This window comes from Thermobia domestica, chromosome 1 (assembly GCF_964235325.1).
Source record: "Thermobia domestica chromosome 1, izTheDome1.hap1.1, whole genome shotgun sequence".
In the NCBI taxonomy this organism is placed as follows: domain Eukaryota; kingdom Metazoa; phylum Arthropoda; class Insecta; order Zygentoma; family Lepismatidae; genus Thermobia; species Thermobia domestica.
Window position 1 is genome coordinate 66,913,759 of NC_137454.1, and position 72,089 is coordinate 66,985,847.

Below are 72,089 nucleotides of genomic sequence, written 5' to 3' on the forward strand. Positions count from 1 at the left end.
TGTGAGTTATGTATTGTCTTTTGACACTGCATATCTATGCGAGACAACATCTTATTTTTCTTCTCGTTGACATGAGAAACAAATATAGGAACAGACTTAATGTGGTGATCAATATCTGAAATTAGCCAGTTTTGATCCAGACATACGGAAGTTGACGTCTCAAAAACAGCATCAGCTATGACATTAGGTGAGTGTTGAATTCATAGTACTAATCCTAACTGGCATTTTCGTATGTTGTAGAATATCTCTACAATAGTATCGTATAGCCATAAACGAAACACTTAATGCTGTAAAATTTTAATTTATCACTTCATTTTTATTGTATGTAAAACAGATTTTAAAAAATAATTTTATTTCATGGGAAGCCGCAGAGAATTAACAATTGCTACAAGAGGTCCGCGACATAAGAAAGATTGGAAAACACAGGTTTAATGTATATATTTAAAAAGAAAAAACGTAATTTCACAGAAATGTTAAACGTGCTTATTACTGTAACACATTTTTCAGCTCTCATAGATTAAAACCATGGACAAAAGACCATATGTTCACATTTTCTTGTGAAATTATGAAACATTATAATCAACTTACGTACGAAATCTGATTAATGGGTAACAGATAAACGATTTCTTTATCCGACGCTTGTTATTATCGGACTTAGATCATATTACGAATATAGTGATCATGGAAAGCAACTCTAGTATTTACGACGCCTTCTTACCAATTATTTATTTATCTCGCCCATTTGGTTTGATGCCTTTATCAGTTTCAAACAACAATGGGCGCAGAGATTTCAACAAATCCAACATTGCTCTCGCCTACAGCATTTGTTTTATTTCAAGTTTAGCAGTGTTTTGTCTTTTCGTAATTCCTGATACGATAATGAAGATTGAGGAGGCAGTGCAAAACTCTACAGAAAGAGTAATGCAACAAGGTGTATTGATACTGTTCTCAACACTAGGTATTCTGTGCAACTACATTCATATGGTCAGAATTAGATCCACTGATTCTTTATTTAAGAGAATCACAGAATTAGACGTGCATCTAAAGTTACATTACTATCACTACAAATCTATATTCATAAAAGTGATTTCCCTGGTAGCAATATTCATTTTAGGATACACGTCAGGATTATGTATATTTTTATCCTCTGATAAATCAGTGTACACGTTAGAATACTTGCCGATGGGTTTCTTCTTTACCTATCAACTTATCATATCGGAACAGTTTTACGTATTTTGTTTCACAATACAACAAAAACTGGCTTTATTAAATCAACAACTTATAGAATATTTTTCTAATGCTGACTTTCAAAATAGCACAAAACATTGTACAAACAAGCTGTCAGACAACAAAGACTACATTCTTTCAGTGGAAGAGGAAAACCAAGCGTCAAATATGAATCGTTTAAGAAACTGTTATTCTTGTTTGTATGAAATTGTGTTGAACGCAATCTGTGTGTTTCAAATACAGTTAGTTATCATTACTATTTTAGCATTCAGTGGTCTAGTGAAAACACTTTTCTATAGTATTTACGGGTTTTACGGAATTGAAGATTTCGGTGATTACCTAATTGTATTATTCGTCATGCACTGGCTTTTCCATCATTCATTTCCATTGATGCTTATATTATTTGGTGCGGAAGGAGTTCGTCAAGAGGTAAGTAAGATATTCTTTAACTTTAATACTAAAATAATGTCCAGAAAGTTATAGATTTACAAACACGAAGTGCAGTCAAACAATGCGTTGAATAATGTTATTAGAAACAAATCCATAAGCTTACATGGAATTTGGTTTTATCTCCTTCAAAGTACTAATCTATAGCTGGAAATATTTTTGGAAGGGCGTTCAGCTTCTCTGTCGTGGTCTTCTCAATGTCAGGAATGGTGTCAAAACGTTCTCCTTTAAGCACGGCTTTAATTTTGGGGAAGCCAGAAGTCGCAAGATATTATATCTGGAGAGCACAGCAAATGTAGACAGACATGATTTTTTTTTTTTTTTTTTTTTTTGGACAAAAACTCACGGATCAAAAGCAATGTGTGGCACGGCTCATTTTCGTGCTGAAGGAGGAAAGCAATTTGCCCATTAAATCGACAGTTAAAACTTTTTTCATACAGACCCGTATGAGATGAGATGTTTTCTTCTTCCGAAAGCTCTCATTTGCCTGTTTGATCAAATTTATTGTGCCTTTTTTGCACTTTTTTGCTGTAGAGACTCGACGATGGAACGGATGCCACTTGAATAGCCCGAAAGCACAATAGTCAAATAGACTGGCATATGGACTCTTGACAGGGATGTCATATAGCTAACTTCCACAATTCCTGTTTCCTGTTCCATACGGCGATAGGATTCAAGTGATGTATTCGTCGTGTGGCTTAACCCCTTATCTTGGTGCAATTCAACCTGGTTCACACAATTCTTGTTCATACAATATTGGGATTTCATGCTGGTGCATTTCAATCAACATATTGGTCTAGTAGTAGCACAATTGATTTTGATGCTTTGCTCTACTTTTCGGAGACACCCCTGTACGAGAAATCGGTACAATCATGAACCCTTTTGGGAAACCGTGCGCTGGCGGAAGAATGTGATTCGACCCTTGGCGTTAACAGGTCTGTATATAATGACAAAAAATATGCCACAGCCTGTAAAGCAAATAAACACTTCATCAAGATAATAACAAACTTTCATCGAGCCATAGAAAGCAACTGTGTTCTTCAATATCATGTAGTGCAATATTTATACGTATGATCTCCTCTCCTTGTGAATACTGTGCGAATTAGTTGTCTTTGCTTGTGTAGAAATCCTTGGAAGGGTGGCGAAAGCTTGCATATAAGAATCAATACTCTTCAAGTTTAAACTCTGTGGTTACTTAGCCTATTATATTACTACCGTATGAAATGTCTCGTCTCGTCTCGGATCCCAGATGAGAGTTGAGACGAGTAATACCTTTTAAAATTTAGAACTAGACTTGAAACATTAGAATTTTCTTCTCGTTTTTATAATTCTCGTCTCGTCTCAAGACGAGACAAGAAAATTCTCGAGTCCCGTGAGCAAGGCTAGTTCACGAAACTCTTAGAAGTTAAAAGCTGTTTTAGTGTTAACATGATTCACAGTATAAAAATTCTAAATTGATAAAGCACAATCAATAGGATTTACCAATGTTGAAAGGTACAAAGCCATTACACAATGTACCTCAATAATAATAATGGTTTGAATGTTATTACGAGGGGCATTCAACAAGTAAAGAGACAAATTGCTATAGCTCAATAAAGATTTATTTCAATCTTTCAAAACTAAGGCTATTTTTCGATATAATCACCCTTTACAGTTATGCATTTGTCCCATCTTTCTTGCAGCTTCCTAATTCCCTTGGCGAAGAAATATTTCGATTTCCCCCGAAGCCACCTTTGCACCACTGCCTTAACTTCCTCATTGTTAGCAAATCTTTTTCCACGTAGGGCGTCTTTGTGTGGTCCAAACAGGTAAAAGTCAGATGGGGCGAGGTCTGGGCTGTAGGCAGGATGAAGTAAGACCTCCCAACCCAATTCTTGAAGCTTATCTCGGGTCAGCTGGGCTGTATGAGGGCGGGCGTTATCGTGCTGAAGATCGACTCCTTTTGACAAGAGTCCACGGCGTTTGCTCCTGATAGCTGGTTTAACTTTGTGTTCTAGCATCTCAGAATAGTATAGGCTATTGATAGTTCGCTGATCTTCAAGGAAATCGCAATAGATTGAACCCTGTGAGTCCCAAAAGATGGTCAGCAGCACTTTACCAGCGGAAGGTTGAACCTTGAATTTTTTTACGAACTGGAGAGCTAGTATGTTTCCACTCCATACTCTGCCTTTTGGTCTCAGGGTCGTAATGATGGATCCAGACCTCGTCGCAAGTCACTATTCTTTCAAAAAAAGCGTCTCCTTCAATCAAACTTCGTTGACATAAAATTACGAAACAGCAGATCAGAGCATATCCCAAGGTTGCCAGCTAACACCCCTGAAACAAAAAAAAATTGATTAGTGTTAAAAATATAGATTTTGTCTCTTTACTTATTGAATGATCCTCGTACATTATATTTTTCGCGATCCTCTCGTGACACGTAAGGATTCTCATAACTTTTAGATAAAGTTAAGAAATAACAGCGCATAAAGATTGTTTATAAATTTACAAAACGAAACGATAAAACGTTTTCGAAAGGAGACGAGGAAAGTTTTTACGAGAATCGAGATGAGACGGAAAGTAATTCTTCGATAATTGATACGAAACGAAATTTACGCGCGACGAGAGAAAACATTTTTTCTCATCTCATCTTTTCGCGAAGGCAACACTGAAACAAGTGTGTGGATATATAACAAAAATCATCAAAATATATAAATACTAGGTTTATAAGTTTGTCCCCAATCTTTTCGATATTGTGATCTCGGAAACCACAAGTGCTAGAAACGTGCCGTTTTCATTGGTCGATTCCAAGTTTGATGTAGATTATCCAGTTTCAATTGAATGTTTAAGAAACGTGGCCGTTATTTCTTTATTACATTTTTTTAGGATTACACTGTAAGTGTTGACATTTTAAATAAATAAAAATAATCATATCATACGAGTTATACATTCCAGCACAACATAGTTGTATATATGGGTTATATATCTCTCAATCGCTTTTTTTCGGGGCCAAAAGAAAAAGAAAAATGAACAATCAAATGATAATGAAAAACGAACAATAACCATTTGTCCAGGCTAAGATGAATCTTTATTGTTTGAAGTGTTTTGCCCAAGAGGTCGGACTTGGCTAAAGGAGCTCACCGATTTTTGCATGCGTGGTGAATGGCGGCCATCTTGATAACGGCCATCTTGGATCCAGTTCTTTTAAATAGGAACGAGGCATGTGACACATCAATTAACACTATTTTTGCAGTGGAATGTAGTCCTGTAAGCAGGAATGCGTTATTGTGTCCCGTTTCAAAGTTAGGATGCCCCAAAGTTGACGGTTTTCTGTTTCCTTGCAGGGAGAGCGACATGGCACTTACTCTGCGATAAAGACGTGACGACCCAAATTTGACAGGTTTTCTTTTCGTTGCAGATAGAGCGAGATGGCACTGACGAAGCAGAAAAGAATTGAGATCATCCTAATGTCGAGAAAGAAGCAATCGTGTGATTGCTTAGGAATTCAACGCGTGCCACCCCGAAAGACCTGCAATAAGCCACAACACCGTTAGCTGCCTCATTAGGAAATTCAATGTAACTGGTAATGTTGCCGACAGACCACGGTCAGGTCCCCCACGAACCGCAACAGATGAGGAGACATCCACAATGGTGTTTGCTGCGAGTGTGAAAAGTCGGAAGCGCAGCAATAGACAACTATCGGCGATAACATGCGTACCACGTGCTTTCGTGATGAGGATTCTTCATACGAACAAGTTGCATCCCTTCAAGCTGCAGCTTGTCCACAACCTTTCAGAGGATGATCCAGACCGGCGCACGGAATTCGCCAATTGGGCTTTGTCACAATGTGACCGAGATCTTCATTTCCAAGCCAGCGTTCTCTTCACAGACGAGTCAAAATTTTATTTGGATGCGGAAGTGAATCGCCAGAACATGCGATATTGGTGGGATGCAAACCCACATGTGATAAATCCCTGCAGAAGGGTTACCAGTGCTCATATCATGGTGTGGTGTGGCATATGGAACACGTCGATCATAGCACCCTTATTCATTCCTTTTACCCTAAATGATATCCGATATCTGGACATGTTGCAGGAGTAAATGTTCCCGTTGCTTCTCCGTCCTGATGCCACTTTGCCAGGATATTTTCAGCAAGATCTAGCCCCATAACACTTTGCATTGACTGTGCGGGAATGCTTGGATCTGCATTTTCCTGGATATTGAATCGGTCGCCGAGACCCTGTGGAATGGCCAGCTTGGTCGCCGCCGGACCTCACTTCCTTGGATTTTTAATGGGGATACTTAAAACACCTGGTGTATCAGTAGAAGATTGGGGATGTTGCACCCCTACAGGGACGTATTCAGGACGCCTGTAAAAGCATCACCCCTACTGTGTTGTTACGGGTTCAGGAGGACTGGACTGGATTAAGAGACTCCGGTCGTGTGTTGCAATGGACGGGCAACATGTAGAGCACATCCTGTAGGTGGGACATTTTCTGGTGTCATAACTTTGGAACGGGATGATAACGCATTTCGGCTTGCCGGACTGCTTTCCCCTGCAAAAAACAGTGTTGATTGATGTGTCACATGCTTACCTCCGCATTTAAAATAAATAACCTGGATTCAAGATGACAGCCAACAAGATGACCGCCATTCACCAAGGCATACATCAATCGGTAGCTCCTTTACCTAAGTCCGCTCCTCGCTAGTCAGATTGGCTTTAATCATGTTTGTTTCCAAAATAATCCACTGTACTAAGACTTATCGACCAACTGCATGCAAGAAGAAAGAAAATGTTTATCATACATGAATTAGAAATTCCAGCCGGAAGTAGGCTCAAATCTTGAAAACGGTATGAGATACTGAAAAATAATCGAAAATATCTTCCCTTTATAGTACCCCTTGCCGATTTTTATCAAGACGTCATTCACTTGTGTGTGCAAAAGGACAGGTATAGGTGTTGTAAGGAATGACAAGGTGATTCATGTTCATATGTGAATGATGCGCTGTGTAGAGAGCGCAAGTTCAGTTAGTACGTATGTTAAAATGCTAGTCTTATATGTTTGTCCGCAATCTTTTCGACAATGAGATCTCGAAAACCGCAAGTGCTAGCAATATGCCGTTTCCACTGATCGATTTTAAATTTTGTGTAGATTGTCCAGTTTTCATTCAAATTTTCAAAAAAAAAAGTATCGTTATTGTTCTATTCAACATTTTAGGAGCCGTTTTGAGCCCATAAGATTAACATTGTTGCAGGCCGAAAATACAGTGTTAGGCAACCCGTAGAGAAGTTACGTATAGCGAGTTGACGGACATTGCAGGCGCTTTGCTTAAATCTGAATGACAAAACCTATTGCATGCTGGCAACTTCAAAGGCCTCAAGAAACGCAATGAGACATACCCGGATGGATATGGATTTATTAGAAAAAAAATTTTTCCACTTGATATCCTGTTACTTCTACAAATTTTGCTATAAACTTACTCCAACATCTATACATAGCAATTCACTTTCTTTGTAAGTCTCATATACTTGTGTGAGTAAGGAGACATGCACAGTGCAAAGGAGATTCATAGTCATAACAAAACGATGCGCTAAGTAGACAGCGCAGGTTCAGCTAATCTATGTATTAAAATACTGGGTTTATATGTTTATCCGCGTAGTTACGTGAGGCGGTTTTACGGACATTGTAGGCGCTTTCCTTAAATCTGAATGGCAAAACCTATTGCATGCTGGAAACTTCAAAAGCTTCAAAAGACGCAATGAGGCGTTCTCGCACGGATATGGATTTATTAGGAAAAATATTCAACTTGATATCCTGTTAATTCTATAAATTTTCTACGAACTCACTCCATACATACATAACAGTTCACTTCCCTTGTGAGTCTCTTATCCTTTACTTGTGTGAATAAGAAGACATATATAGTAAGAAGGAGATTCATGGTCAACAGAACGATGAACTGAGTAGACAGCGCAAGTTCAGCTAGTTCTATTGTTAAAAATCAAATTTATTGATTAGCTATCTTTTTACTTTCTTTGACGACCTTGCTTTTTTAAAAGTGTTACATTTTTCATGTACGGTATTGTGTAAGGCTAAATACCTTACAACCCCTTAGATGATATTAAGCGTAAACTGGTTTTAAAAAACACAGTGAAAAAATTAATTACTTCCAGTAAACGAGTTGAATTTAAAACCGAAATAATTTTTGTATACATCAAAAGAAGTTGTGATAATTCATTTAGTTACAAATTAATTAGGTTTTTAAGTGTTCTGTCTTTCTTATACCTAGATATACATCTTACCAAAGAATATCAACAGAAAATCCTAGCAAGGTATAGAGTATGGAAGTCAGTTGTGTAAATCCAGCGTTGACGGATAACTGAGAAGTGTAGAACTATTACAACCTGCCAACTATTAACCCCAAAACTATTACAACCTGCCACCTGAAGTGAACAACAGTAGGGTCAGGGTCTGTATAATGGATTTGTCTTGTTCCGGCTGAGCCCGACATCACAGTCTGACGAAAATGTTAAACACATATGAGGCATGCTCCAAGAAAAACAAATCAAAAAGTACATCTAGAGAAAGTGGAGTGCTACGCTGTACCCTTTCCTTTACACTGTCTTTTTTACTACTTTCCTTTTTTTACTCTACTACTTTCTTCTTCTTTTTTTCTCTATTACTCTTCTCTAGTTTACTTCTTCACTACTACTTGTTTTTTACTCTACTTGAACTTCTGTTACGGTTGTTTAACAGTATATCCAGTAATTTTTTCTCGGGGACTGTAACCTGCGAATGGACTTTATAGAAATCATGTTAAGATGGAAAGAAATAACAATCTCTTAAAGAATATTTTATAGTCTGATAAAGGACCTTTCTTGTCCGTGAATTTATTAATAAGCATACCTCTTACTATTGAAGTAATGTTGATCCCGGTGCTATTGTTGAAAGCATGCGCTGAAGCCCAAAGGCAACAGTATGGTGTTAATAACGTCGATCATAGAAGTATGTGTTACGTAACACAATGAACAGTCAGTGCCACTACGCTTCTGAATTTTGGGAAACTTATCATCGCTCAATGTAATAACGCTGCACAACTCATATTTAAGAATACGTTGGTCATCCACACGTTGCTTTTGATGTTCGGTGATGGCTCAACACTCAGTTCCAAGAACGTCCGATGTGCTTTCCTAGATCAAGAGAGTATCCTCTTTAAAGCTCTGGATCACAAGATTCATCCATAAGTTCTTGAGGAATTTAAAGAACAAATTCGTTGGTTTTGAATGTAGTTGCACTTAATTTCTATTAAAAAAAAGTAGTGGACCATGTACAGCGGGGGACACTTCTAAATGGTACACCTTAGCCGTAAATCTCCATATGGCTCTACCATTTAGAAGTGTCCCCCGCTGTACAAAAACGTATAGATAAGCATCTTAATAACGTTGGTCCTAATGTTGAATTCTAAACAGGATAATTTGCGTTCGTAATAAGTGTCCTTTCGTTTCTGTCACTAAATATAGGTATAATTATATTCAGTCACAGGATGAAAATGAAACTAGGAATCGACTTTTCAGACATTTTATGTATAATCTATATCATTCAAAACGTAATTTCCTTTCAATATGATTGGTGATCACCTTCGGAATTCTACTTCTAAGAAGTAGGACCAATTATTATTACTTATGAAACAAATTATATGTATTAAATAAAACCAAAATAAACTTTTGAATATAGATTAGAATATTTAGATTTTAAAAATAAACTTTCTTCACACACATAACAGCTAATATGAGTACATAACCATTCCATTATTTTTAAATATAATCTACTTCACACAGCACTCAACTTATAAAAAGCCATATGCTCGTTTTCAAACATTAACATAGAAATAATTTTGTGATTTCTCTGAAATTTCTCACAACAACTTTTAGTGATAACAATGTTCATATTGTGGAACGTATTTTAATAACCAATATTCGGTTTCCGCTGCCTGATAACATTATACTGTACTCGTTTTTAAAAAGCATCATACATCACAACTGTATACTATGGAAAGAAATTACAATATTTACGATTCTTTGTTGCCAATTCTGTACGTGTCAAGGGCGTGTGGTTTGATGCCCCTTTCAGTTTGTAATTACAACAACCAAAGATATTTTAAGAAATCTAATATTTCTCTGGCGTACAGTGTGTGTCTTGTTTCAGCTGTGGCAGTGTATTCATGTTTTCTTATTCCTTGCATGGTAATGGATATTGAAAGAGCAGTAGATAATGCTATCGAAAAAGTCTTGCAACAAGGCATGATGGTAACTTTTGCAGTTCTCGATATTTTGTGCTACTATATACACATATTTCAGATCAGATCCTCCGATTACATAGTAAACAAAATGGCAGAAGTAAGCATAAACCTAAAATTGGGTTATTTTCATTACAAATCTCTCTTCTTGAAAGTAATTGCGTTGTTAGGCATGCTGATTTCTTTACATATAATAGGAATTTGCTCTTTCATATCTTCAGATAGAAAAGTTTTCACGTTGAAATTCTTACCAATGAGTCTGTTTATGTATAGTCACCTAATTATAAGCACGCAGTTTTCGATCTTTTGCTACTTATTACAACAAAATTATTATGCAGTGAACCAACAGCTTCTTGAAATTTTATGTGATGAGGGTCTTCAAAATAAAAACAAGCTGAAAACCAAATATTGTACGAATAAGTGGACATATAACAAACACTCTGCTGTTTCTGTGGATCAAAGATCAATTTTTTTAACTATAAGCTCTCTACGAAATTGTTATTCCTCTTTGTACGATATTTCGTCATATATCATATCTGTATTTCAGATACAGTTAGTAATTATAATTATGTTAATATTTTGTAGTATCGTGTTAGGCCTTTTCTTTACTATATATGGCTTTCATGGAATTGAAGATTTTGAAGATTATCCATATGTGTTTGTAGTTATTCACTCATTGTTCGTTGATCTTTTACCACTGTGGATGATATTGCGTGGTGCTGAAAACTTCCATCAGGAGGTAAGTCTTTTCTGAGTTAAGTTTTCTTCAATAATTGTATTGAATCCAAATGGTAGTTAATATCAAATCACATTATAGTTTTCTATGTAATGTATAATAGTCCGAACAACGTGTACCCGTTAGTTTTTGCCGATCTCAGTATGTGCTAGCTGTGTAATTATATGTGGATATTTCTGCAAGTTTCTGGCTTGATACGGAAATTATGCATTACTGGTAATAAGTCGTTTATGGAATATAAAGTTCAATTTGTGAAAGAAACCATATGTTAGTTTTAACTTCTAGCTTCATTAGGTCATTGGAAGCAGCCATTTCAATTAGTCTTGTGTGTTGGTCTCGCAACCTGCATGGAGATATTCCAATGCACAGGGCTATTGCTTCCAAGGCTGCAGTGCTAAATGTGAGCCTTAGAGTGAGAGTTGATTCTCCACAAAGCCACTATCTTTCACTGCAGCTTTGGCAACAACAGCCATGTGGACTGGTGCATTGTTATGCAGTATGCAGATCAACACACAAGGGCTAATTGAAATGATTGACTTCAACAAACTGGAGCAGCTGGACACTTGAAATAAACATTACTTCCTCCATAAATGTCACTATATGTCATAAACGTTTTTAACGGTGATATTTAAATGAATGGATCCAGGATTTGTTCCGAGACTGTAGCAGTGCCATCGTAACAGCGGTATGGATCCAGGATCCAATCAGCATGCTGGGTTCCTCGAACTAAGGTTTACACGTAATACATGTAATTCCACTCGTAATTCCCCCGGGGATGTGTGACTATCCGACCTATGCGTCCGTCTTTATATTAGACATTCTCACAGACGGAGAGATGTGGAAATAAAGTAAGCGCAGTGTTGTAAATCTTGGAGCGCAGCTGGGTAACTGTTTCCAATTTAACGTTTCAGACGTCCGAGGGGGGAATACTTTATGATGCAACTTCTTACTTCATGTGATACTATACAAATCTAGTATAGAATAAATACGCCACATATGGCCCACCTCCAAATAAATAATTGAATGAAATTAAAATATGATCTGAGCCCATTTTTTTAATGTCAATTACAGTATTAGGGTTTCTCCCAGAAGTATCAAATATTTTCCCCCAACTTATGTTGTGAAGCACGGAATAGACTCACCATATCATTTCCAAAAGAAGTGAAAATAATTCAAAATGTTGCTGCTGCCCCAGCATCTGTAACATTTTTTTAAGACGAAGTGTAAATATAATCTAGGCATTTTTCACTGAAAGGCTAATTGAGATAAATGTAATATAACGCTAACTAAGTGGATATAATAAAATTTATTAATATTTTAAATTCTAGTGGACCCAGATTTTATTTTTTTTCTAGAAGACTAAATATTAATGCTTTCCCCCAGGAACAGTTTTAAGTTACGACGTTTAGTAAGTATAATAACTTAAATGTTTAAAGACTATAGTAATAAAGTCCTGTGGGATTAAGTAAGTAAATATACTTTTAGTTTTACATGAACCAGTCTGTGGAATTGCTATTCATTCACTCTGAAGAATGGTGCTCTTTCTCTTGTGAAATCCTAGCTTAGTTATCGATTATTGAATAATTCTTTCTCGATTCTTGCGAGACAATAAAGAATTATTCAATCCAGACGAAACAAAATTTATGGTCGTGGAGATATATATCATCTCTTCAATATCTCTTCATTTTCAATATCATCTTTTCTCATAGTCAATACTCAAACAATTGTGTGAATATATAACAAAAATCATCCTTTGGTTAAAAATCAAATTTATTCATTGGTTATTTTACTTTTTATCGAACTTGCTCCTTTAATAGTGCTATAGTTTTAATGTATGGTATTGTGTAAGGCTAAATATCTTAGAATCCCTTAGATGGTGTTAAATGTAAACATTTATAAAAAGGGATAATGAAAAATAATTACCTTCAGTAAAAAGTAGAATTTAAAACAGGATTATTTTTTTTAATATACATCAAAAGAAGGTGTGATAATTCCTTAGTCAGGAATTAATTAAGATGTATGTATTCTGACTTTGTTATACCTAGATACAGGGTGCGAATTACCGGAGGGGATGAGGGGGATTTCCCCCTCAATCACATTTTGTTCCCCCCAAAGAAGTCAGCTGAAGTATCCCCACCAAACGATGCTCGCTCCCCCCCCCCCAAACTATGCTCAATATAACTACAAATTTCACTGATTTTTGTCATTTCTTGTAAGTTTAATCTTCTAGCTGTACTTCGAAATGATCGATGGAAACTATTCAGTTTTTGTCATTTCTATTTACCACCTAATTATCCACTATTTTCAACGTTGTTTAGTTGAACTATATTATTATGACTACGGTTGTTACTTGCAACTGTACCTTCGTACTCTTCAGTTCGTCATCGTTCGTGAATTTGAATGTACTAATTGCGTACAACAAAGCCACATATGGTTTTATAAATGTTCTTGGCGGTTGACCAAGAAGAAGTAAACAAATAGCTTATTCCACCCTACTTGGAGAAGTTCGGACATGTCATATTCATTCTCTACATTTGTATCGATTATCACCTTATTTTAATTTTTGTTATAACATGTTATTTCATTTTTCAGTGTACTCTTTGTTAGCACATGGTCTTCATTCCCTAGTAGTTTGTGTGTATGCAACTGAAAGTTGCATTTAATTTGTGATAATTAGGATTGTAATCACAGCTTTTTACAGTTTACGGAAATGAACTTTTGAAACTGTACTCAGAATCTGAGATATAGGTATTCTCTCGTAAGTATATGTTAACGTACACGCTGGGGATACGCTCCTAGTGAGCAGACATGTTAATGAAGGTGATTTTTAGGTGAATAAGCGCATAATTGAAGATTTGTTTCAGCATTTGTTAATACGTCTCCGTGTCATTGTCCGTGTCTGAATAAGCATTTCTACTGGAGCGTTTTTTGTTTTAAGTTAACCCTCCATTTTCCATCTTTCTTTTCGCTGTACAGTTTGCTGTCCACGCTATTAATGTTGTCAGAAAAACTTCAATGTAATGTTTTACTTTATTTGAATAACGCAGCCCATAGTGAATCAACTCATCTGCAACCTAAGAGTAAAGTAATTGTAAGTGTTGACTTCCTGAGCCCCCTCACGGAATCGATATTTGAAAAACAAATCGTGAAGAGCGCAGATTTTAGCGGTGAGTAGAAGCACAAGCTCAAAATTTCAATTGAAAGATTTTAAATATTTGGCCTTCGATTTGACCTTGATGTCAAAAATTGGAACCAGCAACAATCCATTTCTTGTTTGATAGGCTAATATCTAGATTTTCTTTTTTTTTTTAAGTATGTCAGGTATAACTGATAATTTTAGTAGTTTTCATAAGTCTGAAGCATTTTTTTTAACCTGTATGTAATAACGCAAAGTGGAAGATTTCAATATGAGTGGAAACATTAACAAATGCTTGTGATCATGGCTATCGCTCGGGCCGAATTAACAACTAAATAAACCTTAGAGAGCTACGGGGACAAGAGTGAGTACATTTAAACACGTTCAGAAAGGTTTGGTGGGGTGTGTGTATGTCAGACAATATATACGTGCATAGTTATTGTCGGCAGATTTATTAAATTAATAAATGTCTTATTTATTACAGATGTCATATATATATATGGGGATAAGGAATTATTGTCTCATTTTGAAATTTGCACCTTCAGACTTTATGTCCTGTTGGCCTAATTTTATCCCTCCTCCCAATATAGATTATCTAATTCGCACACTGCCTAGATATGTATCTTATCAGAGAATATCAACCCAAAAACCTACCAAGATACAGAGTAGGGAAATTAGTTGTTCAAGTCTAGCGTTGATGGATAGCTGAGAAGTGTAGAAATACAACACGTAAATTCAAAACGATTACAACCTGCCACCTGAAGGGAACAACAGTAGGGTCTCGATTGGATATGTCATATTCCGAATAAGCTCGGCATCACTGTCTGAGGAAAATGTTGGATACTTATTGAGGTATGTTCGAAGAAAAAGTCAAAAGTACATCCAAAGAAAGCAGACTACCACGCTATATCCTTTACACTGTTTTTTTAATCTACTTGAACTTCTGTTCCTGGAAACCTCACTATTTCTAGTAAACCTTTCTTGATTACTGTAACTAGCGTATGGGTCTTATAGAAATCATGTTAGGATAGGAAGAAAATAAACCCAATCTCTAAAAGAACGTTTTATGGTCTGATAAGGGACCTTTCTTGTCCTTGTCGGTGCATTTATGAATAAGCATGAGTGTTACTATCGGCGTAAATCTGTCTTCAACATTCGGCGGACAGGTAAGGTCGTTCCTATAATCTTTTTCAAGCTCAAAATATTTATGAAATTGTAAAACAATCCTGTGGACACAAATCATCACATTTCGGCCTAAAAAACACATTTTAAATTGGATTATTGGGGGGACAGTCCCCCAGTTCCAAGATTGAGAGGACATGTCCCCTCATCCCCCGGGATTTGCGCCATTGACTATTACTATTGAAGTAACGATGATTCTGGTGCTACTGTTCAAAGCATGCGCTCAAGTCGAAAGGTAACTATGTGGTTTTAATAACGTCTAGCATAGCCTAAATCTTAAATTCAATGCACAGTCAGCACCACTAGGATATAGCCTATGTTTCTGGACTTTGTGATGCTTATCATCACTCAATGCAATAACGCTGCAGATCTCATCTTTATGAAGACGGTGGTCCCTCGCACTTTGCTTTCGATGTTCGGTGATGATTCAACATTCACAATGTCAGTTCTCAGGAAGTCCGATGTACTTTCGTAGACCGAAAGAGTATCCTGTTTGAAGCCGTGAATCACAAGACTCATCCAAATGCTCTTAGGGACGCAGAACGAGCATGCCTTCGAAGAACGAATTCATTGATTTGAATGTAGTTTATCTTTATTTCTTAAAAAAAAAAGTAGTGGATCATGTACCAAAACGTATAGGTGATTGTCTTAATAACGTTGGTGCTTATGTTGAACTCCAAAGAGGATAATTGGCATTTATAATAAATGTAATTTCGTTTTCATAACTAAATATATATGTAATGATATCAACACAGCACAGCAAAAGATGAACACAGCACAGAAAAGTAGGATTCGACTTTTCAGACACTTATATATAATCTGTGTCATTTACACCATAGTTTCTTTTCAATGTTGTTGGTGATCGCTTAGGAAAATGTAGTTCTAAGAAGTAATTATAATTACTTACGAAACAAGTGATATACCAAACAAATAACACAAAAAAAGAATTTGAATATAGATTGGTATATTTAACTTAAAGAAAGAAGTTATCTTCACACATATAATAGCTAATATGATACATAATAATTGCATTATTTATCAAACGTAATCTACTTCATACAGCACTCCACTTAGAAAAAGCCATATGTTCGTTTTCAAACATTAACATTCAAATAACTTTACGATTTATCTGAAATTTCTCACAACAACTTTTAGTGATAACAATATTCATATTGTGGAACGTATTTTAATAACCAATATTCTGTTTCTACTGCCTGATAACATTACAGTGTACTTTGTTTAAAAAGGAAGTACCATCATACATCACAGTTTTCTACGATGAAAGGAAAATACAGTATTTATGATTCTTTCTCACCAATTCTGTACGTGTCCCGAGCGTGTGGTTTGATGCCCCTTTCAGTTTGTAATTACAACAACCAAAGATATTTTAAGAAATCTAATATTTCTCTGGCGTACAGTGTGTGTCTTGTTTCAGCTGTGGCAGTGTATTCATGTTTCCTAATTCCTTGCATGGTAATGGATATTGAAAGAGCAGTAGATAATGCTATCGAAAAAGTCTTGCAACAAGGAATGATGGTAGCTTTTGCAATTCTCGATATTTTGTGCTATTTTATACACATATTTCAGATCAGATCCTCCGATTACATAGTAAACAAAATGGCAGAAGTAAGCACAAACCTGAAATTGAGTTACTTACATTACAAATCTGTTTTCTTGAAAGTATTTGCGTTGTTAGGCATGCTGATTTCTTTCCATGTAATAGTAGTTTGCTCTTTCATATCTTCAGATAGAAAAGTTTTCACGTTGAAATTCCTACCAATGAGTCTGTTTATGTATAGTCACCTAATTATAAGTACGCAGTTTTCGATCTTTTGCTACTTATTACAACAAAATTATTATGCAGTGAATCAACAGCTTCTTGAAATTTTATGTAATGATACATTCCAAAACGAAAGCAAGTTAGGAACCAAATATTGTACGAATAAATGGACATATAACAAAAACTCTGCAGTTCTGGTGGCTCAAAGTACCATCTCATCAACTATGAACTGTCTTCGAAGTTGTTATTCCTGTTTGTATGATATTTCGTCATATATCATATCTGTATTTCAGATACAGTTAGTAATTATAATTATGTTAATATTTTGTAGTATCGTGTTAGGACTTTTCTTTACTATATATGGCTTTCATGGAATTGAAGATTTTGGAGATTATCCATATATTTTTGTAGTTTTGCAATACTTGTTCATTCATCTTCTACCACTGTTGATGATACTACGTGGTGCTGAAAACTTTCATCAAGAGGTGAGTTGTTTCTGAGTTTGTTTTTTTTTGGGGGGGGGGTCAGTAATAGTCTTGAATTCGAATGGTACTTAATACCAAATCACATTATAATTTTTCTATGTAATGTATAATAGTCCAAATGCCGTGTACGCGTAAGCTTTCGTCGATCTCAATATGTGATAGCTGTGTAATTATATGTGGATATTTCTGCAAGTTTTTGGCCTGATACAGATATTGCGTATTACTGGTAATAAGCCGTTTATGGCATATAGTGTCATTTGTGAAAGAAACGATGTGTTAGTTTCAACTTGTAGCTTCATTAGTTCGTTGGAAGCGGCCTCAGTAAGTGTGCAGTTGCTCTCGCATCCTGCATGGAGATACTCCAGTGCACATGACTATTGTTTCCAAGGCTGCAGTGCTAAATGTGAGCTTTAGGGTGAGAGTTGAATCTCCGCAAAGCCAAAGTTTCTCACTACAGATTTGGCAACAACAGCCGGGTGTGCTGGAGCATTGTCATGCAGTTTGCGAGATCAACGAAGTGACGCAGCTAGATAGTTGAAACAATCTTCCTTCACTTCTTCCTTCTCCCGTACTTCTTCCCTAGATATCACTGTATGTCATGGGCAGTTTATTGACAATGGCGTGATATTTCAGTTTCAAACCTTTTTTTTTTTTGGTCAAGTTCTCTCCAATCTAGCAGTTCAGTGGGACTGAGATATATTATCAAAGACTTAGAACTACTTGTATGGCTTTAAGATATAATGCTTAAATACATTTCCTTACAAATTATAAATTGTACACAGAGCATAAATTGCACGCCTACCTAGTGTCGATTTGGAACTAGAATCAGTGTTTTTAGTTGGAGAAAAATTCCCCTAATCTAGAGAAATTTTGTAAGTAAATTTAGCAAAAAGGGAAAACGGCATTTTTTCGATAAAACGTGAAAATCCAGGGAAATTTTCACGTAAACTGGTTGAGCAATATAAATGTTTAAATTTTTCTTTCTTTTCCAGAAATGAATCAATACAATAGCTGAATATATTTGTGTGTATCATTTTTTGGTAAAGAAGTGGAGGAAAATTTAAAAGATTAGATTTGTTTTTCAGTTTAGCGTCCTTTTCAACAGCGATGCTATATGAGAATAGCACTTATAGCTTAGCATGAATCCGAACCACATGAGCTCCGGCCGGGAATCGAACTCGAGTCTCCCATGCCAAAGGCGCGTTCGCTAACCGTTTAACTACGACGAAGGTCAAACATTTAGAAGAAATAGAAGCAAAAAAATGTGGTTGGTACTTCCTTTAATATAGCTAAATTAATCTTATCTCTTAATTTCTGTCACAGGAAGTAGACAGTTAACAATCTAAGGACAATTTGACTAGAAAAGGGGAAACTTTGAGTCAGTCGAGGGAAATTTTCTTAAGGAAATCTACGAGCACTGACTAGAATACTCATCTTATTTAAAAGAAAACTAGTAACGTCAAATTGGATTATAAATTCCATGTAAAGGTTAATTCCAACTTTTACTTAATTACCTTATAATATGTTGCGCTCAAGGTACATATAGTATTGATCAAAAGGATCCTGAATAAACATTATATGGATAAACCAAAGAAAAGATGCAAGCACAATGCTGCATAAGCTTTCAGAGAAGCAAATATGTCATAGTGATCATCATTAAGTTAGTTAGATATCCACCGCTAGGTATTTTTTTTTCGACTCCCAAATTTCGCGTTCTCTAAGACATCAAATTTAAAATTTTAAAAGATGAAAAGTGTAAACGCACTAAAATATACAAGTAAAATGCACATAATAATTTCACGATAAATATTCTAAGTTTTTGTTATTCTATTTCATTTACAGTCAAAGATACAGTCTGGTGATGAATCAAATTAGAATATTAATTAGATTATATTTTATCCACAAATCGTCCTAAGACTAACTATCTTTAATCATCAATGTAAGATATTTTATTTTTTGATACCTGTATTTTATAATCTCTGTTTTACGTTAAAATTTAAAGCAAAAATCAAAATAGATCCCCTTTCCCAAAGAAAAGTTTGGATGTGCCTGTGGACAAACGTTTGAAATTTATCTTCAATATTTCGAAAAAAGTAGAATTTGCCTCTTAAACATTCATGGCATAAAGGGTTCAATTCTAGTTAGAACGAGGTAGTATGAAATTTTATTTATATAATTCAAAAATATTAGAAGAAAGACTACAAAGTTGTACCATTGCTCGGCGATCCAGTAACAATGGGTATATGTCCATTCTAGTTGTAATCAAAGATACCGTGTAGTTAACATTGGTACACGTATAGGATGTCGGCTACAGAGGCTCATACCTAACAGAATAATTTGACCTATGTGTTCAGAGACAGTCATTTATCCCCTATTAAAGTCTGCTGCCAATTGTGGTACAGTTTGCTGCCCAGCCCGTTTTACCAACCTCGACAGTCAACGACGTCATTTTCAATGAGGTGTGGTTACCTCACATCTGGTTTACCTGGCGTGTTACTGCTCGCGTCAAGTGAGATTTGTGGTTTGCAAACACTGTATGCATTTGTTTTCTCGGGGTTCTCCCGTTTCCTCTCATTTTCTTCATTCCACCATTTTCTTCATTTCTTATTATCACCGTCTCCTTTAGCCTAGTCGGCATAACCTTGGGACGTAAAACTTAAAAGACTTTATTTCATTTCAATGTTTCTGTCCTGTTTCTATCTTTCGAAGACACTAAACACAGTAGCTTGTGCTTGTACGACAAGTTGAGCTGTTTCCGAGATGCTGCTCCCCAGCTGTCTGGTCCCTATCAATATGTCGCTTGCCCTACGATATGTCGCTTGCCTTCTTCATTCTAAATAGAGACACTACACTGATTGATCGAGTGAGATCGCTATTGTTATTTCAAGGAATATCTAAAACATATTAATAGATCGTAAGTATTGAACTTAAACAGTGGTAGATAGGGCTCTGGCGGAGCAATATACTGGCCTTCGCTTGTCGCTCATCTAATACAAAGGCTTCCAACCCCCGAAAAGCAGATAAGATAAACTTTCTGCTTTTACAGTATTATTCGTAACAATTTTTCCTTTCTTCTTTATTGTTTCTTGTGTTTTTTCTTTCTTTCTTTACAACGGTGATCATTACGCTTTCCGTGAGCAGCCGACAGGGACCCGAATATTAAAATTTGAACATAGTACTCACATCGTCTGGCCAGCAGTTCTGCTTGTCCCATTACTGTTAAGTCAGCCCAACTACTTCATTCAAAACATAGGGGTGTTCATAATGATTTAGCTAGAGAGTGTATGTAATGATTGGCATTACAATGTATGTAAGTTATTCTAATTGCAGATTGAAATAGGTAATAAGATACATGACGTGATGAGTAATCAATATCTAGTACCTTAACTTACAAGATAACATTTGTTTCCAATAATATCCGTCTTGTTATTCCCCATCCTCTTCCTACTCACTTGGATAGAACATTCCCGCTTTCAAAGTTTGCCTTCACAATGCGTTACCCTTTGCTTTGTAGCCGATAAGAGGTGTGTTCCATGAAGTACTCACATTTCTATTAACAGAATCCATTAACGTATAAAGAGGTATGTAAATATAGAACAGATATTAAATCATGCGACCAGATTTTCGGACAAAATTGTACAGGATATCTTCGAATGTTAGGCATCAATCGTGTTTCGAAATGGCAGCTGAAGAAAAGGGTCCATCTAGTGTTTGTTTCTCATTTCTACCTATATTCTACACCAGTAAGATTTTTGGTTTAATGCCGTTCTCTTTAACCAATAGAAATGGACGTAAAAACTTAGTGTTTTCCAAGCTTTTAATGGTTGGTTACATTTGTTTCCACTCAGTAGTACTTGTCTTATGTACCTTGTTCATTCATGGCACACTTTCTGAGATAGAAAATGCAGTAGACAATCCAACAGAGAGATTTATGCAACAAGGTGAAGTCATATTGCTTGTTAGTCTAGGATCGTCAGTGTTCTACTTTCATCTTTTCAAAATGAGACACTTTGCATCGTTGTTTAGGAGTATTCAGATAGTTGATGATCTTTCGAGGTTTCCAGCCAGGGAACAAAAGAGTATGTTTTTCAAATTTCTGACTCTGACTAGTATTTTGTTTGCTGTTCTAATTTGCAAAGTCCTCTCACATTTGTCTTTGGAGGGATTGTTTTGTTGTCTCGAATACTACCTGTTATTTCTTATAATTTTTAATCAAATGATTATTGCTGTTCAGTTTTCAGGATTATGTCTTCTGCTAAATCAAAGATTTTCCTTCCTTAATGAGAGAATTCCTAAGCTCCTTAGCGATGACGAAATAAGCATTTGTGTCGAGAAGATATACTCTAGCAATGCGAAGTTTGACGAAAAGATTTCTGTTAAATTGAAACCGTTGAAAACAGCACCTATGCTATTTTGTCTTCGTAAATGTTTCACATTTCTATGTGACGTTTCAGAACAAGTTCTTTCTATGTATCAATTACAATTATTATCCATTTTTATGGTCTGTTTCTTTGGCATTCTTGCCAGTTTATTTTGTTTTATGTATGGCTTCTATGGAGAGGAGTATTTTGAAGGCATTAATTATTTGTTTCTTGTAGTACAATGGATTTTCAAGTATCTTATACCAATGATAATTACCGTGTTCAGTGCAAATTCACTTGAGAGTCAGGTAAGAGGTAGAATTTATAATGTAGTTGGTCTTTAAAACAATAGCATTCCACATTCGATTCACTTGGTTAATAAGTTTGTAATGAGAGGACAAATTAGAACATAAATCAAGATTTATTTTATGCTACACTTTAATAATAATTGTCGAAGTTACTGGACTTCTAGCGTTTTGAGAATGTCATCTGTAGGAAATGACATATTAGATGTGGAATTATGATATGTTAACGTGGATTGACGGAAACAAACATCTCTGTATTTTATCATGTCGGGCACAATAATAAGAACCGCAAAAAATAATAATAAGAAGAAAGTAAAGTTTCGAATTAATGAAGTTGATAATACTTATCTACAGCAAAATGTATTACGATATACAATGAACCTAAACACTTTCTTAAATGCACTTTACGTGACAAGTACTGAGATACTTTTAGCCTTAGTTTATCTCGAAATTCTTGTGAAAATTTAGTAATATTTGGGGAACAGAGATTACTTTAAAATATGATTCCTTCACTCCTATGTTACTTAACTAATTTAAAGATGAAATTGCAATAACAAATCCTTATTTCCCATGTAATAGAAAGTACAACAATAAACTGCAATAATCCAGAAGATCGCGATGGATTTATTTTCATTGATTATCGTCAATTTTCCCATAAAATTCCAAAATATTTGTTTTGTTTTAAGCGTTGGACTCAAAATATTTGTTTATGTGCTTCTGATTAGTTTTGTAAATGTTTCGTCTCTTTCTGCAGGCAAAACGAACTGGGATAATCCTTCACAAATATGCTACACGATGGCTGGATGCCGAAACGAAGGAAGAGGTAAGTACGTACTTTATCCAGGAAAGAGAAAATATTTGGTATAATTAAATCAGGTGAATCAAGTAAGAGGTAAGAATATTCTCTCGCGTACTACTAACCTTGAACTAATAGATTTTTATTTATTTAATTTTTAGTATATAGGCATTATGTGAGTTCAATAATTTATCATAGTAATATGCCAATTCCCTGCATCTTCTCTCATATCTGTTTGCCATAAAATTATTCAGCTAATCACTGACAGTTCCGTTAGTTAAACATCCTTCGTCCATACGAAAGGATGTTTCGCCTGCTTTTAGCTTGCGTAGTAGTGGCTCAATTCCGGAATAATTTAAAAATTAAAACTCATACTTTGTATCTCATATATTGCAAATTAATAATCATCAGATAACTATCTTAAACCAGATAAGCTACTCTCCCATCTCATGATCTGACTCGGACTGAAGTACCTACAATTTCTCAAATACTGTCGTCACTGGTAGTGAAGTGTGGAAGGATGAATCGATACTGTCATAGACTAGTTGACTTGCAGTAGCTAAGTACATCGACAGTTATTATAGAAATCTGATATCGTTCTATGATAAGTGTTAGATTTCTCGTGGTACCTAGGTAGAAAACTGATTGAATGATTATAGTAATTATATTTCAAGAAACATTTCCTTGGATGCGTATCTTTTACAACAAAATTTCCTTTACTTGTAAGGCTTCCGTATAATGATATATTAGTGTGCATATATACTCCATGTGTGTAGTTTTGCATTCAGATTTTAATTATTAAATGTCTTAAAATGTTCTACACAAAACGTTCATTCAAAATTCATCTTACTTTAGTTTCCTATAAATATTATATTAGCTTTGATTCGAATATTTTTGTTGGGTATACTAAAGCCAATTGATTTCATGTTGTCATGTCAGTGGCACACTACGATAGATAGTTTAATTGTCTTACGTAGCTCCATCTGGTGTATGAGTACTTTCAACAATCTATCTTTAGAAAAATGTCTCAAAGATTGTGGTCCGTTTGTTCCTTAATCTATTTTGTTGTAATGTTTAACTTACATTTTTGCTGCGATAATGAGACTTAAGATTGTAGCCTACTGATTTCGTCTATTAAATTTATTGCACTGATTCATATCATCATCATTGTAGATATTCTGTGATTATTAGTAGATCACTTTTTGCAAACTGAAAAAAACTTTCATGAACCACGATCTTCAGTGAAGTTTTTCGTTTTGTACACATTTTCTGTTGTTCTAATACCTTCCATCAACTGTAGCCGTTTGCGATTCCTATTGCTTTTTTCCTTTCACCGCACTTTCTTCCACGTCCCTAGTGATACAGTTCCTCCTTATCCAATATCTCAACTAGTATTCGTTAGTTTTTTCTTTTACATTTAATATTGTTCTTTTTTTCCTACACTATTTGTAGCATTTTCTTATTCAATTTCTGTTCTACCCAGCTACTTTTCTCTGGTATTCTGCACACTCACATTTCGGAGGTAACCAGACTTTTCTTGTCTCTTATGTCTAATGTCCATAGAATATTCTTCTCATTTTGTCCCTAAAACAAAAGGTCGGTTATGTTTATATTGAACATATTTTGCAATATAAAAGGAAATTATTGTTATACCGGGTGGCCCATTTTAATCTTTCCACGGAAATATCTCAAAAACGGTTGAACATAAATGAGCCAAACAAAAACTTAAATAGGAAATACAATGGGGTAAATCGAATGGTAATGTCATGGTGCCTCCCAGAGCCGCTCTTCATAAGGGCCCGGGGCCCTACTTTAAATAGAAACATGGGTCGAGTGATACCTCGCTCCATAGATCTTTAATAGCTAAAAAGTATTAAAGCAAAAGATTTTTCATATTGGTCACCGTATTCAAAATGGCCGCCAAGATATGTTGCCTGTATCACATAAAAGTCCAGTACCACTAATATGAAAACGGTTGAACATAAATCAACAAAACAAAAACTCAAACAGGAAATGCTATGTTACAAATCAAATGGTGTTGTCGCGGTGCCCTCTAAGGCCGCCCTTCATGGGGACCCATGGCCCAACTTTAAAATTTGAAATAGAAATATGGGGCGAGTGATACCTTATTTGTTAGAACTTTAAAAACTAAAAAAGCGTTGAAGCAAAGGATTTTTCATATCGATCACCGTATTCAAGATGGCCGCTAAGGTATGTATCCTGTATCACATAAAACGTCCAGTACCACTAATATGAAAACGGTTGAACATAAATGAACCAAACAAAAACTCAAATAGAAAATGTCATGGAGCACATCGAATGGTATACTCGCGGTGCCCCTCATCGCACCCTTCATGGGGACCCAGAGTCCAACTTCAACATTGTAAGTTGAAACATGGGGTGATTGATACCCTGTTTGACATATCTTTAAAAACTAAAGAGTGCTGTTGCAAAAGATTGTTCATATTTGTCACCGTTTCCAAAATGACCACCGAGACATGTTACCTGTATCAGATAAAACGTTCAGTACCATTAACATGAAAACAATTAAAGATAAATGAACAGAACGAAAATTCGAATAGGAAATCACAGACGGTATTTATCATTCCATGGCTCGAGAATGTTGCAACAGACGAAAAGATGATTAGAGTGAGAGTGCTATAATGAAAAGGAGAAAATCTAATTCCTAGAAAATTATCACTCCAACGTCCCTTTGTAAGTGAGTGAAGCGGGAAGGAACAGTGAAATTGCAAATGAAAACCTTAGTTCTTGCAAATTGTATCTACGCAAAAATATATATATATATATATATATATATATATATATATATATATATATATATATATATATGAAATGTGCTTTTATAAAAGATAGATATCTCTGTAATGGGAAAAATGTAGGTGAAATTCTAGGCAATGATTTGATGTAAAAATGAATCAACTGTAATACGTAGAAAACTTGTCGAGCAATGCAATTGTAGAACAATGTGTACAAACGTTGGTTTTGTTCAACAGTCGTCTGCACGATACTGGTTCGATTCTTCTCCTACCATGTCTCCTTGCATGTGATAGAAATGAACTTCACTGAGAAGTTGTCCACGCTTAAATTCCGAATAACTTTCAGCGGTAATTTCAGTTGTGATAATAACGAAACGATTCATACTAATGCAGATGCCTCCTAAACATCTTGCACGCATTGCGTTAATTATCAGGGGCGAAAGGGCGGGTAAATTGTAGGAAAGTTCCATTAATATATTATTAAAGCCTTTGCTTCTCATTTCAGTTGCTTCTTTCTTCCCACCCAATCACACTTTGCAATATAAGTGGTGATAAACTTGCAAGTGAATTACACCTTATTTTTATTCATTACAGTTCCAGTCACTTGTACACCCAAGTGTTTCAGACAAACAATACCTATTGCAAGTAAACGTGAGGTTCTCATTTGAGATTTTACCATTCATTCCCGCTTCACCCAATTAAGGAGGGAGATCAGAAAGATAATATTCTAAGAATTAGATTTCCTCTTTTGCACCATGTCACTTTTACTTTAACAATCTTTTTCTCCATTGCATCTCGAGCCGTGGAATCATAAATATCATCTGTGATTTCCCGTACGAGTTTTATTCTATTCATTTGTCTCCAACCGGTACTGGACTTTTATGCAATAGAGGCAACATATCTTGCAGCCATTTTGAATACGATGACCCATATGAAAAATCTTTTCCTTTAACGCTTTTTAGCTTTTAAAGATCTATCGAACGAGTTATAATTCGACCCATCTTTCCATTTAAAATGTTAAACTTGGGCCCCATGAAGAGCGGCCTTGGGGGACACCGAAATATCACCATTCGATTTGCCCCGTGGTATTTCCTATTTGAGTTTTTGTTTGGTTCATTTACTTTCAATCGTTTTAAAGATATTTTCGTGGAAAGATTAAAATCGGCCACCCTTTATAGTCCGTAAAATAACCTAAGTTCTATAAAAATAGAACCATACCATTTATTTTGGTATAATGGAATAGAGAGGTTGTTCAGTCTACATTTGGCTAATTTCGACTTAATTAAAAATTTAGAAGAATCCATGGCGCCAGGTCCGTAAGTGCTCGATGTGTTTCCCTGCCTTCCTAACAATAGCCCGACAGCGTAATTCCCACTGTAATAGGCTTCTCTGAAGAACTGGGAGGGGAATCTTGTCCCATTCTCTTTGCACAGCTTTCCAAACTCCTTCCACAGTTGTCACACGCCGTTTTCCCAAAGCCCGCTTCAGCAATCCAAATCCAAAATAATCCATAGGACTTGCATCTGGAGATTTAACAGGTACTTCATTGAAAGGTATCAACTGTGTACCACTTGCCTCCTCCATCTCCCTGTAGAATGCGAGGGACGATCGTGAGGTATGTGATGAGGCGTTGTCCATGTGAATGCGCACCAGATTGGCGTCATTTCCGTACATTGTTGGAATCTCATGCTCGTAGATCGGCCTCATGATCTGCTCCTGAATATACTGCGAATTTATTTTGCAGTTCTTCGCCACCCTACGAATCTTCAGTTTACCTCGGTAACAGTAGCCAGTAACGACCATGAACCCTTTTGGGAAGGATTCTTTACAGACACGGACTCATCTTCTGAAGTTCTTGGCGCCTTTCTCTCGGTACATGATGGCTCTCGGTTTGCCGCAGTCGGAAAGGTAAATCCATGCTTCATCGAGCGTTACGACGCACATCCACCTTTGTTTTGCCAGATGCCGTTCGTACAGCTTCCGGGTGTTACATTTTCGTTCCTTTTGGTGGGCATCCGTGAGAAGACTTTTTCCAGCTTGAGTTCATGGAGTTACGTCCGGCTCACAGTCCCCAAAGACACGTCATGACGATTAGTCATACACCTTTGTGTTGGCGGATTTTCTTGCATTGCCATTTTGCGAAGTTTCCTCTGCATGGTGGAGGTGGCCTTGGTGCATCCCCACTTCCTAGGCAACTTCGTTGGTGATCCAAATGGTGAAGCTCCGTTGCCCTTGTACTTTTTAATAACATTTTTTCTTCCACTTAAACTGATATTGCAATCATTCTTCTTGCACTGTTTTCTAATGACAGAAACACTAAAGTGGGCGTCATAAAGAGCCGCAACATAGCCTTCCCAAAACCGGCTTAGTTTGGGCGGCATTTTGGTCACAGACCATTTTGGTCACACACTTGGAAACAAATTTAACACAACACTCACAACAATGGTCCTGTTTTGTGCGTTATTGTCGTCCGCGTGGAAAAACAACTCCGTTCCCAGGAAGCCACTGCTCAACACTGCAGGACACCACGAGTCAGGTCGGGTGAGTCCATTATGCCCGGGAGGTGGAAGGAACGAAATCGGCCAAACGTAGGCTGAACAACCTCTGTATAATAAGAATGAATATTCCTATTTATATTGATGTGACGGTATACAAAGGCTTTGGAATAAGTCCTGTTTTGGCACAAAAAGTTTTGCTTTGTATACAACCTTTGTTAGGAATAGAACTCGCATGATAGAACTTGTATGGATCCCAGTGAGTTATGACATCTCTTAATACAAAATTATGACTTTTTCATGACAAAGACACGACTATCATAGAGTAAGTACAGTATTTCGTGCAAATCTTCCGCCCTCTTAACATCATCCTAGTAGGCATTCGGTTACTCTCAGAAGATAAAGTGAAACTGAATCTTCTTTTTTTCATTTAATTGATTTCATATTTCTTTATTTTAGTATTAAGCATTGTCTAAATGTATTTTATTAACTTGAACAATGTATAATATCTCAACAATATACTGTTTTCTTCGTGAGAACATATTAATAATTTCCCCTATATTTCTTATGGGAAAAATTCCTTTGGTATATGTCCTGGTTCTGTAAGTCAAAGGATCGGGAACGGAATAAATGTTCTGAAACTATGTCCCTACGTTTCTCTATTGTTAGAATAAATATCATATAGTTGCCGATTGCCTATATTATTCTATGTTTTGCAGATTCAACTGTTCTCCATGCAACTAATGCACCAGCAGCCAAAGTTCACTGCATGTGGGTTATTTCCATTGGATTTAACTCTGCTTTATTCGGTATGTTATAGTTTTATTTCATACAGTTTGTTTAAAATGATTTAGTACAAGATCTCATAAAAAGAACAAAAAGAAAAAACGAAAAAGGTACTGTGAAGAAATTTTATCGTTTATTGCATTGTTTGGTTATTGGGGATATGTATGGTATCTATTCTCCGCAACACAGTTACTTGAAATGAAATTCTGTGGATTAGAGTAGAATATAAATTACATACGTTCCCTGCACCAATTAAAGTAGGTTCATCGCTTCGGAGTAGATAAGTAACAATTTAGTATGATGAAGCTACTAATTGTAACTTCAAACACTTAATTCTTATGTGTAATTCTTATGTCGTTCTAGAAACAACGTTGTAGCAAAATTACCACGGACTTTGTTGATTATCAATTCATTCAAATGCTCAAATATTATCGGACCATCACAGATATGCTTCACTTCTTCCCCACTGCAAAATATCACATTTTATCAACCAGATTATATGGTAATTTTTTTGATACCTAAACATGATTATGTTTTGTTTTAATCTATCTTTCACGCTCTCATTCGTACTCTAGTGCTAGAATGTGTGCCTTTGGTGAATGGTCCGAGATTCAATTCCCGGTAGGAAATTATTTAACGCTCTATAGTGGTTCAGACCACACTTTAAAAAGCAGGTCACGTCCTGCATAGCCCTGCAACTAATAGAGAACGTAAATAATCAATCAATATAGCTCCTTTTGTTTCTTTTCTATTAACCTTTTCACTTACCTTAAATTTTCTACTAACTTCACTTTCCTACCGTCTTCTTCTCCTTTAAAATTGTGTTTAGTGAAACGTTAAAAATTAGACTATATTACTTTTATTTCTGATTCAGTTTATTTTATATAAATTCATGAACTGATTATTTGCGTGTCTGCCAAGACAATGGAACTAGTTATACCATTACAAAATGTGATTGGTACTTCTGTAAGCTCAAAAGGAGTTATATAAACTACTAAATTTCATTAAATTTATGTATCGCACTAACTGAAAAATTCTAAAAATTCTGAAAGAAAAATGACTAATTATTAGGTATTTACAAAATCCTGCAATACCTGGAAAGAAAAATGCATTTTTATCAATTATATACGATACATTGTTGAATATGCGTTATTAAAGTGTTTGAAGTTACAATTAATTGTTCAAAAGTATTGCTTAGCAATAAGAAACTCCTTAAATGCTATTATTACTCAAGATTAACTAAGTAGTAAGTAGTAGAACTATTATTTAGTAAGTAGTAAAAATGAGTAAGTGTTAAAAGTTAATTAACTTTTCTCTCTTTTATTATTATTGACAAAATCCGAAAAACACGCTGTACATTTCGAAGAACACTATATTTTACAAACATAATTTTATGATTAAGGACCAATGCAAATGTAAGAGAAATGTACACTCCGCATCAAAAAAATTGCGACAGCTAACGCCGTGCAGTTAGGCCACCCAATATACACCTGCTTATCCCATAATCGTGTCAGGTAAAGAGATCCCCTCTCTCTCCTTTCTTCTCTCCTATACTAAAATTAGCTGACAACATGAGCTCAATTCTTATTTCAAACTACACATGTATTAATTTCGACAAAATGATATAACAAAACCGAGACGAAACAAGATTCATAAGTTGATGTAGGAAGAAACTGAAACACACACAATGAAAAATTGAAACCAATGGATGTCTATTACACAGAGATTCAGAAATGAGGCAGAGAGAGAGAGAAGAAGAGAGAAGAAGAAAAAGAAAAGGGAGAACAGATAAAACTGTGAAATTCAAACGTAGTAAGAAAAAACTAACATTATAAAGTTCCGTTTCCAGAAATCCAACAGTAATATAGAAATAACGTTTGTTTTTACATATTTTTTCAGAACTATTCGAATATATAGAAGATGCTTTAAACATTAATTATGTCCTTTTCATAATGGATTGCATACTCAATTTCAAGTAGAACTGTAGATCTCTGAGATACATCTAGGATAATGTCAACAGTTTAACAGTTTAACACACATGCTTTGTTTCCGCGTGGCTCGATTGCAAATTCGGTAGTGTTCATTGAAAGTACTGTTCCAAAACACATTTTAATAACCCCAGTAAATAGCGTTGGTCATATCCTCTATTTCAGACTACTAATGCAAACTGAACAAAAAAAGAAAAAAAACAGAAACGAAACTAAAGGAAAAGAAAAGAGAAAGAGTTCTATTCTACTGCTAAATTTCTACCAGAAATACCCTATATTAAAAGTCCAAAGTCTGTCGTAATGAAAAGTTACAAATGTTGGAAAGCAAAAGTTTATGTTCCTCATAGATGTAGCATATTTCAAATTTCAACGAGAAAAAACATATTGAATTATAGGATGGGAGCAAATTTTGTGTCGAACAAGTATAAATAAAATTTTGTTTTCAAATAACCAAAGAGGTTACCATTTTCTAGTCTTTTCCGAAGGTTTATCTGTTCCAAACATCCAGCATTGATTTCATCTCTTCCGCATATAACGTAATTTGCACAGATAGAATTAACACGTTAAGAGCTCAAACGGATCATTGTGTCAGTCGGATGATGTTGGTTAGGTTATAGACCACCACTAAGTAAAGGATTCAAATCCATAGTGACCCGGTAATTCGTCTGACTCCGTAACCCAGAGGATAAAAAAGAGATTTTACTTGTTCCCTTGCATTTAAACAGTATTTTCGTCAGAGATGACCAGGACTGGAGATGTTATCCCCAGAGCACGAAAAACACGACGCCGAAGTTAACAGTTAACAAGATTTTCCAGACCAGATATATCGAGCTCTTGTTTTAACTTTGGAATATGAAGTGCGTGTGTGTGAAAGAGGGAGAAAGGGGAGAATGAAGGATGCAAAGACAGGATAGAGAAACATCAAGAAAGAGAGAAAGGGGGACAAATATGAATATGAAACATACTTATCATTACAGTGTGATATAGAACGCACACGCTGTTTATTCGAACTATCGCCAGTGATGCTTTGTAAATTCTCCATCAGAAGATAAATCTCTACAGCCATTATTTTATGCGAAAAAATCATACTACCTAATGGGGAATCGAACCAAGATCTTCCATTTGGAAGTTTGACACGTTACCACTACACCACCGATTACTTTGGCCAAACTTTGTTTAACAATGGTGTAATGTTTCTTTCTGAGAACGATAACACGTAAAGTGTATAGTGCAGATCAATGATGTCTTTGATTGTCCGGTAATTCACTTGCTCTTTCCCAACCAGAATTCGTAAATCGTCTCTATTATGATACAGGTGTTTGTTTCCACATTCTTATGTATTGCTTGTCTAGTATGATAAGTCGATTCATCACAATCACTTTGCAGAAAATTTAACTTTGGCGTGAACAGGATTTGAACCTACGTTCGATAGTTGTATTATTCATAAGGGCATTACGTTACCCCTACACTACCATGCCAACTGAAATTACAAGCTAAATGTTGCTTACTTTGGCCCTGATCTTTGGAACGAACCGGCTTCTTTATGTAACGTTATTTCCAACAAAGTGCTCAACGAAATTGATTTATTCGATGTTCTAGAGAGAAATTAGTGTCCACTGATAAAAGAAAAACATACAATCGAGGAAAAGATAAAGGAATAAAACATATTTTGCAGTAATTTCGCCATGCAAGTTCAAACGTAGCACAAATAATAATAATAATAATAATAATAATAATAATAATAATAACCTGTATTATAATATTGAAAGTAACAATGTTTGTGACTCTTAATCTCTTGAACCACCCGACCGATCTCGGTCAAATTTTGAACATTGATAAGCAAGCTTTTTATCATTTCATTTTAACGGTAAAACTTAGGGGCAGGAGGAGGAGAGGAGGGTTGATATATAAAAATGAATAAAACGTAATAACTCTTGAACCACCAGACCGATCTCTATCAAACTTTCAACATAGATAAAATTTGGATCTGGAACGGATTTTTATCATTCCAGTTTGACCGTGCAACGTAGGGGCCGGAGAGAGGGAGATAAATGTAGAAAAAAAAATGAAAATGAAAGTGAATGTCTTTATGACTTCATCAATCTTGAACCACCCGACCGATCTTGATTAAATTTTCAACATAGATGAAGTTACGGCCTGAGATGGTATTTATCTATTTCCTTTGACGATATAACTTAGGGTTTGAGGGGAGGGAGGGGTTAAAAATAATAAATTAAACTTGATAACTCGTTAAACAAAGGGTCAATCACGATCAAATTTTTAACATAGGTGAGGTTGGGGCCTGAGATGATTTTTATCGCTTCACTTTCTCGGGAGAACTTGGGGAGGGGAATGGGAGAGGGAGATATATATATATATATAAAACTAAATAAAACTTAATGACTCCTGAACCACCAAACCAATCTCGATCAAATTTTCAACCTAGATGAAGTTCGAACCTGAGATGGTTTCTGTCATATCACTTTGACGGTGTAACTTAAGAGATGGTGACGGGATGAATGTTTAAAGCATCTTCTATATATTCGAATAGTTCTGAAAAAATATGTAAAAACAAACGTTATTTCTATATTATTGTTGGATTTCTGAAAACGGAACTTTATAATATTAGTTTTTTTCTTACTACGTTTGAATTTCACAGTTTTATCTGTTCTCCCTTTTCTTTTTCTTTTTCTCTCTTCTTCTCTCTCTCTCTCTCTCTCTCTCTCTCTCTCTCTGCCTCATTTCTGAATCTCTGTGTAATAGACATCCATTGGTTTCAATTTTTCATTGTGTGTGTTTCAGTTTCTCCCTACATCAACTTATGAATCTTGTTTCGTCTCGGTTTTGTTATATCATTTTGTCGAAATTAATATATGTGTAGTTTGAAATAAGAATTGAGCTCATGTTGTCAGCTAATTTTAGTATAGGAGAGAAGAAAGGAGAGAGAGGGGATCTCTTTACCTGACATGATTATGGGATAAGAAGATGTATATTGGGTGGCCTAACTGCTCGGCGTTAGCTGTCGCAATTTTTTTGATGCGGAGTGTACAAGCAAATGGAATTGCGTATCATCATTTCCGTTTACTCATAAGTATCTAAACAAGAAATTCACAAAAGAGTCAGTAGTTCAGACTAGGTCACCAAGTCAGTGAAATCTGGTTTTCGAAAACTAAGAGAAGCACTTTTTGAATTTTATTGTTAAATAAACTTTTCTTCAATTCTACATTTATAAATCCTAAGAATGACCTATAAAGAGAGAAACTGTTTTCATATTTTAAGAATTTAAAATTTCTAAACGTATTGACTCAAGCCATTTTAGAAATTAATTAATGGAAACCCAAACTTTTAATTGTTTCTTAGCTAATATTTATGTATTTATAATGTCAGTAAGCATACAACATAATTTCGTTTTATTAGTTTCACAGTTTCGTTTATGTTACTCTCTGTTTCTGTTCTCCATAAGCAAATTCTATCTTAACCGTATTTATCTATTCCTTGCACATTATTCTAAATTCCAATATTCTCATAAAATGTCCTAGCATTTTCAGTAATATTTTCTTTCATTTTTACTTTTATACACGCTAGTTGGACATTTTTTTATATATTTTTTTTAGTTAAGGAGGAAGAGACGCCCTTGTTAATGGTGAGGATCTCTGTGCAATAATGGAAAAATATGAGGAATGTGATCACCAATGAAATAAATGTCGTAGATTTCTCGTTCGTCCGGTGTCAGGTGCGTGTTGTTCATATATAGAGATACAAATATATTCAATGGTGAAAGTTTGTATTGAAAAGTGGAGTCGGTGAGAGCGTCGGAGTGAAGGATGTCTAAAAAGAGCGGATGATCTGTGTGTATGCGAGAGTTGACGTATCTAATACGTAGTTCTGCAAGATGTTCTGTAATTTTCGAAAAGGAGATATATTCATAGCTTAGCCATGTGGGATATTGTAGTTTAAGGCTAGGCTAGACGACTCACGTGTCCCTCCAGTATGCAGAGCTTGTCATAATATGAAGCAGAAGCATTGCACCAGGCCGTATGTCCATAAGTGAGGACGGGGCGGAGAAACGCCTTATAGATGTGAAGCAAGACATCCGCTTTTAGGCCCCAAGTTGTTCCAGTGATTCAATCTTTTTTAGGCTTATCTGTTAGCCTCTTCAAGTGGGTGTTCCAGGTGAACTTGGAATCGAAGACCACGCCTAGGTAAATAACAGTCGATGTAGGATGTATAAGATATCCATCTACGGTGACTCGGAAAAGAGTTGGGTTCCTGTGAATTCTCGAACGTGTGGCAAGAACACTATTGCTTGGTTTTTTCTTCGTTGATCGTTAGATGCCACTTCTTACACCAGGTGATGAAATTATTGAGTGTAGTTTGAAGAGCAGTATTAAGTTGATGTACAGTTTTGCCAAGAGCGAGGAAAGCCGTATCGTCTGCATATTGAAAAGTAAATACATTGTGCGGAGTTGGAGATATGTCGGAAGAATAAAGTATATAAAGTAAGGGGCTAAGAGCTGATCCCTGAGGAACTCCAGTAAACGGAAATATAGGCCAAGAGAGCACATTACCAACAGTGACGTAAGCAATACGATGTGTAAGAAAAGAATGAATGAGCCTCAAATAGCATATGGAAAGGTTCAGTGACTGAATTTTTTGAATTAGTCCATAATGCCAAACCTTATCAAAAGCCTTTTCTAAATCCATGAGTATAAGACATGATGGGAATGCTTTGTTATACTGGTTTGTGATTATAGTGCTAAGGCGAAGCAATTGATCATTAATTGAGAAACGTGGTCTGAAGCCTGCTTGATGAATAGGTAATATGTTGCGTGCTTCCAGATATGAATGAAGCCGGCACACGAGAATTTTTTCTAGTAGCTTACTAAACACTGAAGTAAATTGGATTGGTCTATATGAGCTGACAGAATATATAGGCTTATTTGGTTTGTAAAACATGTAGACTTTCGATACTTTCCATGCCAGTGGATAGTAACCAGTTTGTAGGATGAAATTGAAAATTGCAACAAGGAGGCCCAGTAATGATGGTGGACCTTCTTGGATATGACGGTAAGAGATGTTATCAATTCCTGGTGCTGTATTCTTTTTCCTCTTTAGTATGGTGTGATGTAAAGCAGTGGTGATAGGTGCTGTAAGAGGATGTTCCGTATCTATGACATGCTCTGTGGAGGGCTGCAGAGCAGGGATGCTGGATATGTTTATCCGTTCTGAACGTGTGGAAGCGGCAGAGAGAGTAAATACTGACTGTAACTGAGTAGCAAAGGCGTTTGCTTTATCTTGATCCGAAAACAGAGGTGTGCCATGGTCAATGAGAGGATAGGTAGTTTTGGTGTTCTTTCCAACAAGTTGATTGAAACGCTTCCAATATCGAGAAGGATGTGCATCCTCAGATAAGTTGGTACAGGTTTTAATCCAATTCCTGCGTTTATATGCATCCAAATAGTTCTTAACTGTGCGTTGCCATTGACGGTGGTGCTGAAGAGATTCACGGTTTCCTGTTCGATAATAATCGCGAAGATGTTGTCGCGCCTTCTGTGCAAGTGCGAGGTAGCTTGGAGGCAATTTCGGTTTATAAGGATGAGCTTGTTCTATTGGAATGTGATGTTGAGAGCTATATTGGATTGCAGTAGTTATAGTATTGAGACAAGAAGCGAGGTCGATATCATTGGTAGGTGGTGTTACGCTTTGAAGAGTATCCTCAATTTCTTGTCGGAATTCAGGCCAATGATCCTTATCGTATCTCAAGACGGAGCGAGGCGCAATAACAGGACGAGCTGGAAGTCCATGTATTAACGTTCGTTTAACTGGATGATGGTCACTACCAATAGAATCAAGCACCTCAAGCTGGCACTTATTTATGAGATTCAGAGATGTAATGACAACATCCGAACAATAGCCACATTTCGGTTGATTAGGACAGTTGGCTGTATTGTGGTCATTGTATATCTGACACTTTTTACAGCGAATCGGTAATGGTCCGTTAGTCTTAGGCGGTTCAACCCGATGTATTCGCTTATATATAGGTGCACCAAAACGAAGAAGGTAATCAATTGTGTCTTGTCGCTGTGACAGAACGCGGAGTAGATATGTCGGGCCATTATTATTTCTAATGCGAATGCATTTGTCAACTGAAATGCCTTCTTGTTTAAGTTCCTCCTGAATTTCTGCATCTGTTAGATCGGGTGAAACACCTTTGATCACAACTGATAGAAAAGGTGGCTTTCTAGGTGGCGGAGGCTGCTTCTGTCGTTTGTCCGTTAGTTTCGACAGTTTAGCATTCTTATCAAAGATTTCGTAAGAAGCCTTATTCCGTATAGTTATTCCAAAATTTGGATCCTTCGATATAAGAATATAGCCATTTTTGGTCTTAACTATTTGAGCTAGGGTGTCCCGTACTCGAGGAACGTACTTCATTATTTGAAGAAAGATCATTTTTGGATTGGTATATTTAACGTCGTAGTCAGTAAGAAGGAAGTGATGAAGTTCGATATTAGCTTGTGTTGAAACGAAATTTGAAGACACCGCAGTAGGGTCATGCTGTGAATCGACCTCGATATCCATTAAAGCTAGAGGTGAACGGGACCGTATACGTTTCGCAGATTGTGTAGACTCGTTAGATGGATGCCGATCTTTAGATGTGTTTGGCAAAGGCTCGTTTCCCCACGAGAAATGCCGGGTGCGAGTGGATGGTCCTCGGTATGCCGGTTGTGATAGTGAAGTGCTTGGATTAGCATGAAGCGTTTGTGGTAAGCCAGAATGTCGACCGAGATTCGATTGTCCAAGTGAGTTGCCAGAGTCCGCCATAGTGATGATGAATACTAGGGCCGAAGCTCAAATGAAGGTGAATATGAAAGAAAAGATTATGGATGAGATTCAAAAAGAAAGTTTGCCCTCCGAAAGCGAAAACTTCCGTCAACCCTCTAAGTGTTGTACGTGTGCTGTGCTCACAAATGCGTATGCTACACTTGGTCCTGGCTAGCACATTAACATACACAAGAGAGGTTAGGCTCCTTGGACTAGTATGCTAGTAGGACATTTCCACCATACGCTTTTGCGGTTAGAAATTCACATCTAAACTTGGGGTTTTAACATTTTACCAGTACAGAGAATTGTATATCTTGTTACCTATTAATAACAAGAACTTTCACAACTCATTATTATTTTACATTAATATTATTATGATTTGTTGTGATTGAATTAAGATTCATCGTTGTCTAGGCTCGTTGTTTTTGTCGTATGTCGTTTTTTTCGTAAATACTGAGTTGCCAAAGTATGTTCTTGAATGTTCTCAAGATATTTTTTTTTATAATCTATAGAAAAATATTCCTTATGGAATACATTGATTGATCATAACTTAAACTGAATTAGTTACCAGTCTTTATTGGATGTTAAGAAGTGAACAGATTTAATCAGTCTCTTTAATTATACCAAAATTAATATCACAAGATAAAAGAAAAGAGTCCTCTATATTGGGTACAACTGGATAACGCAAAACCTTTCTGTACCTTCAAAATTCATAAGCTGTCATCGATTGGATGGTATGATACCTATTTGGATTCCAATGTCCGAGGATGAGACTTTTTCATCGTAGTTTAAGATATATAAATTAATCAAGAACTGTACACATGTAGGAACGAACCAGGAAAATAGGATAATATTCCATAAACAATAGTGATTATGTAATTTTACATGTAATTTACAAAACTTCTGCCAGGTTGTTAAAAGTGCTGTTTTTGAAATTTACAGGATTCATTGATGGATGTCTTCGGGACCTTATGTGGTTCGGATCTCACATTAAGTTGTAGGTCCATTTCTCAAATAGCCTTCCTGCTGATGAGGTGGTAAACTCAAAGCTACCTACCTACCTATAAAACAATATAGTCAATGGTTCACTGTTGTTATTCTCTTCATTTTGCAGATATCATTTTCACTCAGACTGGTAACCCTATGCTTTAAGAGTCTACCTCTTACAATAATACAGTTTATCTAAGGCAGTGCTTGATGACTTTATTAAAATCAATATTCAATTATTATTATTATTATTATTATTATTATTATTATTATTATTATTATTATTATTATTATTATTATTATTATTATTATTATTGGTGGTGGTGGTGAATATCTACCAAATATCATGGAAAAGTACACCTATCATTTGATTCGTTTTCTGTGCTCACAAATTATTGCGAACGCTATCAATTTTTATAACCAGAATTAGTGAAGCCTTCATCCTGCAAGGATGACTAAAACATGGAAACGTCTAACCAAACATATTACTTTCACAAGTATGACTTAGGATAACCTTGGATTTAAGTACAACTTTCAGTCTCCTCAGAATGGATAAATACTTTTAATATATGGTTTCAAGGGAACATTCTACCCTAACTCCTATAAGTTATTTGCCATTTATCTTTACGACAATGGAGGTGGATAGTGCACTCGTGCATTTGTCACTGATCTCAAGAAATCAATTATATTTAGATTGGACGATTGTGGAGGCCATTGTACATGTGCATTTCATCTTCCTCCTTAGAAAACCAATCATGGGCGATGTAGGAGGTGTGAGCAGATATTTTGTCATCTTGGTTAACAACATCACCATTGAGTATCAAAATTTGAGCAATTGGATGATCCTAGTAGCTCGCAATGGTCACATACTCATTGACAATGACTCAACCTTGTACGGTAATGATTGATTCGACAGAATGTCATGATTTGGCTGCCAAAAGCATCACCAAATCCCAGCTTTGCTTTGTACAATATTAAGGTTGACTCATCCGATCAAAAGATCTGATCAACAGACTTTATGACTTTGTCAACACTGTCTCATCTCATTAGCATTTCTATCACTAATGAGTGAATGTAGAATACCAGCTCGTCCATAAATACAGTGCTTGTGGAGATCCCTTTCCACCAGTCTATTACTGAAAGGTTTTGTGAACACAGCATTCACTTCAACAGACATTTTTACAATCATAATATTCTTAGATTTTGTCATAACCATATGAATCACTAATTTGAGAAACGTCATAAGTCATGCAAACTATATTTTACAAGAGAGGCGAAAAACGTTACACACAGAGTTATAATTATTTAAAGTGACTGCGCTCACGTCCGCATATAACGGCCATGTAGGCCGACTATCGCTGCTGTTGAAACAGCTGTTATGTCGAGAAATAAGTGTACCCAAAAATATTAAATATGTTTGTCTTATGACATTTCCCAACCCAACAGGATCAGGAGAATATTAGCATAAGTTAGGTTAGGTTAGGGTAGAATATGTTAAGTTAGTTTAGGTACAAATTTTCGAAACATTGCTATAAAAAGGAAATCCATGGTATATTTCACGAGTATTGTACAAAATACCACACATACATGTATAAAATATTAAATTAAAGCATCTCTATGGTATACGTGTAATGTTGCAGATTAGTTATTATCTCGAAAACATACACGTTCAGTCGTCTCCAACAAGATCTTGACACACTGGATGTTCTGCAGCACCTCTGTTAAACGTTGGCCACTCCAAAATGTATTGATAAAAGTCCTGATACTCTGCTGGTATGTACTGTAATATTTTTTGAACAATAAGCTTTTCAGCCGCCGTTTTTTTCTTTTTTCTTTTTTTCTTTTTTTTTCTTTTTTTTTTTTGGTCATTTTCGTCTAAGTGAGGGCTCTTCAGTTTCACTTTCAATTCCTTATACATTTTAAATGTATCAGCTTGTGGCCTGCCAAACAAAAGGTTGAAATTTTCTTTGAAGAATTTGTTATAGAATTCATACTTCGCTTTGATATCGGAAAATTTTTACATGAATAGAGCATGCATTGTTCGAACATTGGGTATTACATCTAAATATTTTCGCTGCCTATCGAAATAATACACTACCTTCGTTGGGAATGCATTTATATATTCCGTATATAAATATATTCATAAATGTCCTACCTAAACACTTGCAGTGGTGCTGCATTGCATTCGTATTTTGACCGTGTTTGCCTTTTGGAATTTCACCTTTATCCAACAGCTCAGCCAGCCTTCTTACTCGTCTCTTGCTTTGCTCTAGTCTTGCTTTCTTACAGATATCGACTCATTCATTTCTTAAAAATATTCATTTCTTAGTCCTTTCTTTCGTGGATTCGGCCAAGCGTCTCTCCGTTATTTTATTACTTGAGGGTCACATATCTTCAGAAACAACATACCACAAACACACTAGACATTCTGGCACGCACTAGCTATCTACTGACATACACGAAACCAATACGATGTGCTTTATTGTTCGTGTCTGCGCAGTCGCATTGTCTCTCGCACTCATCTGCCTCCTGGTGCTCCAGACCTATATTAATTTTGTTCCCAGTGGATTTGTCCGGGTCAGCCATTGAGTTGAGAAATGTCGTAAGTCAATGACTTGTGCGTTTCTCAACTCACGAACAATTGTTACAGGTCGATACTGCACGAATTACTAGCGCGACTTCTGTCATTTCTCAACCCAACGGTGTAGCTACCCTCCAAGAATTAAAGCTCATTTTCGGCAAGTGGGTGACTTATAATGTTTCTCAAATCATAAGTCTTCATAATCATGATCATAATCATCATAGTCATCATAATCATAATCAGTAAAATCATAATCATGATTCATATGCAATGTCACCTTGCCCCTATGACTCAACACAAATTTCCTTTTACGCTGGTTTTCCGCAGATGTAGGTTTTCTTTTTCCTTTTCTAGACCTAGTATGTGCGGTAGTCTTCGATACTGTGCCTCAAGATACACCAACCACTTCCGGCACGTTTTTTTGGATATACTCATCAAATGGTCACAGCAATTAGACCTCGTGCGAATAATGTTAGCTCTGACGTTATTCACTGACAACTGTACAGAAGTCTATCTCGACTACAAGTAAAGTTTGCTATATGTTGAAGAGATTGTACTGGTAGTCGATGTGGGTTAAAACTGTAGGACCACATACAAATTCCGCTATAATAAAAATTTGAAATCACTAATGCATTTCACTAGATATTTCCATATTTTTGTCCATCCACTCTGTGTGTGTTACACTACAGTGGATAATTACAAATTTGTGGGATGATTACAACTTTCCGTAGCTATGTAAAATAAATGAAGCTTGTTAAATAGTGTTTCAAGTGAAAAGTTTTTTACTTTGTTCGTTCTTCCTATATACGTGTTCAAATAGTCTTACCCCACATTCAAAACTTAAAGTTGAACTACTACTAGCATCACAAATTTGAATATTCTATTTATTCTTGTTCTTTCACTTTTACAGATAGCTGGTGCGGTTACCACATATTTCGTGATCCTTATCCAGCTCCATCCTGTAGTTCCTGGAAATCAACAGGAAATTTCATCAGAAGCTGAACTGTTTGCAATCAATAATTTTACAGAGGAAGAACATAATACCATAATAATAGACAATGGTATTTGATTCAATTCAGGATCATGCAAAATTGGAAACAAAACAATGAATATTGTTGACATAATTTCTGCAATCCGTAGAACAAATATTAGTAGTTTTCATAGTGTTTTGTAAAAGTTTTTCGATTTAGTGGATACAAGAAACAATTTTCGAGTTGCTTAATGATGAAAATATGTTCACAATATGTACAATCAAATTTAGAAAAAAAACTTTAACATCTACATCTTTCTATGACCTCTGGATCTTTATCCTTACCATCTTGCTGCTGTGGTGAAGAGGCGAATTTGTCGTTCTTTTCAAATAATTCATGCAAACATAGCCGCTATAATATTTTTCCATGTTTAGTTTACGATATTTCAATTGAAGCAAATTCGACTAAAACACTCATTTGCTCTAGTAAATTAGTTTTCAATACGATATATTACTGTGTTTGAATTAGTGAAGCAACCTGGAAACCAAGCTTTCCGAAGAACGAATCTCAGAGTTCTAAATTTCATAAAACAACTTGTTCCACCTTAAAAATCAAATAATTTTTCTACCCTAAGCTTATTTTTAAAATGAAATTGTGATAGAGGTAGGATTAAGAGTTTAAAAGGTACGTTCAGGTATAGGTAAGAGAAAACGACAAATAGGTTCAATAAGAGACCTAATTTTAATAATTTTGAGCCCATAACTCTTAACATGTGTGCAGGTTAAAAGAAATACAATATTTTTTTAAAAAAAAAGACTACAAATTCAATGTAAGAATAGGTTGATCCTAATGTCTTCATGAAGCAAAATTCCCTTTAAATTGGATAGGAAAATATCAAATTTGACACTAATGTTAATCTAATAAATGTAATATGCAATGAACAAGATTGCTTCGTTGGTGTCTGTAGAATAGATGAACATTTCTTCATAGATATTACATACAAGGAAAAACTTTATACTTAGGAGTAGGTGTTTTTGAGAACACTCCTTACTATAAAGAAAAAGTGAATGAATTCTTTTCTTTAAAATAGTTACGAGCACAACAGAGAAAAACAAGTAAGTAAAAGAACATAAACCACCCATCAATATTGTAAACCTCCGAATAGACTAACTATAAAATTCTACTTGAAAACATACATAAGAACGTTAAAAAATCCGGAATACTTATAAAAGAGTCAAATTAAGAATATAAAAATAGGTAAAAAAAATGGAAACAAACAAAAATCGATGAAGTTAACTGAACCGACAGTATGATATTGATAGCATTATATCCAGTTTTATATAGTTCATAACACATTCTATTAAGGAAATTTGTTAAAGTAACAAGTGTACCACGATTTATAAAACCAAATAAAATGAAAAACTATCATTTTAAATATTTTTATTTGAATTTGATATAAACAAATATATAATGGTAACAAATAACTGATCGAATTTTAATTATTAGTATGTGGAATATATTACTCTAATTAATCAATAATCAATAACTAATAATTTCGACGACTGAATCATGTTAAATGTGTTTAGAAACTATTTTAAATAAGCCAAAAAGAAAGGAACGGCATTTTGGAATGTTGGTTTTTTGTACTCACTGTTTCTGTATCACTTGCATTAGAAAATGGCGCGCTGGCATATGACGTGAATATTTTTATCAGAAGATAAAATTTTGCCCTTTTTTTATTAAACACCCTTTCTGTCAAGTACATCTTGCTTACTCGTAGATGGCCAAAGACTAAAGAAAGAGAAAGCCAAAATCATAAACAAATTTAAAACCTGGGCCAGAAAAATGAGGTGCCTGTACTTCAAGTTAAATCGAAACTTTCAAAAACGAATGCTTCTTTTGCCATGTGTTTTCCAATGGAGAGGAAACAAAGATGAGACCTCCGATTTCAATTGAAGAATCATACAACGCCCCTTGCGACTTGATTTCTCATTTGATACTAAAAAGATAAATAAACTACTGTTTTCTCTAAATGAACGATCATTCTAGTGTTCTTAAGACCTTTAAATGTGTCATTTGCTGTATTTTTTGATTTAAAAATTTATTTGTTGCATATTGCTTTTTAGTTATTGATTCTGCTTCAATATGGTCGTAAATAACCCAATAAAAAATAAGTCTGACACTTAAACAAGTAACGAAAAATTCTATACATTATTCCAATTGTTTTCAAACTGTTATTATTAAAATCCTGAATATTTAAATAGTATATTGGTACTGTATAATATACCAATATATTTTCACTAATATCTATTGTAATCAATATATTGAACGTAATATACGTTTCACGTATATTATGAAACGTTTTTTTTTTTTTTTGTGTATATTTATACACTTAAGCAGATAGAGTTGTTATTGGAGTTAAGAATCATCAGTCAATTGTATATATTAACCATAGCTTAATTTAAACTAGTAATATTATTTAACAAACTATAATATTGTGTGATAAACCATTAAGGAAGTTAAAACTGATTCATGTCTTCCGAAGCAACTGCACCATTTCAGTTGTCCAATGACATAAGTTTCACGTATTTCATGAGCATACTAGTTCATTAATTCATTAAAATATGTAAATTCCTTAAACTCATGGGGTAAATTGCTCTCCCTGCCTCTCCAAAGGATGTCTCTGTTCTGAAGACGATATTGTATTTTATTGATAAAGAAATATGTGTAGACAGATTATCCATTGGATTGTAATTGCAGTAAAGAGTTAATGTATATTATGTTTATATGCTTCTGTGGCAAAGGTTCAATACATAGTAACTTTTAAAAAATAAGTTATTTTAAAGTGATATTACAATTATTTGCTGACTTCTAAACTATGCTGTGAATAGTTGTCGGAAATTTTATAGAACGACTTTGTCCGTCCGTCCTACTGTCGACATGTACATGTCGACACGGGGCAAAATCGACTATAGATATCGAGAAGCGGTTTTTTGCAATCGATTTAGCGTCCCAAGAATAGGTTCCACCTCCTCCGTTAACCCTCTATATAAACTTGGAGTACTTCAAATTAACTATTTCCTGTTTCAAAATTTATCACCATAGATCGAAAACACTAACAGGTTCAAATTAAAGATTTCAAGCTTCAGCCTTTATCGTCATTGTACAAAACCGTAAGGCATAGCGAGTAGTGACTTTTTGGTGCAGATTTGGTGCACTCCAGGAACAGGTTTTACTTGATCTTATTAACCTATTGCAAAGAGCAATTATAGATGTAGGCCCCTACTTCCAGTTTGAGTATTGAATATTGAATATTGAGTCAAATCAAGTCGATTCACACATGAAATAAAACTTACTTGTTATTCATTTATAGGAGTTCAACATACTAGTGCAGATATTAAGTTTAGCATCTCCATGTCCATCCGTTTATGTATATCGTTTTAGGAGTCGAGATGGTGAAAGATGCCCCGATATAAAACAAATAACATAATGATTCAAAAACAAAAACAAAACACTTATGATGGAAACTAGTTTTCTTTATAGTGCTATAGGCCCATATGTTTACAAAGTTCAGCAAAACAAAATTCACTTTTATTTATATATTTTGTTACTACTGTCAGAAACCTAGGATAAGTCATATTTTGAAAAAGCGAGTTATACAGTATATGCACATATACGTATATGCAGAGTGAAGGACTGTTAGTGATCCGCAAAATTCTAACAGATATGTTTATATAGATTTTATTACGATTTAATTATCAATTCTTAAACCATGAGACTATAACGCTAAAACGGAAAGGCAGCAAATGTTATAGTAGAGAACGTAAGTGGATTTGTATTCATATACGGAGATCTCAATGCACAAAGGATTCAAATCCACTATTGATCATTTCGGTTATTTAATACTTAACATCTCTATCTGATTCTCTAAAAGCCTTAACAGATTAATGTCCAGATACTGTAAATAACTCTTATAATGTATAAAACGGTGTTCATTTTGCATGTATTTAAACCAAGCGTACAAACTTTATATCTCATTTTGGCACAACTTAGGTAATTTGACTTGACTCCCTTGTGTTATAAACGTCCAATATGTGCATATGAGTGAATGTGTATGACACTCAGCTTTGCTTTTTAAACGGAAATTGGTCAAAAATAACACAATGTATTCACCCTTAATAAATTAAGAAACATGTTCTGCTATAACTGTCATAAACTATTTATGATTTTCATTGTGTTTATGTACGCTTTGAAACTTAGGTGTTACTTGTATTGTTTGGGACTCAGATCGGATAAGGACAAACCACTGCGTTTACTACCATTCTAAAGTTCAAGCATGACTTGATGTTTCTGCTGTATTCTTGATAAAATAATAGAATAGTTTGAAATTTGTGAAACTAAAGAATAAATACTTAATTCAGAGAATGAATATGTAAATTCAAACATTTAACACTTTGTAAATGTTCGAATGAAATTTGTATCATAGTCACATTTGCAAAACCGTTTAATTATTTGATGTAACGAGAATTAAAAACTAGAAATTGTTCCAATTAGATAAAACACTTCTGTATACCTGAGCATCAAATGATTTATACTTAAACAAAATTTGAGACATTATATAATTACAAAATGTGTGTTTTCTTTGTCTGTGTAACAATATAAATTCTGTGCTTATGCCTCAGAAATACTAAATTTGTTCAATGAACAAAAACGTACGTTAAATGTCTTTCTTGAAGTAAATAAATTGTAAACAAATAGTAATAAATAGTTTAATAATTTTGCATTTTATTGTATAGTATTTTAAGATATGAAATATATGTTCAAATAATTATAACTGACGTGTGGTAAATTTGTCAGCATTTAAATACAATTTTCACCAAGTGAATATTTTCTGAAAGTAAAGCTAATATGTTATACAGAATGTGCATTGCAAACCTCAGAAGTCTTTCAACTACTTCAGAAATGTATGCGTCCAATTAAATGGACATAAATCAAAGTTACAATTTAAATGAATTTCTTATTGATTCATATATTTGAAAAAAATTATTTCAAGCTTAGTAATTTTGTTTTAATGGGTTTATGTTTTTCAAACGTTTCAAACTAGTAGATTTAATTCATTTGTAAGAAAATCGTATAAAAATAACATTTGTTTATTGATTTTCATCATTTCTTGCTGGCACATTATTCTTTCCAAAAATTTATTAAGGTTTTTATATATAGCAAAACCTAATTTGAAAATTTGGGAAAGTAATCTGTTTCACACTTGAAAAGTGCCATTAAGTACATTAAAGAGTTCAGGACTGCTAGTGATCCACAATTACTAAAATTATAGCTCATACGTTTATATAAACTTTATTATGATGTATTAAAATTTTAATAGATAACATAGTAAGATTCCTCAGTCCCATTCCAATTAACAGAATCATTCTGAATGATTATTCTGAAAATTTCACATTGATTAATTAAGTTAGGTATTTTCAAGAGTTAACTAATCTATTAGGAATAACAAGACCAATTTGATTGTATGGTTCTTATGATTTCAGGGATGTTTTATATAATATTCCATTACTGCACCTTTTATATGTCTTAAATTGGCAAATTATCGTTAAACATTTAAAATATTGTATCCGTCTTTTAAAAATTCAAAAATTAATTTAGGATTGTATTACTAAATTCGTACTTAAAGTAATGGCTATTACTATTTAGAAAATAATTCAACAATGGAATATAGTAACTATTTTAGTTGTGACATTATATAACTTACTTCAAAAGTAAGTGAAGTCTATTTTCGTTTCAGTTCTAATTCCATATAATATTAAATTTTATAATAAAAATAAGAATATATGCTGCTCGATAGTGAGGCTCTTACTTTTGGTGCAAGAATTACGTAGTTTTATGGTAGTCTGTGTGCATTTCTCATAGACATTATCGTGTCGGAGAACTTCCTAGTTTTCTATACTTCTGTTTTCTACCACTATCTAAAATTCACAAATTTTCTCATCATTGTACTTTCACTTTATGTCTCATCCAAACTATCATGGAATAAGTGCCTGGCCACAAAGCCTATTAAGTCCACATAACATGTGAAGGGAAAAGAGCTCACCCGTATATTGATTTTTTTAATATGACGCATCAAACAATCAAATGTAAGTGGAAGAGCTTTCAGGCCCTTCTAAGCGAACGTTCGCTGTATCTCAACCCAACACAAACCCAAGATGTAACGTAATTTGCACTTCATCTATATATGTACCTATGCACGCTAGAAATTGGCTTAAGGAAGCAGTTTGTACTTATACTATGAGTCAGCGATATGCGTAGCTCATTATGTTGGAAACTTATTAATTCCCAAGAGAGACTGAGCTCAGAATATTTAGTACAACGTCATTTAGCTACTAGCTAGTTTTTCTAACTCAAAACTAAGATAGTGATAGTCTATAACAGTTTTTATAACAAAATGTTAAGATAAGCATATCAAACGGTAAATTAAAGAAAACTACAATTTGTGCATCTCAAGTATATGAAGAAATTACTTTCAAAAGGGAACGTTTCCACTTTTTTTTACGAAAGTCACTCTTCAGTCTTTAGTTCCTAGGTCTTTGGGATGAGCTTAGTCGGATCATACAAACAGGGCACATGCCAACGTGAACGTTTCGATAGAATGCATAATCAAAATTAGTCGTCTCTACCAGATTTATTCACTCACTTCGATATTTTTCATTCAAAAAGGAAACATAAAATTGTTATTGTGTTTGCATCTAGAAATTTATTTTCCGAATCGGTACATTTTCAGAAGCGCTTTCATACAAAACTTTTATCCTTCTACTGTAAAATTAGCAATTATTTCCTTTTCAAACTAAACTCCTCTTAAGCTTTCAGATTTCCATTTCGTTTGTTAAGTAAATTTCTTTATTACTGATTACCAATATATTTGCCATTGATATTCAATTATCACCATCTGGCTTTCCCAGACTACAACCCCTCCTTCAGGAGACAAAGGTGTAGTGTCTTAAGAATAATTTTAAATATTTACAAGCGTTTACATATATTTACGAAACGCCGACATTAAGTCAACAACGGGCTTTCAACTAAAGCTTCGGAAATCATAAGTATGCCATTACAATCTTCGTTATTATTTTTCTCCTCTGAATTTATATACATATGATATGATATGTTCTATAACATATGCTATAAATACCTGGTGGAATGGAGAGCTGCACTTAACGTCCTAACACTCTAGAAAGAATCACATCAGCTTTTTATTGGTCAGCTACTTTCTTAGAAAACATCCACATAAGAGAGAAGTAAAATATTTCTTCATATAACGTAACACATGTCCTGAATTATCAGCGATGAGAACTTGTTCCACAACTTTTAAGAAATTTGTAATATTATGTTTTATCAGGTACTGCGAAATTGGATGATTCGAAATTAGGCACTCATATCCTACGTACTATAAGACCTGTTTCACGTATGAGACCAATAGTTACGCAAATCAATCCTTTCATGTAGACTACGACATTGCTCGATGGGTCTCCGTTGGTTCCAAACAATGGCCCGCCAAAATACCTCTCATTGAAGAAGGCAATTGGCCCGCCAAAATACCTCTCATTGAAGAAGGCAATGTTAGAGAACTACGTGGGGATCTTGTTACATTCCATTTTCATAACTTTCCAACGTCTAACGTCTCTTGTTCAAAGTACTTTTAAGCAGTCAAACAACACAGAAGTCCATTGGACTGTGTTTAGAAACTTTATAGGTATCTCGTTGAAAAGTATAATCTCTATTCCAGTTGTCTTCACATCCTGATATAATATGAGGAACGATCTGGAGGTGTATGGTGTTGCTTTCCCTTTATGGAAGCGAAACATGTTGATCTAGTTTTCGTACATTTTTGGTAGCTCCTGCTCACAGGTTGGCCTTGAAATCTCCTCCTGATAATTCTACAAGTTGATATGAAGTTCTTCTTCATCCTGAGATTGTTTAGTTTGCCTTAGTGACAATAGCTGGCAATCACCATGCACCCTTTGACAAAAACCTCTTTGTATCCTTGGACTCACTTTATGAAGCGTTTTTTATATTGAGTTAATGCAACTGAAATATCCAATTTTATGTCGGAAGGGAAACTGCCTTCTATAACACATCCAACAGATAGACATAGACCATGCGAATGACGTCATAAATTCCATAGATATTCAGAAAACAGACGAAGATGCTCAGTCTGTTAGAAGGCAGTATGTTGTTGAACAGTGGCTATGTCAAAGTGCATCATGTTGAATAAGAAATTGAGACATTCATCACATATAGCAACAAAAGTCATGAAGAGAACTGGTAAAGATAAACGCACCAAACACCGTAAGTTTGTGAAATCTCATCCCTGTGATGTGACACATTAAAACTTGATCCTTTACGGAAATTGAGCAACAGCATATTCTGATGTGTTGCTGGAGAAACCTGTGGAAGGGCAATTGTTCGTGTGCTTTTAGACGTGTTAGATATACACAATACTGCTGCCGTTCAGGGAATTCCAGCGATCAATAAAGTAAGAAATATGGACTCATGGATATTTTTCTAAATGAATCCTACTTCTGTCAAATTAAATTTTAGGTACGTCTTTGTCGAACTTCCGTTGAGATTTTAAACTGGAAACAAACCTTTGTATATGGTGAGAAATTTGTAAAAGAATTTTAAGAAAAATATGTATAATTTCAATTCACAATGTTACATCTAGTCGGCATGACTAAAAGCCATTTCGATGAAACCGATTTGATTCGTATATCATCATAAGAAATACAAGAGTACATCTTCAGGAAATATATTTAGATCATCTGTATGATACACATTTGATCATTATGACCGAAACTTATTCAAAAACGAACAGGAAGTTTTTCGTACTCAGACTCCTGCAGACGACCTTTATAATCGTGCATTAAATTCGTCAAAATTCAAGTTATGCTTGTAACTACGGTATCATTATGAACATTTTTATATTTTAAAAAAAAAATCCTTTCCACTTGCTGAGAAATAATGAAACTGATTTTTAAAAGTTGTTTTTGTAATAGGGGAAATATAATGCTACTTCTCATGCTTCACATAACTTAACTGTGTTAAATGTCGGGCCTTAAATACATAACCTCAGTAATTCAAGAATCAATATCAAGCCTAGGCCATGCTTTCACTCGCTAGTAACACTAAGTTAATATTATATACCGGCGTGTTCAGCAGGTGCTCATTCCTCCTAGAATATTATGTGTCCACTGGTAAAGAATGAAATCTTCGATTACCAATTACGTACTTGCTGCATAAAGATTAACTTTAACTTTAGATGTCTCTGTTCTTATTAATATACAAATGAGCCAACCTGACTATTATGCTTGAATTAAACAAAAATAACTAAATAAGAAGATATGAAAGTTGCATATAATTCATATCATTATTAATATATACGTACAAACTTTATTCAAGTTCATTAATTTTCATTATACTAGTAATGTTTGTGCATTCAAAATTTACTAATCATTTACAAAATTTACAATCTTTTAGGTACATTAATAAATATTTTTCCAAACTTCTATAATTTTATAATTGTATACAATAAATTATAGTTTTATTTCTCCACATAATAAAATACAAAACTTATTAGTAAAAAATTAATACCTTATGCATAGCATACTTTTAAATAGAACTTTCTTGATCCTGTTACCTTAAAAAGAGGTTTGATGGGTAAATATGATGGGATAATTTAGAGAAAGAAATCAAAGCTAAGTGTTATTATCTGCTTAAATCACAACAACAAAGTTTCAACGAGACACAAGTTTAAAAAACACAACACAGGAATTTGTTAATACAAAACCCAAAAGTAACTGAATAAAAAGTAACCTGTAAGAAATAAAAACAAAAGTGTATCCTGATTAAGACATTCTAGGGAAGAAAGTGTGTTGGAACTAAAGTGAGTAAAGAAGTAGTGGGCCAAAGTGAAAGACAGATAACTCCTATGTGGAGATTGTGATGAGCAAGAGATCTGGCATGACCTTGCTTGTGTTCCACCAATGATAGAAAAATGATAATGAAAACACGATGCCTATCGATTGTTCTATTACCAACACTTTATCATTATTACAATCACATTATATTTCTTCATATTAGAAAATTTTGACTCTCTTTATTATCTTCATATCGTAATAAAGTACCATTCCACCCCTTATAAAATGAAAGCGAGTGTACATACCCGAAATTGGAAATTATAGGAACAAGTTAAGCCTAGGAGAAACCTTTATTGTGCGGTCAACTTAACGACCGCCGTCTTTCTGTCCACCATTTTGAATCTCACTCAAAAGTTTAAATGAAAATAAGGTCATGTGATAAATGAAACAGTACTACAATTTTAAGAAAAACTCAATGGCGTTCTACTCGGCCTAATGTGTCCCTACAATTACCGCTTCTGGTTATCTATATTCCCTTTCGTTTTATAAGGGGTGGTAAGGGACTTTTTACTCAACCTGTAGATTTTGTGCCTTTTGACTGCATCAGATTACAAATAATCATATTGTGACGTCAGTAAAATTATATTCTACATTCTGTACGATGGAAGTTGTCTGTGACTTCTGATTTTCTGGCTCCACAAGTTGCAGTTGGATTAGGATAAACAAATATGTTGTAACCGCTCCAGCAATCTATGAATGAAAAAATATACATGTTAATGAATGTATATGCGTCAATTGTACACAGGTCATAACAAGTTTATAGGTTGCTCTTCACTGAAAACTGAGGATTGAACCTTGCATACATGCAGTACTCACAGTAACTAACAATTTCCATGGTGTAACTAAGGTTTGGGAAGCTGCTTCGTAGCTATTCGGACAGCGTACGGACATTTTATGTGTGAGACTTGGATTCGATTCCCTTCGGGAACTCATGTGCCTCAGATTCCACGTTAAGCCATAGGTCTATGTCTCATATAGCCTCAATGCTGAAAGAGACGCTAAACTAAAATCAAACAAAAAGTCTAATGTTTCGGAGTAAGTTATTATACATCAACTTCACTGCGTTTCAAATCCAACTGCACGGAAATTGGTGAGGAGTTCTCTGCATCAACGGTACGATGACGTCTGTTGAATACTGGACTAAAAAACATTCACGTCGTTTGGCTTGGATTTTAGTGACCAAAAAGGACAAACGACCCAGGTTACACTAGGTGTGTGAATAGCTGATGGTCTTATTTTTGCATGATTTCCTCTCGAACCTGGGGTACATTGATGCTCCCATATGTGTTTGATACTTGCAATCTGTAAGCATGTATTGTTGAAAGTTGTTGAAGTGAATTGGGATAAGGAATTAGAAAGTAAAAATACTTTTATAAGAAGTGAGTTTGTAGATATAGACTAACGGAAGGTTATCACAAGGTTTATTGATTGTTATCACTGCAAACAAATATATTATTAGGAAAGGAACCTTCAGTGATATATTTTGAATATATATCTAAAGAGGTGGTATTACAAAATAATCCTCTCCACCTTTATTGAAATTTTCAGCACAATTCACAGGATACCAACGATCTACGAAACAAAAAATTAGAACCCGTCACTGGAAGTGAACTTTCTGGAGCATTCGTTTAATCATTCTAATTTAAGGTTTCTCTGCTGTAGTCTTAATGGATCATAAGTGAGAAAGCTTAGTAGTTTATTCTATGTACTGCCGGGATTCAAAGTTGATAATGACATTACTTGTACCTTTGTCAGTGATAGCAAAGTCAATGATTATTTCGGATTATTCTTAATTTGTTCTTGATTATACAATTACTTTTTTACTCACGTACGTGACAAAATGGCAATTTGATTGACAGGGGGACTGCTAAGTTAATTATATGATTTCATCTTCTACGTATTGAGTATGATCTCATCACGGACCACTATATTAGGAAAGTTACACAATTCTAAGCCTCACACTTCCCTCAGATAACTTCAGACGCCCTATTTCAACTTAACTATGATAGCACAAATTTATTTTAAAATTCCCAAGCCTTCTTCGAAAAACGACGAATGTGATATATGGTTGGTTGGTACGAGTCTTCATTAGACAGTCTAGACTTATTTAAGAGTCGCATGCAAATAGTGTAGTAGTAGATTTATCAAGAAAACATACGATACTTGTTTTCTGCAACGTCACAGCTTATAGAAGTTATCAAGTCGTTGTAAAATTCTGAAAGTGTCATATGTCTGTAGTCAGACAATAAATTTGTGATATCATTTTCATTAACATTCATTTTTCTGTTTTAGTTCCATAATTTTCATAAAAAGCAACACGTGTAACCTACACACTACAAAAGTCTTTTCATGGTATGGGAAAACAGTATTCAGATTTAATTCAGCACACCAAAATTAAGTTGAAACTTATTTTACCTTATGTTGCGAAGAAAATATTAATTTCACATACGTATCTTTTCATCATATTAATTTCGCATATCTTTTCATCAATCAAAGTAGAATAAGGAAAATAATGTTCCCTAATATTATTTTGTAAATATAAACCTCTATATGTGGCTGCGGTGGCTCACTGGTAAAGCTGAGCGGCGTAGATGTTTGACGCGTTAGTTGAACGATAATGAAATGAAACCAACTGAGCTTTAAGCCAATCTGTAGAAGCATTGTTGAAATTTTAACTGGAAACAATATTTTTATGTTTGTGTTCCTCTCGAGTCCGGTAATCCTGAACAGTGCAAAATAACAAAATGAAAGTCAGGAAGCTTTTTCTCCTAAATGTGCTAGAGCGCTCTCCTCTTGTGCGTAGGATCTCGGGTTCGATCCTAGTTTGCTCCATGAGAGCATTGTTGTGGACAAACAAAGTGTGTGGGAGTTTTCTCGGGGTTCTTCCATTGCTTCCCACTTTCTTCACTCCATCATTTCGTTCATTATCTTATAATGATATCCCTTACCTTCGGACGATAATTGTGAAACATAATTTTAAAAAAGACTCAACATACTAAAGAAGTAGTCCTCACGTACTTACTGACTGATCAACGCCTGGGCCAATCTCCTTATGCAAAAAAAACTTGTAATTTGTGATGGAATGTAACACTAAAGATGTATTATTATTATTATTATTATTATTATTATTATTATTATTATTATTATTATTATTATTATTATTATTATTATTATTATTATTAAATTTTTGGAAGGAAGTAAAATGGGTATTGAAACTATAGTAATAAGATGCCCATGTCGCGGAATACTTTAGAGACAAATTTGGTATTGATACTTCTCATTTAAAGTATTTAAAAATATATGTTACCGTTGTTTGATATTTGATCTGGAAGGAGTGTAAAGAACAGAAAGTAAAAAGAGCTGAGAGTTACAATTATTATATTAACCTCTACAGTTCCAGTGTTCTCAATTGAGAACATGTTCCTTTTTCCATTAGTTATCATTCATAAATATAGGTACATCATACTTTTCGATCTTACTCTACTTCGAAACATTTACTGTATCGTTTCCGAAGTTACTTTCTTCAGTGGTTGGCAACGCAAGGGAGGAGTGACATCTCATATCAATATGTCTGAATGTTCAAAGAGCCCGGAAGATTGTGCCAAGAAAAGAGGTATGTATTCAGCAAGTTTTACTTTATAAGTATTTGAAAAAAATTATGTAAATCTCCTAATTTATGTAATTTAATGATACAATTTACAAGTTATTCTTAATTGTCACTAGTTTTGTCACTACAAGCCATGAAATGTAGGTTCTCAAATGAGTACTTTGGGTCTATATTATAAAGGCATGTGAGGAGTTCTCAAAAAAGTACACGCATTGTTTTCTTGTTTATTGTATTCAAACAAAAATTCTGGTTCTATATAAGCACTTCGTTGGACTAACTGCTTCTTGTAGATTTACTTTTTTTTTGCCTCTTCAATTGCAATGGAAATAAATTTATTGTTTATGAATAATGTATTGGACATCTGACAGTAAATTTGTTTGGAAATGATGTACCAATTTCTGTATGTTAATTGAAAATATAATTCATTATTTTGTTGAATATACTAGAAGGATTAGAGAAATTGAATGTAGTATATTTAATTTGTTAAGGTTTCCGTATTGCAGAGCAGATCTGTCTCATAATTTACATACAATATTTCAGATCAATTTCCTTCAAATGCACGTCTGCAACCAGAAGAAATTCTACAATACTTCGAAGATAGCAATCTAGAACTATCAGTAGAGGACCCTGGGGAAGAATTTCTTCCAGACACTGAAGAAGAAGAATCTGGAAATATTGAAGTAGAAGAAAATGATTAACTAGTTGTCAGGGAGACAAATAGATAAATGAATAACTGGATTTTATACAAAAGAAACTATAAACCTGCTGGCATCCCGAAAAAAAAAATTGGATTTGTTGGAATTCAGCTCAACTATTGCACATCCTCTCCCTCTAATGCCTATCTTTTTCCTCTAGTGCCGTATCTCCAAGGGTAGGCAGACCACCATCAAGTTCATCAAATGTGGCGTACTACAGAAAGGTAAGCGACCGTCTGTCATGCCAGTAACAGGTAGCAGATAGGATGGCATAGAGCATTGACACGAAGATGTAAAGGGAGACATACAACATGGTGACGCTTTGAAGATTGTTCAGGAAGATCACGAGTAAAATTAAAAAATTGTAAGGTGAATCTTTGCCTTCAAAACAGAAAATACTTCCAAGATTTCCATGTAAAGTACAATAGTTCATTCTTACAAGCATGCCACATTCATTTAGTCAATTATACATACAATTGGTTCTGGGAGATTAAAATGTAAAAGAATAATATTGCTTTGAGTAATATATAATTCTTTGCTTTGAAAACAACGATTATTACCAAAATTATGCCCTAAAGTAACCAAACTGTTTCATGTATGAGTGTTCTAGCGATTTGTAATCAACTATAATTAGTATAAATAAAATAGACTTCGTTTAAAGTAATTCAAATTAAAATCACATTAAATTACATTAGTTGTTACTATACTTATATTGAGACCCAAAGTATCCAAATGAACACTGACCAATAAAGTCCATCCGAAAGCAATTTTTTCACAAATGATGTATTTTTCTGTTCATTCTATCCCAGAACACGCGAAAAATTAGTAAAAATAATTTTTTCATCGTTTGAAAAAAATTCGGGACCGTAGAGGTTAAGAAGGCTGTTTGAAGGAAACGTTATGGCACACAAATATGACACGGTGATAATTTTTACATGAAGGCACCTACAACATCTTGCATCCGTTTCCCAACCAATAACACTGTTGGTATGATGAGGCCCAAGCGAAGAAAATGCTGAACTGGTAACGTTACTTTTTTAAATTCAAAATAGTGTTCCACACCAGTGTGGGGCCCAAATCGCAGGTACAATTGAGAAAATTTCAGTATTTTAGACTGAAAACCATTTATTTCTTACATATTTCCTCTTTTACCATGTTTTCGGAACTTTACGCTTAACCGAGTTGGCCTACGGTCACATACTATTGATACATTCGGTATATAATATCATTTCACTAAGTGCAAATCTAATTTTGATGGCATATAACTCAAAAACCAAAGGTCTACTCTAATTTTATATGTATGTATTGGACTTGTGAAATCCTACTACCAACTCAATTTTGGTTATAGTTGGATAACTTTCATCGATTGATTAATACATGCAATTACACTATCGTTGTAGTTGATTTTTTAAAAGGAAGAAGCAATAAAAGTCGAAAATTGAACACCAATGAATGTTATCAATTAAAAAATCTGAATAAGAACAAAGAATATAAAGAAGAAGAATTCTTACCGAATACAGTAGCGTTAAATCCAATGGAAATAACCCACATGCTGTAAACTTGAGTTGTTGGTGTAGCAGTTGCATGGAAAATAATTGTACCTGCAGAAAAGAAACAAAATAAATATATTTAAATTAAGTAATATCAAATAGATAGAACTTCTTTTGCCTTTAAATTCATGTTTCAATTATTTTTCTAGGCTATAACACTTACTATAACTAGGATTTCTCCAGGAGTCTGAAACTAGAGATATCTATTTAGCCTTCGAAAAGGAAGAGACACCACCTAAATGTTGTTCTGTGTTATAAAATACAATGTACGAAATCTGCTCTTAGTGTTCCAAAGAGCATTGAGGGCACAAGCATTATTTAAATCTATATAATTATTGTTGTAAAATGAGCACATATCTATCCTGTTCCAAGTAGGAAAATTCAAAATAATGTTCATGGAAATTACCTACAGTTCCAGAATTACGATGGACTTCTCTTTGTCTCTATTCTATTTTCAGGATGTTTCTTTCACCTCAACAAACATAATTAATACAGCACATCTGTTGTTTCCTGTCTGTTTCAAACTATTTTGTCAACCCATTTTATTTTTTAATCATTTCAACTAGCTTGTCTAATATTTTGTATGATATATTATACAGGTGTTTCGTTTTAGGTATTCTCCGATTCGTACTTCTTATACATCAAGAAATTGTAGTAAAAGTTATGCGTTCTTGTTGCAATACATCAGTTATGGTTCAGCATTCACTTCGGTATTTAAGTTAAAGAGCACTGTATAAGAATTTTTCTGAATATACAAACATTACTGCAAGAGAACTAAATTGAAAATACAGTTGGTTAATTAGTAACTTAGACTTCTGCAAAGATTGGTCCTAAATATGATTATGTTTTAAGAGAAAATTCGCTAAGTACTATCAGCCTTTGTATTTCACTATACCAACTTAGCCACTACCAGATTTGTAGTTCGATTGTTTCTGATTTAATTGTAATTTTAGATTATCTTATAAAGTAACACCTAATATGGTTGTAGATTAAACTGGAGGTCCTATAATCATATGCTCATCCCGGAAAGTACATAAACTATGCGATGAATGCTTTTAAATTTATTTCAATACTACGTAGATACTCAAAATATTTCCTTCCTTACGTAATACTATTAGTTTCTTGAACACCTAAGGGATAAGTGTAAAATTTAAATTATTGAAAAAAGATGCAAAACTGTTTACGGTCAATCTTATTTTTCATACACTTAAAAAAAATACTTATATGGACAGAACACATGTAAACACATCAGAAATCACATCAAAATGTAGTTAGCGAACGTGCCTTTGGCGTGGGAGACCCGGCTTTGATTCCCGGAAGGAGCTCACGTAGTTCGGATTCCACGTTAATCAGTAGGTCCACGTCTCATATAGCCTCGCTGCTGAACGGAACGTTAAACTCAAAAACAACTCAACTCAAAATCAAAATGTAATGGTTGAATGCCAATTTCATGCTCAAAATATGCATACTCTTATTTTATGAAATGTATTGTAATTTTAAAGTATATTATTTCAATATACCGTCAGTGTTTTGGTGGATCTAAATTCTTTTTTCACTACGGATGACACAGTAAAGAAACAAAAATATATCTTGCAGCAAGATATACCATATACGAAGGAAAATATTACTTGTGGGCACAAATTATCAGATGCATGGATAGGGTTGCCATACGTCCGTATTTTGTATGGACTGTTTGTATTTTTGTGTCCGTGTCCGTGTCCGTATCGTACAAAGCATGAAATAGGAAAATGTCCGTATTTGACAGTTTTTGAAGCGACTGGAAAATTTCCAAGTCGGAAATCGCTAAAATCTAAGGCGAAAAGAATTAATTGTGTTTTCTAGTTACTATTAATAAAGTAGCTTATGTTTAACATTTCTACATTCCAGGGTTCTTTTGATTAGATTTTATATACGTAATCTAATTGTATGATTTATTACATTTGTGTTAATAAAAAAATATAAAACATGTTAGTTTCCAGTAGTGTTTTAAGTATTACAGGAAACAATTGTGTGATAACCTAAAAAGGTGATTTTTAGGTAAGAAATTTCAAAATATTTATATTGTGTTTGGGCACCGTATCTTTGATGGGTTGTCATTTTAAGACTTGTCTGTATTTTTGATCAAAACATTATGATAACCTTATGCATGGGTGCAGAAAAAGCTATTATTACACTGGTCTACATATGAAAACTTTTGTTCTGCTGACTACGATATTTGACTTGCTTTTTAAAAAATCGAGATCACTGATTCCAGTGGTATAGTTAGTTTTTGCCTATCGCGTTTTGGTTTTGATCTCCATGGTTTTGATATCCTGGTGAAATCGTTCACCCTGTTCTTCACTAAGGGCACCAAGTTTGAAAGGAAAATAGTCTAGATGGCTGTGTAGGAAGTGAAGCTTCGCACTCATATTTACTCCTAACTTCTGAAATATGGCCAACAAGTTATCAACAAGTTTCTCGTAGTCGTCCGCTTTAAAATTTCGAAGAAAGTTAGTAACAACGGCACAAAAAGCATCCAATGCATGTCTTTTTGTGGGGTTCATGGTTTGTAAGAACTCTTTATCTTTCATTAGCAACCTTATCTGGGGGCCGTCAAAAATACCAGCTTTCACTTTCTCCTGTGTCAATGCAGGAAATTTCGAGCAAATGTATTTGAAGCAAGCACCATCCTGATTCAAAGCTTTTACATACTGTTTCATTAATCCCAGCTTTATGCGTAGTGGAGGGAGTAACACTTTATTAGGTTCAACAAGCGGTCCGTTCTGGGTGTTTTTCACTCCCACTTCAAAATCTACTCTGGCAGGCTACAATCTTCGTACCCAGTGTTCATTTCTTGCACGGTTGTCCCATAAACAAATAAAGGTAGGATATTTCGTAAAACCTGCTTGTTGGCCCAGTAACATTGAAATTACCTTGAGGTCCCCACACACAAGCCATCTATCATTCTCATAATTTATCTTCTCAAGGAGCATTTTCAATGTTTGGTAACTGTCCTTCAAATGTGTGGAGTGACCAACAGGAATGGATGCCAACTTATTGCCATTATGCAGCAATACACACTTTAAACTCCTCTTCGAAGAGTCAATAAAGAACCTCCATTCTTTCGCATCATAATCACATCCCATAGATTCAATTAGTCTTTGTACTACAATTCATAAGTTCTTCATCTTTTCGAAAATATTGTAATAGATGCTTCTCTCTGTCCCGATATACGATAGTTATTCCTGGTGCCACATATTCCTTTCTTTCAGTCTAGAACCCAGCAATTCTGCTGGTGCTTTTGGTAGAGCAAGGTCGCGATTTAAATCATTTAATTCTGATTGAGTGAAGGGTTTGCATGAATTGCATTCGTCAGACACCACAAAATCTTCTTCACTACGTTCTGTATTTGTGTTGACAGAGCAATCGTCATCATCACTGGAACTTGCAAACGTGCTGCATGTAGGGATAGGAATTTCATTACTACGAGGAACAGGTCTCCTAGCAGAGTAAAGATCAGGATACTGAATAGTATGTTTAGATTTCCTGCTCATACCAGATACATTTACCATACAGAAATACGGGTAGCAGTCATTTACATGATTTTGCTGCTCTCAACACACCATTGGGATTCCAAAACTAAACCTTGTTCTTCGATCCTTGTTCCGTTGTCTGAAATTTTCTACACAGGTCCTGTGTACTTTATTTGGTGCCCATCGTTTATCCTGGTCGCCCAGTTTAATTCCGAAATATGCATGATACACTTTTCGTATAAATTCCGAAATATTTGTTCGTTGTTTCGGGATTGTGAAGGAACGACAAATATAGCAAAATATATCCGGATCGTTCGTAGACTTTATACGAATAGATGTCATGTTATTTAAACTCGGTACAGCTGCCAACTTTATCAGAATGTGTGTAGTCTACACTATACTGGTTGTAATCTTGTAAATATCACTATACCAATGCAGTGCACAAATTCTAGAAATAACCATATCAGTAAATGTTCGCAAAACTTCCACAAAATTCTAGCACACCTTTCGCAATCTATTAACTCGCCGTGTAAACAAAGAGTGCAGCGTAATTCGTCACCTTGCATAAAAATTCAGCTCCGAATGCTCCCTTATTTAAAACCTTTCAATTTTAATTGAGCATGATTTTGAATTACCTATACTTTATTTAATATATTCTTTAATTCTTACGTAATAACTCGTAAAAATAAAATTAAACGTAACAGTGTATGTGGTGCCATCTTGTGACATCTTGTAGAACTACCTTACGATTAATGGTTCTAAAGCATACATGAAATATTAAATAATACGGTATTTCATTTTGTGAAAATACCTGACGTGATAGAGAAAAACGGATTTCATTTTTGGATTTAGCACACTCGAAATATTAAAGAACAGCTGGTAACCTCCAGTCAGCAAAATTGATGTAGACCAGTGTTACCAGCACTAACAGGAGGCTCATTACATTGAGACAATCCTGTAAATGTACTATTTGCAAGGCAACGTTTGGAACGAGTAGTTACGAGATCCTTTCCAGTCCAAATTGCAGACATTTCCTAACTCAACGGAAGAACTATTTGTAGTCGATTGGTTTGTTAAGTTTGCCTTATAGTTCCAAAATGCACTTTATTGTTTTTCTTATCATCGATAAGATCCTTTCACTGAAAGTTTTTGCTCAAGAACACATCCATTACCCTAGTGGTTTTCAATCGATGTGTCACGACACACTGGTGCGCTGCTCAGCCCCATGGGGTATGTCGCAATTAATTTAAAAATATAAAGAATTTAATAAATAATTACGCACCATTCAATGCCTCCAGCGACAGCAACATTAGTCAATCACTACTGTATAGAATATTACTTGAACTACTTTAATCTATATTGTTATTATTATTATTATTATTATTATTATTATTATTATTATTATTATTATTATTATTATTATTATTATTATTATTATTATTATTAAAAACAAACAAGGTGTCTCAATGCCACTGGCGTTCAATAAAATGTGTTGTCAGTTAAAACAATTGGGAATTACTGCATCATGTTTTGTAAGTAGGGATTTTTGAACTGAAAGAAGGACAAGAGAAATATCAATAGACCTGAAAATATCAATCAAAAACACAGAAAATATACATTATAAGTGTTACATATTGATGTTCAATTAGCGAATAGAAAGAAGCTGAACTTTCCGGCGGTGAATCCGGCGGTAAACGTTGAAAAGTTAGTGTAAACAGTAAATTGTTTCCTAAATGTTGCCGCTGTTTAAGGTACACAAGAACATTTCAGAAAAGTTACTCATCCCCTGAAAATTTTTAATCTTCTACGGATTTTGTTTTCGTAAAAACAAAGAAAATCTTTGGGAAATTTTAGTCTATTTGAGGGTTTGATTGGTTAGTTGATTTACAGTTTAGCGTCTTGTTCAGCACCGAGGCTATATGAGACGTGGAGCTACAGATTAACGTTGGATGCGAACTATATTAACTTGTCGGGAATCGATCATTGGTTTTCTGGGCGAAATGCTAATCATATAGTAACGTGAGAGTTAGAATAAAAATTTGTATCACTATATAAAGAAATGATAAACACAAGCATACTCCAAATTTAAGGTAAACGAATATTATGGCTAGTAAGACCGATGATACCGGCCATTATGTGCAGTTAGTTATTAATGCCTTGTTTTAACATTAATGGATGTATAATATCTGTAGAACAATTTTCTATGCTGAAGCTTAATGAATACTGGGGACAAAATAAATCTTTGATACTTTGTCACTTGAAATTCGTAAGTTAAATTCGTAAGTTAAATATTTTTTGCAAATAAGTTCTAGTAATTTACTTTGATGAAGCTTCTACAGTAAGTGTTGCACAAGTTTTCTTTAAGAAAATACATAAAAATGTTATATTTTGAAAATCAGAATGGTATCACCACCAATACCTATTTAAAAAAATAATAATAATTTACTAATTCGATTTTCAATAGGAAAGTACGATCATTTCTATTAATATTTTACTGTATAATATTTACTTGCTGTATTTCAAAATGATTAATGGTCTAGAATTAGTTATTGGAAAACAAAACTACAATCATATTCCAAATATAATTAAAAATATCTCATATTGCCATACATTAAACATAACTTGACAGAATTGGTTACCAGAAGAGGATTGTTGAATAGTGCTAATAGACCAATAAATGTAACTTATGTTAAGCTAGTCGAGTAGCATAACGTTTGTTTCTAGATTTATTGTTTCTACTATCTGTATCAATTTATGTGGCAATGCACCATCTAAATTTAGTTTTTAATATTAAAACTGATCAAACTTTCTACATTAAAACAGAATCTAAATTTTGTAATATTTCAATTTAATTAAAATTTTAAATGTTACTATACAGATAATGATCAGTAAGCAATGGGAACGAGTGTCTTCTTTGAAACCCTATGTAATTCAATAAATTATTGTTTGTGAAGTAACTCATTATTGCATATTTTAAATATTTTATACATTTGAATCTGGAAAATATTTATGGACTATGTGACAAAGTTGTTATAATTGAGATTAATGTATCTAAGTAACTTTGTACCGAAACTAATACAAATTTAGGAAAAAAATGTGCTTGCCTTGGTCTCATTATTAGTATGAATTGCAAGAAGCGAAATAAATGTGCTTACTAACCTTAGGCAGTTCAGCTTTACACGAGTTTATTTTTGAAATGACTTTGTTAATCTGGCTCGTTTAAGTTTCTCAGGTCTCAATCAGTAATGACATTATAACTGTTTTATTCAATATAATAGTATGAACCCCGCCACTGTAATTAAACATCAAAAAATAACAAATATATTATTTCCCTTTTCTTAGTCAAAAAGTCCCTTGCATAAGAATATGAATGTAATTAAAGTATCTTACCTCTTCTTTTGTTTCAGCGTCCATCCATCGTGTTGTATGTTTGTGCAGAATAACGCCAGTACGTTTTGCCTGCAAAACATAAGACTATTAGAGAAAATTAAACAAAAATTCAATATTACAAAAGTGTATTTCAAATTAATATTAAGACTACCAACGTAGGACAAATTGTTCTGAGAAGGCAGAGTCAGAGGAACAGAAACAAAAACATACACGTTTTCCTTACCTCTTGCATCAGTAAATCTCCTGAAAACAAAGTGGTCGTCATAGGAATAACATACTGGAAAATTAACTGACCAACCAGAAACAAATAATTATACCCTTCAAAATACTCTTCTCCGTAGAAACCGAAAATGAATCCAAATAATTTGGCTAAAAAACCGAAGAAACATACAACAAAAATGGCTACTAACTGCAATTGATACATAGAAAGAACATCTCCAGAACTATGAAACAAGAATGAGAAACTTTTACGAAATTTGAGTAATCTGGAAGCAGAACTTTCTTCTTTTATTGGAACACAGGACATTACATCAACATATAAGAAATTGGACTCTGGACTTTTAGTATATTCAACATCTTCAGAGACAAGAAGTTGTGAAATCCCTTGATTGATGAAAGCAAATCTTTGTTTCAGAAGGAGACATAATCCCGAAAACTGAACAGTTATAATCGTTTGGTTAAAAATTATCAGAAATAGAATATAATATTCGAGACAACAAAATAATCCTTCCAGAGACAAATGAGATAGAATTTTGAAAATGAAAATCACAAACAAAATACCTGTCAGAGACAGAGATCTTAGAAACACAGCAATGTGATCGTTACCTGACAAACCTAATTCTTTATCCAGTTTATCAATATTTTCAAATAAAGTTGAGAAATGTCTTATCTTGAAGAGATGTAAGTAGAATATTATTGATGCAAGACTGACAATTAATATTACTTCACCTTGTTGCATGAATCTCTCTGTTGGATTATGCATAATAACTTCTATCTCCATTAGCGTGTCATGAATAAACAGCAAAGATAAGAGAAATACAGATAAATGGAAACAAATACAATAAATTAACAGTAGCTTGGAATATACCAGCTGCTTACGACCGTTTTTGTTGGTCAAAGAAAATGGCATTAAACCAAATACTTTACTGGTATAGAATATTGGTGAGAAGGAGAAGGAACTACAAGACGAACCACTTTCTTTAACAGCCATTTTGTTTAACGGTTGGATGGACAGGGTCTTAATGGAGTGTAAGTGACCTTCTGGAAACCTTGACAGTTTCTATGGATAATATCTATATTTACAAAGCTCTTCAGATCGTAATGCGTTTTCAAACTAGAATATATACTCAGTGCTCTGCAGAACCATCACTAGCTAATAATGTAGATACTACGTATTCAAACAAACTGATAAAAGAAATACAGTGCACATAAGTTATTGACTAAATGTGATTCCAGTGAGTCAACTGACCTTCAGTTATAATATCTCATAACGTTCATTTGAAGTTAGTTTCCATTTCCCTTACTTATGATTCAATAACTAAACCTTCTATAAATACTAATTTGTCGCTTCCTTTGAATATTTTTACTTTCTTTATTTAATTACTGATTATCAATGTTACAGATATATTTCTAAAAGGGAATAGTTTAAGTTATTACATTCAAAAGTGTAGCTTTCATTTAACACGTTCCCGAGATCTGTAATAACTCCTTTGGAAGTAAGATATAATAATGAGAAATGGGATGATCTGTGGGAGACGATTTTACGTAAAAATTTGTGCATCTGCCTATTACATCGGAACATAAGCCTGTCAAGGTTCGGAGCCCAAATAAATAATAGGTTCTTCCGTGGTAACCGTGTTGTTGTACGAGTATATTGTCATATCAAAAAATCAAGCAATTTATCAATTGTAGTCAACAATTTTACCGTATAAGTTATTTTCAACATGGGTAAGAATTATCACCGAAATACAAGACCAATGTATGCACTTGTTGGCCGTTCCTAAAGCTTTAACCCACAAAACACGGAGAATTCTTTCGTCGTTTTGTAGTTAATAGTTATCGTATTTGGTGTGAGAAGCTTGGTTCGATTCCTGCTACGTATGATTAGCGTATGTGTATTTGACATAAGCGACCCATGTTCGATTCTCGGTGTAAGCCACGTGATTTGTATCACACGTTAAAGTGTAGGTTCACGTCTTATATACCCTTGCTGTTGAAGGAACGCTAACTCTAATCAACCAATCAACTAATTCCAGCTAAAAGCTTAAGTAGTTTGTATTTTACTCTATATGTCCATGTATCACCTAACCAGTTCTAAATACGGACTTGAAATTACAAATACGTAAGTAAAGAGAATAGGGTATCCTTCTTCGGTTTGAATCCTATTAATACACAAATAGTATCATCTTACTTCGTTAGAGTTTACTAAACGTTTTAAATTGGGACTGGTAAATTCAGATATGAAAATATACATTAGCGGCGTTATGTTACAATGCTGTAATATTAGTTCAATAATCGAAACATAATTCCTTCGTAATTCTATATAATGATGTTGAATTATTGTTATGTTACCGAACCTTACATGTTATCTCTAATTAACAATTCCTGCAAGACAAAATTTCACTATTAGTTCACAAATATATTTTTATTGTAAATGATTATAAACTGTATTTGGTTTCAAATTGATTCTACACTATTTTATAATTATTATAATTAAGCTGATTATCTGAAATATATTTTACTTACCTCTTTTTGAAGTTTGTCAGCATAATACAACGTTAGTACAAGGATAATTATACCGAAACAAAGCCAGAGAAAGAGATAGCAATGAACTTGATATTGTTGTAAAGATTCAGCACCGTAAAATCCGAATATTGCATGAAACAAGCATACTACTATGCCAAAAAACGTATGTGTAAATATTAAAACGAGCTGCATTTGGAAGACAGAAACTATATCCAAAGAAATGTCGCACAAAATGGAATAACACCTTCGTAAATGGTTCAGATTTGACGTTTCATTCCGCTGTTTTCTTAAAACAACATATTGACTATTATAAGCTGAGATGTTGCAAGAAGTAACTTGTTTTGAGTTTTTTTCGAATTCGGCATCACATAGCACATCAAGAATTTGTTGATTAAGAAACAGAAACCTATGATCCAATGATAAACAGGAAACTGCGAACTGCATGGTAATCATCACCTCATTAAACATATATAAGCTAAGTGATAAAAATTCTAAACAGTACGTTGACCAAATGATGGACAGTTCATAAGCAATTGCTATGACGTACATTAAAAGTGATGTTCCTAATAAAGCCAATGACATAGAAAGTGTTCTTCTGTTTTGACAATGATTAAAATTTAAATACGCATCTACTTCGGAAAGTTTCTTCAATAAGCAAGCAATCCCTTTTATACGAAATATGTGAATGTAAAAACAAGTAATTCCGAGAGTTGGTAATAAAATAAAATTTATTTGCTGCAGGAATCTTTCTGTAGGATTTTCCACTCCGCTTTGGATCTCAATTATTAAATCTGGCAGCAAAAAGAGAGAGAATGCCAGCAAACTTGAAATGAGGCAGATGCTATACCCGAAGATTATCTTAGAATAATTGTAGTAAATCATACCGTTCTTACTAACTACTGAGAAGGGCATCATACCAACTGTTCTAGACACACAGAGAAGTGGTAGCAAGGAATCATAAATCGCTGAAGAATAAATATATTCCCTCTTCATTTCAACAAAATAGATGTTGTCTTCCAAACACTTTACACTTGAACCTACAGTTAACTAGTATTTCTTTCTGAATTGTAAGTTATGTTTGTTTTTCGTTATCTCAAATCTGATTTCAAATACTCGAAAATAACATGATTAATGTGTTTATATTTCGTGGAGGTAAAGGAACATATGGCACAGTATTTAAGTTCAACCAAGCTCTTCCTACTGTACAGGGAAGCCCATTCCGCCTCGAATAGCTTGGACGCAACTTTTACAATTATTTCTCCCAATTTACCTTTCTCTCTCAAATTCATCATTCTCCCACAAATTTATGATTTTATCCCGAAATTTATCCTTCTTAGGCTGATTTTACTATTCTTCAACTAAAGTCACTTCTCTTTCCCAAACTTCACCATTTTGCTCACACATTTATAATTCTCCCTCTAGAATTTACCATTCTGCCTCCGAAATGTGATTTTTTCTCTCCAAATTAACGATTCTCCAGTGGACGGACTGGCACTGGGATCTCTGAACACCCCTTTTACTATTCAGCAGCAAAAATACAGAACTGACTTCAATCATTGTAGGAGGTAATTTGAATTGTTCTTCTGTCCAACCTCTGGTAACTTTAAGTCCACTTCTTTGTGGTTCATAGCATTACAAAATCCGTGCAAAACTAGTGTCACTTTGTATCATTTTCACTTCGTAGAACGTATAATGTACTGTATAGTAGCATACTACTTCATTACTTCAATGAGTTACGTAATTAGATCACTATGGCTTTGACTATGACAGTACTGATGTGTTGCACGCACCTAATCACGGGAAAATCCAACTAATTATTCCTATACAGTTGTGCTAGAAGGCAATACAATCAATTGACAAAAGTTAAAATATTAAAGGGGAGACAGAGGCATAACATTGTCACAGGGACAACATATCCATTCTTATTTGTGATTTCTTCCACCAAGTTCCTTTTAAAAAAAACTGTACCAAACAACAAGCTTAAGCAAATTTAGAGGAGCCTAATTTGAAGCTCTAACTCTAACCTAAAGGATGTCTCAAAAAGAACGCCAGATTTGAAAAAAAAACGGTATTTTTACTTATTGTTGTTGGCAACATTGATTTTACATATTTTGTTGTTATTGACTATAGAGGATATGTTTTGACATTATGCTTTTGTTTTCCTAGTCACTGTGGAATATCGTAATGCAAAGATACAATACGGAACCGCAAGTGTTGATTGCTAAAACTCACTACAAGAATGGTGAAAGTTTCGCGGAAACTGTCCAGTAACTCCATGAGATTCTTGCACACAATAATGCACCAAATGAATCCACTGTTCGTAGCTTGATCACATCGGTACAACAGTAGACATCAAAAGCCCTGGACACCCTCGAAGTGGCCGGAGTGTAGCAAAAGCTGTTTTATGTGTGATTCTGTTACTGTGAGTCCGGGAAAATCATGTCGCCGATGTGCCCAAGAAATACGCATGTGTCCATCAACAATGCACAGAATCTTAACAAAAGATTTGCACTTTCATCCGTACAGAGTTCAATAAACACAGGAACTTAAACCAGCGGATCATGGAAAACGACGACAATTTGTGCAATGGTTCGTGGAAAAGGAACGAGAGAGCCATGGTCACAAAGCACATCTTTATCTCAGATGAAGCTCACTTCCATTTAAACGGGTTTGTAAACAAGCATAATTGCCAAATATGGGGCTCAGAGAACCTAAGAGTAATTCACAAAAAAGACATACATCCTTAGCGAGTTAGGATTTAGTGTGGGATTTGAAATGAGGGCTTAATCGGTCTTTACTTTGTGAACAAGAAACAACTGTTACGGTGAATGGAGTTCGTTATCGTGCGTACTCTGTTGGAATTCAAAAACAATCGACGCGTCCTCGATGAAGTTGATGGGGAAATGTGTGAACAGGTGATGGTTAATTTCATGGACGGGCGATCGCGTGCAGTGCTAGTAAGGGGGTCATATGTCCAATATTTTGTTTTACGTTTTAAACATCAACATCTCCTGAAGAGAATGGTGTGTTTTGTTCGCTTCTTTCAAATAAATTAATTTGATTTATAGTAGCTTCAAATCCGGCATTCTCTTTGAGACATCCTTTATATAACATATACAAAGGTACTTACCTCTCATGGTTTCATGAACACTCGTAGGACATGTCCAGTACTCGAAACATTTACACTGAAGCATTGAAAACAGACGACGCACAACTGACTCAGCAACGTGCTTTCCGAGCACCTCCAAACGAGTACAGTTGGGAATGACATCTAATGGGTGAAAGAGACAGTATCAACAGCTTGTTGATGTTTAAAGTTTTCACAGAACTGCTCCCGTGACAACGTGCTCCTTGTGACGTTTTTCCCGGTCTCCCCTTGTGTCGCTAGGATAAAAAATAAACTCTTATAGATAGTGAAAACTATCACAGAAATTATTTCAGTAGATGTCACCCCCTGGAGGATGTTTGCTGCCATCTAACGGCGAGATGCGTAATTTGTGTTAATTTTACTTTCAACAGCAGAAAATGGATATGAATAGATAAGTCAAAGTCGTCATTACCCGTGAAGATGTTAACGGATTGATCACAAGAATGAATACGACCTACATAATTATTACAGCTATCTATTGCGAAAAATTGAATTGAATTCTCTTTCATTCAAAAATTTTGTTGTGGACTAATGAACGGACTTCATTCACCATTAAGCATTCAGATATTAATAGATTTTCTTCATTAAGGAACTGAACGAAGGTAATCACTCCATATATCTATTGCAAAACACAAAATTCAAAAATTCGCTTTTGTTCAAGAGTTATAGTGTGAACTAATAGATGGGCATAATCACCGTTACCCATTAGGATGTTAACGGCTCAACTGCAAGAACGAGCTCGACTGAGATAATCACCCTAGCAATATATTCAGAAAAGTAAAATTCAAAACATCTGCTTGCATGTATAGGATATGAGCTATAGAAAACCCCCGTTGAAGTTCCTGTTACCCGTTAGAATGTTACCGAACTAGTGTACTATCGAATCGACCGAGATAATCGCTAAAAAGATCGCTTCTGTTCAAGAGTTATTGTGCCGAGTATCAGACGGATGGACGGACGGACATACTAACAACACTATTTTTTTTAACTCTCAGTGAATGATCCTAATACAAGCAACAACCCTAAAGCCAATTGAGCTAAATATAATACGACTGTAGAGAAAATTATATGAAGAAAACTCAGTCACGCTGTTGCATCTACATCACTTTCAATGTAGATGTTCTTTGGAGATCCTCGTCTTCACACATGCTATATTCCTTCATTTTTAAATATTCTGCCTCTGAAAATTTGTTGCCCTAGAACCCTCTGAGCCGTTCGAAAATATGGGCTTGATTCTAACTATAGAATACCATAGCCGTACTTTCTCTGCTGTTCCTTCTTAATTACTGGAAGGTTTTGATGATGAATAAACAAAATTTCTAAATA

The 72,089-nt window shown here is 34.6% G+C and overlaps 1 long non-coding RNA gene across 1 annotated transcript; it reads left to right on the plus strand.

Annotated features, from left to right (window-relative positions):
- Positions 1-22,659: 22,659 nt before the first annotated feature.
- LOC145666112 (uncharacterized) lies at positions 22,660-42,244 on the plus strand. The gene is made up of 3 exons (XR_014127691.1): positions 22,660-22,756; positions 28,721-28,810; positions 42,076-42,244. It is a non-coding gene; the product is annotated as an uncharacterized LOC145666112 (long non-coding RNA).
- Positions 42,245-72,089: the final 29,845 nt, after the last annotated feature.